The following is a 61,350-nucleotide window of genomic DNA, read 5'->3' on the forward strand; positions in this document are numbered from 1 at the left end:
GCCTTCGTGAGTAAATACCATCCTGTTTCAAAGACCATTCGCTAGAGGAATGAAATACTCACTTTCAAGATGGCGAGTGATGAGACCCTTCCTAAAGCCTGGAGCCAATTCAAACAGTTGCTCCGCAACTGCCCTCATCATGAAATCCCGGACTTCATGGAGCTTCAAATTTTCTACTTAGGAATTACTCCTGAACTTAGAATGTCCTTGGATGCAGCGGCAGGAAGCTCGCTGATGGGGCGCTGTGCCTCTGAAGCGAGGGCTTTGATCGAAAAAATGGCGGCCAATCAATCAAGTTGGCCAGAGTCCAACAGGCCCGAGCCATCAAGGGGTCTATACCAGGTTCCTGCTTTCGTATCTCACGATGCAAGGATCGATAGTCTGTCGATCCAAGTTAAGGAGTTGTCTAAGCTCATGAAGCAGGACCTGCGTAATAAAGGAAAACAGGCGCTCCATGAGGCTGTGGAATGCGAGGAAAGAGCTTATGAAGACCAACAAGGTCCGCAGGTTGCTGAGTGCTCAAACGATGAAGCTCAGAACCCAGCGGAGGTCATTTATATGGCTGGTAGAAATGCCCCTCAATTCCAGCAGTTCCAAAAGGGGCGGGCTCAAGGCCCCGCTGGACCGCGTCGTCAGCAACAATTTCAGAGGCCACAACAGTTCGCTACGCAACAATATCATCAAGGGGGATATTATCCACATCAACAACAATACTATCAAATCCCCCATTTCCCGCAGCAGGCACCTGCATTCACTCAACCTCCCACAGCGGCACAAGCACCGCAGAGTCTGGAGGAACTCTGGAGGAACACAGAGCGAGCGAATCAAGAGTTCCAAAGAAATACATTTGCTTCGATCAAAATGCTGGAAGTTCAAGTCGGGCAGATTGCTGAAGCTCTGAAGTTGAAGCAAAAAGGAACGTTGCCTAGGACAGTCGAGACTGTCCCGAACCAAGCGAAGGCCATCGAAACCAGAGGAGGAAAACGGAAGCAATCGCCACCGCTGCCAGACAGAGGTATTGATCAATCTCCTTCCTCTATTGTTACTAATGTGCCTGTGCAGGATGAATTAAAACAGATTCCGTCTAAGGAGGAAGGTCTATCCCAACCTCGAGGCCGCTCGGGAGTATGAACCGAAGGAGAAGGGTCCCGCTCAGCATTTGGCTCGAGCCCCCTTTCCCACACGACTTGGGAAAAAGGACAACTCCAATGAGTTTGATAAGTTTGTACATACTTTCCGTAGTCGTCAAATTACTATACTGTTTGCAGATGCTTTGTCTCAGATGCCACATTACGCTAAGTTTATCAAAGATATAATCAATCGCAAGAGGGCATTTCCTGATGAAGTGGCAGCGATGCAGCTGGAAAGTGTGTGCAGCGCCGTGTTTAAGGAAGACTTTTCAAAGAAACTCAGCGATCCTGGGAGTTTTATCATTATTTGTACAATAGGAAATTTAGAGCCGATTAGGGCATTATGTGATTTAGGAGCTAGTATCAATCTTATGCCCTTTTCGCTTTTCTCTAAATTAGGGCTTTATGAGTTAGAAGCATGCAGAACTGTAATTCAGCTTGCCGATAAATCAATAAGATTGCCTAAAGGAATTATTCGTGATGTACTCGTGCAAGTAAACAAATTTATTTTCCCTGCAGATTTCATTATCATGGAAATGAGCGAAGACCGCGACATTCCAATCATATTGGGGAGAACTTTCCTAGCCACCGCTCAAGCCACAATAAATGTTGCTGAAGGAAAAATCTCATTGAGTTTAGGTGGCGATAAAGTCACATTTTCCATGAATTCAGCATTGCGCCAACCCTAGGAAGAAAATTGTAATTTTATTAATGAGTTAAATGAAATAATAACTTTTGAGAACCATATTACACTTGAAAATCTAGAAGGAATTTCAGATAATAGATCGCTCGAACTGGAAGATAAAAAGGATTCAGCTGAGGCAAGCGACGAGACTCAAGCGCCCACTGAATCCATTGAACAAGCGATGAGGGACCAGCGAGCGAGGCCAACAATAAGGATGAGCTGAAGAAATTACCTGAGCACCTCAAATATATATTCCTTGGCCCAGAGGAGAGTTACCCGCTGATAATCTCCGCCTTACTATTGCCGGGCCAAGAGGCTCAGCTCATCTCACTTCTCAAAAGGAAACAAGCGGCATTTACATGGAAAATCTCAGACATCAAAGGAATCAGCCCAGCGGTGTGTATGCAACATATAAGCTGGACGCTGATGCAAAGCCATGCAGACAGCCTCAGCGGCGTTTGAACGAAAATATGCAAGAAGTAGTCAAGAAGAAGGTGATCAAATTGTTCAATGCAGGAATCATATACCCTATCAGTGACAGCCAATGGGTTAGCCCAACCCAGGTGGTTCCTAAGAAATGAGGATTCATTGAACAGACAAGCGACGACGGGGAGGTCTTCATGACAAGACCTGTCACTGGATGGAGGGTTTGCATCGACTACAGAAAATTGAATTCAGCCACAAAGAAGGATCATTTCCCGTTTCCCTTTCTTGATCAATGCCTTGAGAAGCTCGTAGGTCACGAATACTACTGTTTCCTCGATGGCTACTCGAGCTACCATCAAATTCCCATCAAACCGGAGGACTGCGAGAAGACAACATATACTGTCCATATGGGACCTTCGCTTATAGGAGGATGCCGTTCGAGCTTTGCAATGCTCCGGCCACGTTCCAGCGATGTATGTACCATATCTTCAGCGATCTCCTGGACTCCTGTATTGAAGTTTTTATGGATGATTTCTCGGTATATGGCAAGACATTTTCCAAATGCCTGAATAATCTGGAAAAAGTGCTTCTCCGCTGCATTGAGACTGATCTCGTGCTGAACTAGAAGAAATGTCACCTCATGGTAAATGAAAGAATTGTCTTGGGCCATAAAATCTCATCAGCCGGTATTGAGGTGGATAGATCCAAGGTTAGTGTAATCGAAAAAATGCCAGCGCCCTCGAATGAAAAGGAGTACGAAGTTTCCTTGGCCACGCAGGATTCTACCATCATTTTATCAAGGGCTTCAGTCAAATCACACAACCACTCACATCGCTGCTGTGCAAGGATTCTCAATTTCACTGGTCAAGCGAGTGTGAGGAGGCTTTCCGAATACTGAAGGATAAGCTAACCTCTGCTCCTATAATTTCAGCACCAGTATGGAGTGAGCCATTCGAGCTGATGACGGATGCGAGTGATTATGCCGTCGGCACTGTACTAGGACAAAAGGTGGAGTCTAAGCTCAATGTCATTTATTACGCAAGTAAATCACTAGACTCCGCTCAGAAGAATTACACTACCACCGAGAAAGAGCTGCTGGCTATTGTCTTCACTTTCGAGAAATTCAGACAGTATCTTATCAGAAGCAAGACCATTGTTCACATTGACCATGCAACCATTAAATATTTGAAGGAGACAAAGGCCCGCTTGATTAGATGGGTTTTGTTGCTCCAGGAATTCGACATAGAGATCAAGGATAAGAAGGGGAAAAAAAATCATGTGGCGGATCACCTCAGTAGGTTGCGGCAAGAGGAGGACAAATCTCCAGGAATCAATGAACAATTCCCAGACGAGAAGCTGTTTCTGGTGCAAGCGAAGGAGCCTTGGTTCGCTGACCTGGCTAACTTCTTAACTACAAGACAGTTTCCAGCGCACACTGTACAACGGGAAAAGAAGAGATTGCTCAGTTTGGCAAAGGATTATTTTTGGGATGAACCTTATTTGTTCAACATCGGCTCAGATGGGATAATCCGTCGCTGTGTAGCGGAGTCTGAGATCCCGCTGATCTTGAACAAATGTCATGGGTCCCATGTAGGTGGGCATTTTGCTGGCATGCGCACAGCGCCCAAAGTTTTGCAGTCAGGCTTCTTTTGGCCTACCCTACAAAGAGACGCAAATGCCTTTGCCAAATCTTGCGACAAATGTCAAAGATTGGGATCTATCTCGAAGAGAGATGAGATGCCCCAAACTGGAGTCTTGTTTGTGGACATATTTGATGTATGGGGGATAGATTTTATGGGTCCCTTTCCGCCTTCTAATGGAAAACAATACTCTGGTGGCGGTGGATTACATGAGTAAGTGGGTTGAAGCGCAAGCGCTCACCACTAATGACGCTCGATCAGTGATCCGTTTCCTAAAATATACCATATTCCCAAGGTTTGTGGTCCCCAGAACGATAATAAGCGATGGAGGCACCCATTTTGTGAATAAGGTGCTGCAATCTAGCCTTCAACAATATGGTGTTCGCCAGCATCTAACTACCCCCTATCATCCACAAGCAAGCGGTCAAGTGGAAGTTTCAAATCGAGAAATCAAACACATCCTCCAGACCACAGTAAATAAGAGTCGTAAGAATTGGGCGGAAAAATTGGATGATGCGCTGTGGGCATATAGAACAGCCTTCAAGACTCCAATTGGAATGTCCCCTTATCGGCTTGTGTATGGAAAAGCCTGCCACCTACCGCTAGAACTAGAGCATCGCGCGTATTGGGCTATCAAGTATTTCAACTTTGATCTTCTCCCAGCGCAGGAGAAGCGCGCTAAAAGATTGTTCGATCTGACTGAGTTCTGATACCTTGCATATGAAAGCGCGAAACTCTATAAGGAAAGGATGAAATTCTATCATGACAAGAAGTTGAAGAAGAAAGAATTTACGGTGGGATCCAAATTTCTTTTATACGACACTAGGCTCCATTTGTTCCTAGGGAAATTGAAGTCATGTTGGACTGGGCCGTATATCGTCAGACAGGTGCTGCCAAGTGGAGCCATAAGGATTAATAATGAGGAGACCCCCGGAGAGAAGGACTCCTTCTTGGTGAATGGAGCGAGGCTGAAACCGTATATCGAAGGGCCTGTATTGCAGCAGGCCAGTGCAGATATTAATCTGATGGAGGTTCAGAAGCTCATTCGATGATAGAATTTCGTAAAAAGAATCTAGAAGCCTAATCTTATATCCGCCAATTTTACAGCTTTCTTTTATCGCTTTCCTAGTTAGAATTTATCGCTTTCATAGTTAAAATTTACAAGCTTTCTTTTATCGCTCTCCTAGTTAGAATTTATCGCTTTCATAGATACATTTCATAATTTCATCGCTTTTATAGTATAGGTTTACAGTTTTGTTATCGTTTTCATTAGAATAGGACTTTCGTTTTATAGGAGTAGTTTAATGTTAGCATTTTAACTTCTAACCTAAGCCTGACCCTTGTTATCGCTTTCATTAGAATATGACTATCGCTTTATAGGAGTAGTTTAATGTTATCATTTCAACTTCTAACCTAAGCCTGACCCAAGTCAACCATCGCTTCGCTTATTTCACCCTGATATTTACTGGGGGAGCAGTATCGCTCACCCAGCACCACTTTCATCATCGCTTGTGTGTCAAATTTAGGTGCATAGAAGTGTTGCTTTACCCGCTCACCCGCCCTGAAAAACCCTCTCTTATACCTTTATAAGTAATTACAGTGGACTTGGCAGCGCTCCGCTTGCCTTCCAGACAGCCATAGGAAAATCTATAAATACCCCAGTCCACAGTTCTTTTTCCACTTTTACCCTACAGTAACTTCCTCCCAAAGCTTTAGTAACCGCCACTCTCCAAGCGCAAAATTTTTCAAAATCTCACCATTTCAACCAGTAATAACCCCATCTAAGGTACGATCTAGGTTAACCTTAGTACAAAAACTTCATATTACAGTTGATTCTCGCCGATTTAGCGTTCAAAAGCACAGAATCGCAAATTATTTTCGCGATATTTTACTGTTCTTCATTTTTGCGAAAATGTTTGTATGTTTGATTTATGTGAATCGAAGTCTATTATATGCTAGATTTAGATACAATAACTGATATACTTGCCTTCTACGGTTCAATATCACATTAATCTGTAGGTTAGGTCCTGTTTTGTGATTTTCTCCCTTTTTTCACAACGTAACACTCACAATAGTGTTCTGTTTCGTTGTGAGGGGGAGGATCTAGGGTTAAAATCACTGGAACTGTGAATGTGATTGCCTATATATGAATGTTATTTACATTTGAAGATAATGAGGCAGAATTCATAGATTTCGTATATTAAACAATAATTTTGGAAACCCTAGGTTCAGGACAGGCTTAGCAAAATAGATCCAGCAAAGCGAGAAACATTGAAGAAGGAGTTCGAGAAGGTTGAGGAGAGGATCGAAAAGAAAGTCCAAAGGATCAAATCCTCGGACGGGCGTAAGGTGGTGACAACAACCTCAGGGGCAGAACTAGTGGAGCCAGCGCCGCCTGAGGCATATTACAAGAGGAGGATACTGTTGGAGTTAACAGAGGACTGGGGGAAGCTCGGGGAGCTGAAGTCACTGCCATTCTGAAAATTCATCCCAGAGTTCCCGAAGGACTACCTCATATTCGAATACACAGAGGAAACAGAGCAGAGGTATCCGGTGAGCGACTGGTGGCTGGAATTAGAAGAATCGGAATACGAACAGCTGAAGGCGTACCAGCTGAAGGAGCTCAACCAAATCTACCATGATCGGGACACCTGCAGAGATTCTGACTCCTGCCTCAACCATATCAGACAAAACACTTATAGAGGAGGAGGAGGAGGAACAAGATAGGAAGTTTCAAGAGAAGAAAGCTCAGCTGCTCGCCGAAGTACAACGGATAGAAAAAATGCAGCAGCTCGAGCAAGAAAGAAAAAAGAAAATGAAGGTGCTGGTCAAGTTGCTAAAATACTGGAAGCTGCTGACCTAACTCCAGCTGCGATTCAAGAGATACTTACAACGGAAGAAAGCAGAGCAGCTGGAGTACGAGGCAGCGAGGCAGCTAGTATTCCTCAGGGATGTCTCCCCTGAGCCAGCACCCGATTCCCATAAAGAGGAAGAGCCAGTAGAAATCAGTTCAGCTGAGAGCGAGCGACAACCACCAGCAGCGGTGGGTGCTGGACCATCAGCCCCCCCACTCATCTCTGGAAAATATTGAAAGTATACTGGAGGAACTCGACTCAGCCATTCTCACCCAATACATGATGACTCAAACAATAATTGACACATATGCTAGGAGTCTGGGTGCTGAACTGACTGCTGGAAAGAAAGCGACTGCCGCACTAGAAGAGCGAGTGGAAGCACTGGAGACTCTGGCTGCAAGCATAGGTACGACGCTGCAAGAAATTATGAAAGCACTAGCAGCTCTTACCCAACAAAACGCCATTCTGATGGAACAACAACTTGACACAACCAGGAGTCTCCAACGATTGGAAGACCTAGTGCGGCAGATATCACGCAACCTTCCTCAGGGGCGAGGACCAACAAGCGAGAAGAAGAAGTAAAGAAAGGTCCTCCCCCATGTACGAAATTTGAGAATGGCAAGGGCTGTACATAGCATCAATCAAGGAAACAACAATTTTTGGTAACAAGTGACAATTTTTCTTTATTGTATGCCTTACATAACCTGAAGTATGTGCTCTTATGTGAAATACCTGTCATATCCTGATTAGTTAACTTTGTGATATGTTTTAGAGTAGAGTTAAATAACCTAAGCACATCAGACTAAGTACTTGTCCTTCGAACTTCACCATAACTTAAACATTAGTGTTAGACTAAGTAACAGCGAAAGAGACTTGCGAAAAAACTAGTGCCCCCATCGTTTCAACTCTTCCATACTCAGTAGGGCAAGCGGACCCAGGTTTTTCGACTGCGCTCATAAGGCATAACTTGAAAAGAGAAGTCCTTAAAGATGGTTTAAGATGCAATGCGAGCGAAGCGGGGAGGACCTATTATTACTAAGGAACTGAAAAGGCCTAGGCACGCGAGAATCAAATAAGATCCTGAGCAGACACAATGTTTGTTTGAAACTCACGATCCCAAAAAATAAATAAATAAATAAATAAATAATTCTCCTCGCCCTTCGGCTGAAGGTTTCCTTAATAAAAAAAAGAATCCCTGCTAAGCAAACAAAGTTGACGATACCTGGATAACTCCAATCTTGTTAAATCAAATGACAAGCTGAACACTTGTGGCCCCATTGTTCCATCCGAGATTCACTCTATTCCCAATTATGGCACTAACTATTAGCACTTCTTGATTGCGGTGAAAAGAATAACCTCTTGATCTTTTAAATACAGTTTGTTCGAGGACGAACAAAGGTTTAGTGTGAGGAGGTTTGATGACTCCAAATATGAGCATATTCTTAGCTTGACAAAAATGTGTATTACTCGAATCTTTGCATAAGAACCATCAAAATAATTTGTAAACAGCATACAATATTGATTTATATCACTTGGCATGATCCAGAGTTCGTTGTTGAGATTATTAACGATTTTTGTCCTCTTAAGCGGTAATCTGGAACCAGAAAAGCTAAGGCAGACGCCGCAAGCGACAGCCGCCTTCGCTCGCAAGTGCCCAGGACACTTTGAAAATACTAAGGCATGAGAGGCAAGCGGCCACCTTCACCGCCCGCAAGCGATAGCCTCTCCCGCTTGCAAACGACAGTCCAGATACCCACCGTTGCAGACTATCACCATATTTCAACTAAGTACTTCAACTGCAGCGGTACAGCTATTCCAATTCCAGCCAGCACAAACGAGCCGAGCTGCGCTGATGCCTTCCTGCTCTCCAACAAGCGAGGAAGGTCTGTGCCCTTAACCTTCAACGCAAGCGAAGCAGGCACCCCGGGAGTTATGGCCAGCAACTGCCAACAACCGCCTAACTGCCCAGCGGTTGGAACCGCCTAGCAACTGCTTGCAACCGTCTTTTTGCACCTGCTATAAATAGGGCCAGATATCTTTATGTAGGAGATCGAATGTTTTGGTGATTTATGCATACTTCCTGTTTTGGTGATTTATGCTACTTCCTGTTTTGGTGATTTATGCATACTTCCTGTTTTGGAGATCGTCTTCCTGTTTTAGAGGGCTCCAACCCTGTAAGGGAGTTATCAAAGGAATGGCCAAGGGAGCAAGGGTTTTCCCTCTCCCTTGGTCATGTATTTACTGCTTTCTTAGATTCGATTACTGCTTTCGTTTACAGCTTTGTAGTTCTAATCTTTCACGCTTTCGTAGTATATAAAGGAATATCACTCACTTCTTCAAACTAATTCTTCCACATTGTTCCACACTTATATAAATCAAATTTAGAGAATTTAATTTCACTGGTTTAGAGCGAGAGAAGAATTGATTATCTAAGCCTTGTTATGCGCCGAAAGTGGTCTCAAGGTAGTTCAATATAGTTAAGTACGCGGGAGCCTTGTCTACCTGCTTAACTATTGTGCTAAATTCGATTTTGATTAAATAGTAGTAACATCAGGGGGTAAAGCCACTAATGAGGCAGAAATTGAAAAAATTAATGGGACATAGGCGGGGGTCTATTAGGTCACAGAGATTCCTAGTGACAGTAGAGTTTCTTTCTTATAATGTCTTAATTCTGGGTGTCATTGAAGTCTTGTTGTAAATCCCCCCAGGTTAAAATTCCAGTGTTATGAGTTCTTTACAATTTAGTTTATATAATTACATCATCTTCCTCCCATCATTTCCATAATATACATATACTCTTCCGATAACACACTTACATTATTCGCTCACTACATCCAGGAAAATCTATCCATTTAGTAACGCACAGATCAGACACAACACCTCTCCTTCATTCTAATTCGCTCATATACATATATATAATGTGCCGCTCGCTCATGTCCCGATCATCTGGTAACTGCAATTCATCCATGTCCTGCTCATCTGGTCCACACTTCCGCCCATGTCCCGATCATCTGGTTATCGTTGGCACTTCACTTCCCGTCTCCGCTTCACTCGCTTCCGCTCACCTCATATTTATTGCTTTATTTACCGCTTTTCAGTAGTTAAACTTCGGATCCGCTGCAAGCGGATCCTTTCTTGCATTTTTCGTCGCTTTCTTCTAGATTTTCACCTTTGAAATTCATGCCTTAAAATCCTTGTGTTCGACCTGGAGACTCACGAGTAAAAAGAGTATAAATAATTGTGATAATTACTCAGGGTCTACAACCACACAATTGCTATATCTGATCGCTTTCCTATAAAATCCTACTCATTGATTTTCGAATAAAATTCCCTGTGAATTTGTATAAAAATTACTATAACAAATTTTAGTTATCAGTGTTTTTGAACGAAAAAATCGCACATTAAAAGAAATGATGAATGCGATGTTGTTAATTTGTGGACTACCCCAAAACATGTGCGGGGAGAAAATTTTAAGCAGTAATTATCTGCTTAATTTAATACTTCAGAAAAAGATGGAAAAAACCTCTTATGAGCTTTGGAAAGGCCGAAAACCATCTTAAAACACCTTCGAGTGTGGGGGCGTCTAGCTAAGATAGTGGTGTCACCTCCCAAACATGTGGAAATCGGTCCTAAGACAGTGGATTGCATTTTCATAGATATGCACATAACAATACTGCCTATCGATTCTTGGTATTTGATTCAAAAATTTCGGATATCCCAATGAATGCGATAATGGAATCAAAGAATGCATTATTCTTTGAAAATGTGTTCCCTCCAATGTAGGCGCTAAATCTACTTCGGTCAACCGAGTACACAAAACTGTAGACCAAAGTCGAATGGAAATATATGAATATGAACTAGGTCAGGAACCTGAGCTCAGAAGAAGCAAGCGAGCATGAGTTGAAAAGTCGTTTGGAAATGACTATTTTACTTACCTCATTGAAAACGAGCCTCAAACATATATTGAGACGATGAGCTCTGTAGAAGGGCCTCTCTGAAAACAAAAAATGTAAAAAGTGAAATTGATTATATTGTTAGAAACCTCTTGGATCAAAGTGGATATTCAAGAGAAAATTAAAACCAGACGGCACAATAGACAAGTACAAGGCTAGTCTTGTAATCAAAGGCTACAGGCAACGGGAAGGCCTAGATTACTTTGAAACATATTCTTTTTTCATGAGAATAACATCCATTAGGATGATTCTTGTGATAGCCGCTCTGCCGAATCAGGAGATACATCAAATGGATGTAAAAGCGGCCTTTTTAAATGGAGATCTTGATGAAAAGATCTACACAGAACAGCCGGAGGGCTTTACAGTTGCAGAAAAGGAAAAGAAAGTCTGTAAACTTGTGAAATCACTGTATGGACTTAAACAAGCTCTAAAGAAATGGCATGAGAAATTTGATCATACCATAATGGATAGTGGTTTCGGAATCAATGAATGTGATAAATGTATATATGTAAAGACCACTGAGTCAGATTATGTGGTAATATGCCATTATGTAGACAATATACTTATTGTTGAAAGCAATGATAATATTGTTAAGTCTACCAAAGACATGTTAAATTCTAAATTTGACATGAAGAACATGGGTGTCGTTAATGTGATCGTAGGAATTAAGATCAATAGAACAAGAAATGGTCTAATTTTGAGTCAAACTTATTATGTAGACAAAATTCTCGAAAAATTTAGTAAGGATGATACATGAATAGCTAGAACTCCACTGGACACAAGTATCCATTTATCCAAGAATCATGGAGATGGTGCATCCCAAATAGAATACGCTAGGATAATTGGAAGCTTGATGTACCTGAAGAGCTGTACTAGACCTGAAATAGCTTATGCTATAAGCAAGCTGAGTACGTATACGAGTAATCCTAGTCGCGGGCATTAGAAAGCCATAGTTCGCGTACTTAGGTACTTACGAGACACTCGAGATTACGGGCTGCACTACAGCAGACATCCAACTGTAATAGAAGGCTACTCAGACGCAAACTGGATATATGATATTCTTAATTTGAGATCAACTAGTGGATATGTGTTTACACTAGCAGGTGCAACAATCTCTTGGAAATCCTCAAACAAACAATTAATGTCAAATCCACAATGGAATCTGAGTTCATTGTTTTTGACAAATCTGGAGAAGAGGCGGAATAGATTCCCCACTTCCTTGAGGACAATCCAGAATGGGACAAACCTGTCTCTGCCATAACCCTCAATTGCGATAGTAAATCTACTATTGGCAGAGCAGAGAGTACAATATACAATGGAAAGAGTTGACACATTCGTTTTCGACATAATTCCATAAGACAACTGATCACAACTAAGGTTATTGCGATACACCATGTTGCAATAAAGGATAACCTAGCGGATCCGCTAACCAAAGGGTTATATCGTGATGCAGTTTACAAATTGACTAGAGGAATGAGGCTTAAGCTTGTTGAGATATAAGTTTTATAAAGGAAAACCCAACTTAGAAAGTTTGGAAATCCCAAGAACTAGGTTCAATGGGCAACCTGTGTATAAGACTTATCTGTGTCACTGTGAGGGCCAGTCAAGACTCGACCCAATCCTATCAATAAACAGTGAAAAGTAAGGAGGATAACAAATGATTGTTTTGATGATCTCTAAGTAAGTATTGTATTATTCGGAAACTTAGAAAGATCACTTATGTGACAGGGAAGTGGAGTCGCTTCAAAGGAGAATTGTTCAGGCTTAGTTCTTTATAAACTCTTCCAAAACCAGGATGGGATCCATGTCCAAAACAGACAAAAAAATGATAACCAAACTAGAAACAAGAATTATGTGACAGCATGTAGCTCATTAACTAACTAATTAAATAGTTCAAAAACAACGTGTCTGCTAGACAATTGGTAAAAGACTATTTACTGTTTAAGGGAAAGTTCAATGAAAATCTACTTATCCCAAATAGAATTATCTCTTTTCATCAAGTTATTGTCGTTTCCTCTTTCTTGTGGAGGATTGTTGGTGTTGATGTGTATTAGTGAAAGAGCAAGAAGAATGTGAAGAGTCTTGTCCCATATAGGAAAACCAAACAAACCCTAACTCCCTGAAATGTATTATGGTCTCAATTATTGTAAATGAACGAATTGAGATTGGATTGAATTGGATAGGCTTGGACATTGGGTTTGAGCTTGGCATAACCTTGGGCATGATTATATTAAATAGTCAAATATGGGCCTTGGGCTTTAGGGCCGTGGGGGCCGTGAATTAAGCCAACTCAAATTGAAATTAATTCAATTTTGTGTTTTATCTTATTAATTATTTTTTACTAAGTAAAATAATTTGAATTAATCAGATAAAGTTAGATTGTTGCAAAAAATAGCAATATATGAGGGAAGTTATGCATTTTGTGGCTTGCTATAATTTAACATTCTTCGTAATAAATACTATACATAACTTACCAAAAACCCTACACGTGAATTAACTCTGCCCCTCTTCTTTTTTTTTTTTCTTTTTTTTTATTCACTTCGTTCACACTTCAAAATCACACTCTCAAAATTCTTTAACAAAAATTCTTCAAATTTTTTGGTTCGATTCGTTGTGGAATTGAAGATTCCAAGATGATCTGGTCTATCATGGGAAGCAATCGGTTGTGGACCGAACATGCTTCAACAAGGTCGTCTCCAACGCAAGGCTTGGATTTCAATTTTACCAAATTTGTAATTTCGGATCTACCAGATCTCAGATTTTCGCTACAGGAGACTACAATATCTATCTATCTTCCTATTATAAGTTATTAAAATGTTTATTGACATATTATTATTGTCCACTTTGCAGACTTTTTCTCTTCAATTCTAAAATAATTGATTAAATGGTTAATGACATTTTGAATTTAATTTTGAAGCAAATGATCATTGTAGTATGACTATGAATTAGTGAATTTGCTTAGTGTTTTGTGCATTAACAAATTTATTTTTTCTAAGTTTGTTTGTTGAAATTTAAATTTGGTTTGTTTCTTCTGTTTTTTTTTTATCGAAAAGATCAAGGATTTTATATATAAATAAATAAAATAATAATAGTTAAATACATATATACCGGGCATACCCGGGAAGCAATCAACTCAAAAGGAACAATCAACAGTAGCCTATCAGCTGCTACTTCAAAAGTGCTTGACTAATCAAAATTAATTGATTGTTGCATAACTTGTATTAATAGACTTATTTGTGCGGAGTTTGTTTGTTGAAATTTGAGTTTAATTTGTTTATTGCATTTGTAGATTTATTTGTGCTTTGTTTATTTGTTATATATGTTTTTAGTATGTTCGTTGCATTATCAGATTTATTTGTGTCATATTTTATTTATTATGATTCTCTATTTTTTTAAATATTATTTCAAAAAAAAATACTTAGATTTTTTTTTCGAATTGGTTCGGATTTTTTATTTCAAATTTTGGTTAATTCGGTTCGATTCGGATTGCCTTTTTAAAAATTTTAAAATTTCGAATCGATTCGTATACGACGAAATCTGAACCGAAAATTCAAATACTCACCCACTGGATAAGGGATGAAACTTGAAGTCATTTAGGATCGAAAAGTAAAAGTGAATAATTTAGGAAGTTAATTAAATTTCGCTCTAATAGAGACGATATTTTTGTACATTAACACTTTTTTTAATATCAAATTTAAATGCTACAGAACTTCTTATCGATATCACCTTCAATGCTACTACTACTCCTCTTGCTACAACTAATAATAATAATAATAATAATAATAATAATAATAATAATAATTATTGTGGTAGTTAGAGTAGAAAGAGTCGTAGAAGTAGCATTAAATAAATATAAATGAATAACGAAGAGAAATTAGAAATGGCGTAGTTGTCAACTGTGGCCCTTTATTCACCTTTGGTAAAGCATATCTCCTTCGGCTCTAACCTACTGCATCGATTTATTATTATTATTATTATTATTATTATTATTATTATTATCATTATCATTATTTTATAACGTAAAAATTCTCAGTCGTTATTCGACGAGTGAGCTCTGGATAAATTTACGATCGAATTCTTGACATCACGATCACGACTCATCCTACACTTCAGATCATCTATTCCAGGACTTATTATTATTATTATTATTATTATTATTATATGTGGACCTAAGTGTACATCTATCATCAATGGACGGACTCGCGTATATATCCCATATGCCATCATATCTCTATCTAATAGTATTACTAGGGTGAACATTGGGATTTAGCCAAATTCGAATCAATTTGAAATAATTGAAAATCTAAACCTAAAATTCGAAATTTATATTAGAAAGTTCGAACCAAACTAAAAATTCAAAAAAATATAAATTTTCTTTTAAATTCTATATTTTATTATTTTTAATAATTTTGTATAATTTTAAATGCATATAATGAATAAAAATAAGTATATTAGCATATAATAAATATTTTTGGTTTTTTATATTTATTAAAATATTAAATATTTATAATAATAAAATACTCCATCGTCACGCTACATATGACTCATTTTCTTTTTTGTGATACCCCTTTGTGTTTTTAATAAATTTATTCATTTTAAATATATTTTTAAAAAATATAAATAAATTTAATTAAATTCCTAAGTCTTATACACGAACCACTCTAAATCTCTCTATTTCTATTTTTTTTTCAATTAACAAATATTTCTATCTATATTTAAAACTTTTTATCTCTCTATAAAACTTATGTAAGTTAATTATAAATAAATAAATATATATATATTATTTGTATTATTTAAAATTTTATTATTTACAAATAATATCGTAGTATATTTATTTTATTGAGATATTATATTAAAAATATTTAGATATATATTCTAATTTTCTTTTAATAATATATATTACTTCGTATTTTTTAAATACCAATAATTCTATTTATATAAAAAATAAATAAATAAAATCATAGTTTATTATTAATAATCTACTAATTTCAACTAGATAAAATACGGCGTCCCTAGGAACCGAGAAATATATTAATATACTATCTTCGTTCCAACTCAAATGACTATTTAATAATTTTTTTCTATTCCAATAAAAAGTATGTATTTTTTATTTTAGTAAAAATAATTATACATCAATACCAACAAAATGTCGTTAATATTTATGTAAGTTACAATCATATCATAACATATACAATTACTTCAATATAAAATCAAAAGATTAAAATGTCAGAAGGTTTTACACATTCAAATTGACCAATGAAGTATTAGTTATTTTTTAATCTACTACAAAATTTAAATACATGCATTCATATTAGAGGGAGAAACTATTATACTCCCTCTGTCCCCTAAGAAGGTTATATTTTCCATTTTCGTTCGTTTCAAAACAAGTGTATCATTTTCTAATTTAGTAATTGTACTACCTACCTAACATAATAAATATCATTTCAACTTACAATATATTACACAAACGCCACCACTTTTATATTACACAATACTAATAAGGGTATTTCTGTCCTTTTTACTACAATACAATATAATACTAATATTAAAAAATCTACGTGCAAAAAGCAAACATTACTATTTATATGGGACGGGGGGAGTATTTCGGATAGTTTCGAATCTTTAGTATACCATTATTCAAAAAAATCAAAAATTATAAAATTTTGAATAGGAATTTGTTATGAGAAAAACAAGAAAGAAAGCAAATAAAGAACACAAAGATTTTACGTGGTTCGATGACGGTGTGTCAATCTACGTCCACGGGCAGGAACCAGAGAGATTTTATTATACTGATTAAGAGAGTTACAATCATTGTCACACAACTAAGAACCATAGTTGTCTATTTATAAGCACCCCAAAACACCCTAAACCCTAAGCCCATTTGTAATTAATTAGGATAGACCCAAAAGGAATCATGTCAATTGGAACAACCTTTTCTCTTTGGTTTCGGGTCAGGTAAACCGCTAAATCCCAGTTATGTTTCAATAATCTCCACCTTGACTTGGAGTTTCTCCAGCCGCCAAAGGTTCCTTAGTATTTCTCTAAGTCGTCTCCTTCCTGCCAGATGTCCAAGGGGACTTTACCTCCTGCAAATATTCACCAAGTTCAAGCAGTGCTCGAACATCTCCGTCGGTAGCACCTTTGTCAACATATCAGCTGGATTATGTTATGTAGCTATTTTCTGAATAGAAAACCTGTCTTCGTCAAGAACATCACGGATAAAATTCAACCTTACATCAATATGCTTGGTTCTCTCATGATACACCGGATTTTTTAGCCAAACTCAAAGCACTTTGACTATCACAAAATAACACCGGTTTCTCCATCTTTAGACCCAAACTCTACACCAGACCATGTAACCAGATACCTTTCTTAATACCTTCAGTCATTGACACGTATTCCGCCTCAATCATCGATAATGCAACCATAGGTTGTAAAGTAGACTTTCAACTGATTGCACATTCAAACAGAGTGAAGATAAAGTAAGTCAATGATCTTTGATTCACCAAGTCACCCCCGTAATCAGAGTCTGCATAGTCAACCAGACCATGACCATGGCCTTTATCATCATATACTAGACAAATATCAGACGCTCCTTTCAAATATCGCAAGATTCACTTTACAGCTCCCTAGTGAGCTTTACCCTGATTAGCCATAAACCTGCTCACCACACTAACCGCATAAACAAGATCCGGTCTCGTACATACCATCGCATACATAAGGCTTCCAACTTCACTTGAATATAAAACCGTCTTCATATAGCTAACATTTTTATCTGTAGCCGGTATAGTGCTCCGATCAATTTTAAAGTGTACCGCCAAAGAAGTACTTACGGGTTTTGACTGATCAACAGAGAATGCCGGCAAAACTTTCTCAATATACTTTTCTTGAAAAACCCATAGCCATCTTGCTTCTCTATCACACCAGATCTCCATACCCAGTATTTTCTTTGCCGCACCCAAATCCTTCATCTCAAACTCACCATTTAGTAGAGCCTTCAAGTCCATAATTACAACCATATTTTTAGATGCAATTAACATATCATCCATATACAATAGCAGATACACAAAGAAATTACTAGAAACTTTCTTCGAGGAAACACAATTATCAAACTAATTACGAGTATAGCCATTAGACATCATGAAATAATCAAATCTTTTGTACTACTGCCTCGGAGACTGCTTCAAGCCATATAAAGATTTCTTTAAAAGGCATACCTGGTCCCTTTTAGAACTGTCGAACCCCTCCAGTTGAGACATGTAAATCCGTTCTTCTAGATTACCATGAAGGAATACTGTTTTTACATCAAGCTGCTCCAGCTCCAGATCAAAAGCACCCACCATTGCCAAAGGAACCCGGATGGTTTTGTGTTTCACCACAGGAGAAATGACTTCATAGTAATCAATTCCTTCTTTCTGCGAGAACCCTTTTTCCACCTGTCTCACCTTGAACCTAGCAGGTTGAACACCAGAAATTCTCTCCTTCCTTTTAAAGACTCATTTGCATCCCACTGGCTTCACCCCTTTGGGTAGTATAACAAGATCCCAAGTCTTGTTTTTTTCAAGACACTGCATCTCTTCATTCATTGCTATAATTCAATTTTCTGCATCTTTACTCGCCACAACTTGTTTATGTCTTTGGCTCATCAGAACAAAGATCATCACCAACCGCCAATGCATAAGCCACAGAATTTATGTCACATGTATTGACACATCCTGCAAACCTACCTGGTTTTTTGAATATTTCTCTTTCCTTTTCTTGCTGCTATGGAATCTTCAACCCCAGTACCAGAATCATCAGTTTCCTCCTCAACCGGTTTCCCTTGAGGTTTTGACTGATCTGGTTTATCGGATTGATCAATAATATTATCCTGCTGCTCTTCCTCTAACACAACTCTGTCAGGAGTCTCAAACTCCACTCTCTGGTCAGCATCATAATCTTTTGTACCTGCAATACTTTCACAACCTCTACTCTGATCAAGCATAGCAGATTCATCAAAGGTTACATATCTCCTAATAAAAAATTTACCAGGATTTTTATCTTCTGAACACCATAGTCGATAACCTTTGAATTCTGGTGCATACCTTAGAAATATGCATTTTACTGCCCTCGGCTCCAACTTACCATAATTCACATGAGCGTATATAGAGCATCCAAATATTCTTAGATTAGACTAATAAGAGGGTTTACCAGACCATACTTCTTGAGGAATCTTTAAGTCATTGCAGTTGATGGAGGTTTATTAACCAGATAGCTAGCAATGTTAACTTCTTCAGCCCAGAATTGCTTAGATAAGCCAGCAAATATGCGCATACACCTAGCACGCGCAATGAGGGTTTGGTTCATATGCCCTGCAACCCTATTTTGTTGTAGTGTGTGTCGTATAGTGCGGTGCCTGACTATATCTTCTTTTTTGCAGAAATCATCAAATGGAGAATTGCAGAACTCCAACCCATTATCAGTTCTTACAGTCTTGATCTGTTTACCTGTCTGTTTTCTAACCATGGTCTTTCACTCCTTGAACTTCCTAAACACTTCATCTTTAGTTTTCAGAAAGTACAACCAAACTTTTCTTGAATAATCATCTATCAAAGTGATAAAGTAAGAACAACTGCCCTACGATTTCACCGGAGAGGGACCCCATAACCTAAATGAACATACTCTAAAATTTCTTTTGAAGTGTGATGACAGGTATTAAACCTCACCCTGCATTGCTTCCTTTTTACACAAACCTCACATAATTGAATTTTACCTGTCACATCCCCACCAAATAAACCCTGTTTGCTCAGCACATACAACCCCTACTCACTCATTTGACCCAATCGACGATGCCACAAATTTGTCTTGTCATCATATTTATCTAAGGATTGGGATACCTCTGCCGTTCCCATCACTGAACTACTCTGTAGAAAATAAATTTCCTGTTGTAGTTTTCCCTTCATCATCATTAGAGCACCTTTCAGGACTTTCACCCACTCACCTTCACCATGATATTTTAAACCATTATTGGCTAAGGTGCCAAGAGAAATCAAATTCTTTCTGAGTTCAGGAACATACTAGCAGTCAAATTTCCCGACAGTACCGTCATGCAATTTTATCTGCACTATCCCGCTCTTCTTTATGGCTAGAACCCCATAATCACCTAACTTCACCGTTCCATTCTACTCATTGAAAGAAGTGAGTAGATCACGCGAGAACGTCATATGGTGAGAAGCACCGGTATCCATAATCCAGGTATCAACAGTACTAGCACTACACACTCTTGTATCACAACAACACTACTACTGTTACTAGACTCAATTTTTGTATTCCCCTTCTACTGTGGACAATCCCTTTTAATGTGCCCCTTCTCTTTGCAAATAGGCAAAACTGCCTATATCTCCCCTGTGGTTTGGAAACTCGGCTCTATTTCCCCTTGTGCTTTAAAAACTGCGTGGTTCTCCCCTTTGTTTTCAGAAACGTTGCACCTAACCCCCCAAACGGCAAAAGTTAACGGAAGGTGGAATACACGCGTGGAGTAAGCGAGTAGACTTGTTGTTGCTTCTCTTAAACTACCCAAATTCCCTAGTTTACCCTTCCAGTCCCATTAAGTACAATCATTCTCTATCAATCAATCTAACACAACCGAAACAAACCCAGAACACCCCGAATCCCCTCCTCGACACTGGTTAACCACTGATTTCCAATTTCCAGGTAGGTATTTGCAAAATAGATGTGATGTTTTCGTTTCCACCTTCTTCCTTGGCTTCATTTCTCCCATAATTTTTTTTCATGTATTTTTCGACATCAGAATATGTTTTCGGTTATGGTGGATGTTATTTTTTCCTTGATGAAATTTTCGAATATGGCTATCTTCTTTGTAGTGGCCAAAATTGGTATCTTACATGGCTATTCTTTGAATCGAGTTAGAATGTTTTTTTTCGATATATGCCCCAATGTCTTCGGTCTTGTTTGTAATTTTGAGGTTTTTAATTTGTAGCGATCTGTGTGCATTTATCTTGATTCAGAAAATTTTATAGTTCTCTGAAATTGAATGATTTTTCCAATCTGCAGATGTCTACAGGTAGTAGTAATTCTCACGCGAAAAAAAGAATGAGTTTTGAGTTGAGGTATAAATGCCCAAAGTGCAAATGTGGTGTACTTGCTGCAATACGTGTGGTTGGTCCATCGAAAGAGACCGAAGGTAGATTATTCTGCAACTATCGGATGGGAGTTTGTGATTTTTTTCGTTGGCTGGAACCTCTCAACAGAAGTCACCAGGATCATGAATGCACGTGGATACTGAAGCCGACTCTTCCGTGTGCTTAATTGATAAGTTCAAGGAGATTAAGATGGTGAACGAGCAGATCATTTCCGAGTTGAAGGTGTTGCGATGCTATTTGAAAAACATCATGACGGTTTTTGTTATTTTTATTGTATTTGTGTTATTTAAAATAGCACTTTAAACAGCCTATTGTTGCTTGTCGGGGGGGTGTGGTTTTTAAATTACTTGTGTTGTTCTTGTGGTTGTTGTATTTTAGAAAGTGTAGTGCTCGTTGGTATTCCGATGCGCATACTTGATGCGGTTTTTAAATTACTTGTGTGATTCTTGTGGTTGTTGTATTTTAGAAGGTGTAGTGCTCGTTGCTATTCCGATGAGTGTACTTGATGCGTGTTTCTATTATATTAGTAACCATTCCATTGGTTATTACTTCTGGTGCTTCCAGTAGCCATCATGCTTTCCAGCAGGCATCCAACAACCATCTCTTGTGTATGCAAGTCCATTAGCACCTGCCGCCCAGCCAGTTCTACCAATTCGGTGTACATAGTCCTTTATTCCTGTCGGAAAGTCATAATTTATCACCACCCTATAACAAGATAGACTATGAAATAAGAGATGATCATCTATCAGGGCAAACAATCCATCTATCTACTTCAGTTAAGCTTCTGCTTGATGCAATCAATTAGAGATGATCATAAATTTAGCACACAGATAGATAGTAGAAGGTAGCCGACAGGAGCATGCTTTCCAAATAAAATCCAGCCCCACGCAATGCATAATTTCAGTTACAATATTAATACCTCACTACCGTCATGTCGTAGCGAACCTACAAACAAAAACACATCAATCAATTCGCTAACACAAAAGCGACATAGGCAGTGGAATCCTAGAAGATGTAATACGAAAATTAAAGCTTAGAAATCCCAAGTCCAATACACAATTATGAAACACCACCCCGATGAGTGCGCGGTGTTTTCGAGAATCGAACAGATTTCAAGAGAGATGCGATGGACGCTCGCACGGATGATGTTGCTGGTCGATTGCATTTGTCGCCGGAATTTGTTCCTCCCTATTTGCGAATATGCAAACAAATAAATTTATTAGGTGTGGCTGAGGTGTGACGAGAACTATTGGAGTGGCACGAATATGTACCTGCTGTGGCTGTGAAGCAGTGCCTGCAGTGTCTGGGTCGTGCGGCGAATCTCTATTCGATGCTGCATTCCTATGATGAATTATCAAGAGACAGTTAATATCAGTACATAACTTAAAGTCAACGATATTCGTATGTCGTGAGTCAATATAGTACCTCATAGGGGTTTGGATCATCCTGAGTGTCATGGAAATCCGGCCCGGCTGCACTTGACTTCTGCGTAATCACCCACAATATATAACATGAATTACGACCCCATATTTGAACGACTACTCCACAAGTAATATGATCTAGGGACTACTACCTTCGGAGGAAATGGAACATTTTTGCATCATCTTTTGTTATGCCCTTGTTGCAAACACTTTGAGCATGTGGTTGTCAACCCTTTCCGAGAGGCTTTCTTCGGGTTCTTCTCGTCATTTCCATCACGCCTCCTCGCTTTCTTTGCTCTTCCCATACGAATCTTTATCTTCGGGGGATCAACCGGCCCAAGGTGGGTTTCCTCATACTCATGCATGTCGGGGACGGGATTGATATGGTGACTGTAAACCCGTTCATACGTCTCCCTCCAGAAACAGATGTCCACAAAATTGTCAACATTAAGACGGTGGTGATCGATGGCTGCAATGGCGTGGCAGCATGGGTACCCAAAAACTTGAAACATCCCACACGTGCAAGTCCTATGTCGAAGCTGAATCACATGATTTCGTTGGTAATGAAGTACCTCAAAGTTTTCTCCGCCTCCTCACGACGCAAAACAGTTCCTGGACTCTACCCGCTGTTTGTCGATCTTCTTCACAAAGTTGGGGCAGATGGCTCCAATGAATTTTTCAATCCCCACACGCTTCGTCTGTATTCGAACCATAAGGTTGCGCCTTATCCACTCCTATATGTCAACAATTGGGAGATCTATCGTTTCAATTATATACCGGTTGAAGGACTCACACATATTGTTTACAAGCGTATCACTTTTGGTCCTCGGCGAGAAGTAGGCGCGGCACCATTGGTGGGGGGGAACTTCGCTCAACCACGCGTATGCCTCTTCTCCAATCATGTGCACCGCATCGTACTTTCGGATATCTCTCATAATTTTCTCGTGCTCCTTTACACTATACGTCAAAGCGGCAGACCATAAATACTTCTTCAATGCAAGCCCTTTGAATCGAGCTTTGAAATTGTTGACATGTGTCGGACGCAGAACCTGTGCTCTGCATGCGGCACCCGAACAGATATGGCCTCAACCAGCCCCTTCTATTTGTCTGATATAAATCCCCACTCTCCGTTCCTGAATTCGCCCAAATCGCTCAGCAGAGACTCTAGAAACCAGTCCTATGTCTCGAATTTTTCAATCTCGACAAACGGAAACGCTAAAGGATATATATTCTCGTTTGGGTCACGGCCAACTGCCGTGAGCAGCTGCCCCTTGTAAATTCCTTTTAGGAAGCAGCCATCTAGCCCTATAATCGTACGATACCCATCCAAGAAACCATCCCTTAAACCCGACAGGCAGTAATACATTCTGCGCAAAATAGGAGGATCACTATTGCGATTTACATCCAATATAAGACTGCTGCCCTCGTTGTACCTGCAGACAGTCGCACAGTAGTCATACAACCGGCGATATTGCTCCTTCGTGTCCCCTCGAATCATCTGCATTGCGTACTTTTTTGCCCGATAGACCTTATGCATACTAGCATCAACACGAACTTCCCAGCGAATCCTTTTCTTGAGAGCGGGGAGCGTAATATCAGGGTTATCGCTTACGATACTCTTGATTCATCTTCCTAGGTATTTGTAATCCGCTTGTGTATTTCGTGTGTCGTGCGCACAAGTGTGAGTTCCTACATAATGTACAAGCAAACACAAAAAAAAAAATGTAATGTACAACTGCACCAATAAATATTGCCCGAACAGAAATGCGCAAACAAGTGTGAGTACCTTTTAACGTCTTGATATGAAATGTAGGCCCATTAATTACACATGATGCGTAGATCCTCCAAGCGCATCCCTTTTTGCAAGCCGCGGTTACTTTTGTCCTTTCATTCTTTACGAAAAATATGTCCCATCCTTTGCGCACTGACCAATCCCTCAATGCATTCTTGTACTTCTCGCAGCTTTCAAACATTAGGCCTACTTTTAAATCAACACAACCTAAATCACAATCCTCGTCCTATTCATGATACGTAGGGGCCGAGGTATGATCTATCCGAGGCGGTGTTCTTAGACATCCCTCGTTGTCGCTGTCTGCATCGCTGAACCAGCCCTCGGACGATCGAGGTGCTGCCGTGAACCCACCCGCCTGCTCCTCCTCGTCCTCATCATCCTCTCCATGAAGACCTTCAAATCCCTCGAAATCATGCTCATTTTCGGGCAATTCATCATCCTCCCCATGCAATCGGTGTATCTCTTCTTCAAGTCCCTCAAACCCCGATCCATCTCCATCATCGTCATCATCTTCTTCGCCGGATGTGATGCCATCCCAATATTCGGCATCGTCTGTAGCTGGTGCAGTAAACTCTCCCTCCAAGTCATCATCCCCGTCCAGTTGATCCTCTATGGCCATGTCATAACTGTCATCACGGTTGAATCTCCCATCGTGCTCACTATCTCCTCCGTCGAAGCCCCCATCATATGAATCGTCCATAGCAGCCCGTTCATCGAAATGATAACCCGCACTATGTTGTTCCCATTGATCTCTACTTGGTGTAAAGCCGAAAGTATATTCCGCACCATGCTGTTTAGCCTTTCTCGCACCCGCAATATCTTCATTGTAATCTATCCACACCGGTTCATCCACACCAAGATGCCCTAGACCGTCCCCCCGTACGAATCTTCATTGTTGTCGTCATAATTCCACGTTGGCGGTCCACTACCGCGAACATCATCATCCTCCTCGTCCATTCCTTCACCCCCTCATCATCGGACTCTTCTCCTTCGGACTCCTCTCCTTCGACATTCTCATCACTCTCTTCATCCATTTCATCCCTATCGCCAAACCCACCATAATATCGCCCTTCCCCACCATCCATTTCCGAGGACTCAGAGTCCGAGTCCGAATCTAACTCCTCCACAGTTTCAGCAACTCGTTTACCCTTCGCATTGTATAATTCATTGTTCGGAACAAACCCCCGGTCATATTTCTGCCAGTCCATGCGGTAGAGCACTCTCCACCCACGCAACCACCATGGTTCTCTTCCACAGACTCGTCAGCCTCTGAAGATGGCAGCTCAATAAACGCACTACCTGGGGGAATCGGAAAATAACTTGAATTGTTATCTCCATGCCAACCAATGAGGGGCACCTGTTTTTCCAATCCTACTTCGCGCCACTCTCTATCGCATGTCGCGATGGCAATCCAACGTCTTCTACATAAACGTGTATGTGCTTCTCCCCATAATGCTCGCGAAACATTTCCAAGACATCCTCGTCGGTCTTCATTAGGAAAATAAATTTGGTGCTGAATCCGCAGGGGACCCCTTTAGAAGTGTGATACATGCGAACTGCAAGGCTCTTTCCACCAACATGTCCGTACATATTCAGGAGGGTCTCATAATAAATCATGTCCTTGTTGATCTTTTTAAACAATACTTTTATTCCACCTACGTAAGGATGACCTGGGCTTTTCACTTGAAAATATCCACCAACCCACATGTAAATATCAACGTAGGAGTCTTCATCCATTGCTTCGAACTAACAAAATCCTGCAAGTGGGACAACCAAAATCGCGATTCAATCCCCCTCCGACTGACAAACATAAATAAACTATACAAAACAAAGCGAAGATGGTCCACCCCCAGACAAAAAAACAAAAGTTCGATTAAAAAAAACCAATAAATTCAAAACTTTACGCAGGCAGGTAATGGGTTTTTGGGGAACACCATCGAAAACCAATAAAAACCAGACAAATCAAAGAACTTCTCAACCCGAAATTGCCATAGTCCGTGAAAGCAAAGGAAAAATGAAAAATGCCCTAACCCGTGAAAAAAAAAACCAAAAAGAACGAGGTAGAAGATAACCTGTGAAATACCCTAAATCGCGATAACAAGTTGAATACCCGTGATATCGCTGAAGAGGAATGAATGACAGACTTGTTCTTGGTCGAAATCGCGACCGCAACCACCGGGGGAGACAGCCACCGTCGGAACCTGGAGTTTCTTCTGGAGCTGCGGCGACTTCGGGGGGGATGGTGGGGATAGATGTCGGTGGGGTGGGGAGGAGTGGTAAGAGAGAAGTGAGAGAAAGTTACGTGAGATATTTAATTGAGGGGTATAACGGCCCATTACATATAAAATTTAACACCGTTAGGTTAAATTGATCAATGGGGAGAGTGTGCAATGTTTATGAAAACACAGAGGAGAACCACGCGGTTTTTAAAGTACAGGAGGAAATGGCGTTGAGTTTCCAAACCACAGGGGGGATATAGGCAGTTTTGCCTTGCAAATATAACACTTAACTTTACTAGAGGATTTTGATTATCCCATTCTCGTTACCTTTCTCCTGTGGTCTTCCCCTACCTGCAAACAGACCTAAACCAGAACCTTCTTCCATAAAAACCTTTTTTTTTTTTAATTATTTGGACATAAGGTCATCTTTCACATCATTAACATAAATTGTAGTTCTACCATATAGCATAGTATCTACAAAACTCTCATATGAACTAGGTAGTGAACAAAATAAAATCTGGGTTTGATCTTCATCATCTATTTTAACCTCAACCCCTTGAAGATCAAGAATAATACCGTTAAATGTATGAAGATGATCCTTTACCTGAGTACTTTCGGACATCCAGAGAGTTTAAAGTCGTTGCTTTTGATATAGCCTGTTCGTGAGAGAGTTGTTCTTGTACTTCTCACACAGTTTATTCCATAGCCCAAAAGCCATCGTCTAATCTACAACCTCCCGTAACACCTCATCAGTAACTGACGGCAAGATTGCGGAATGAGCCATACCAAAATCTCCATCTTCACCTCCTCCTTCGTGTCTTTAGAAAACCTATCTTCTTCCTGCAATGCAGCCGCACATCCCTGTTGAACCAGAAGTGCCCTCATCTTGACTTTCTAGAGTGTGAAGTCATTCGACCCATTAAACTTCTCCAGATCAATCTTATACGAGGATATCTTCAATCAATCAGATATGAGTCTAATACCACTTATTATGAGAAAAACGAGAAAGAAAGCAAATAAAGAACACAGAGGTTTAACGTGGTTCGGTGACGTTGTGTCAACCTACGTCCACCGGTAGGAATCGGAGAGATTTTATTATATTGATTCAGAAAGTTATAATCATTGTCATACAACTAGGAACCATAGCTGTCTATTTATAAGCACCCCAAAACACCCTAAACTCTAAATTCATTTGTTATTAATTAGGATAGACCCCAAAGAAATCCTGCCAATTAAAACAGTCTTTTCGCTTTACTTCTGAGTCGAATAGATCGCTAAATTCAAATCCCGTTTTAATATAATCAATTTGAAAATCAAAAGCAAATTTGAAACTTGGGTTGGGTTTGAATGGGGATATTGGAATTTCAATTATTTTGCTCAAAAGTAATTATTATTATCATGTTCATATGTGGACCTAAGTGTACAAGTATGGACGGACTCACGTATAGATCCCTTATATCTCTCTATCTATTTATTTTATTATTCATCTGTTTTTAATTGATTATATAGCAGTTCATCAATCAACTCCTCCAACTCCAATATATAATAGCACTAATCTCTAGTCGGCAGGCACCCACACACACATACACAGAGACACAGACACATTTTCTCTTTGGCGTTGGCGTGGACATGGATCAGCAGCAGCACGGTGGCCTCATCCTCTCGTCCGCCACCCCTACCAATTCATCTTCTTCCGCCTCCTCCACCTCCCCCGCCCTCCAGAAAAAGCTGCACCACATACTCCAGATCCAGCCCGACTGGTGGGCCTACGCCATTTTCTGGCAAGCCTCCAAGGACGATTCCTCCGACCGTATTTTCCTCGCATGGGGCGACGGCCACTTTCAGGGCACCAACACCAACACCAACACCAACAGCAAGCACCAAAAGTCGGGAGGATCCCATCTTCTTCAGCCGGACAGGAAGAAGGTGATGCAAGGGATTCAGGCTCTCATCGGCGATAACAACCAGCTCGACATGTCCTCCGCCGCCGTCGACGGCGACGTCACCGACGCGGAGTGGTTCTACGTGATGTCTCTTGCCCAGTCCTTCTCCCTCGGCGACGGTGTCCTCGGCAAGGCCTTCAACTCCGGGTCCCTTGTGTGGCTCAGCGGCGCCAACCAGCTCAGGTTTTACAACTGCCAGAGAGCCAAGGAGGCTCAGAACCATGGGATGCAGACCATGGTGTGCATCCCCACCTCTAATGGCGTCCTCGAGCTCGGATCCGACGCCGTCATCACCGAAAACTGGAATCTGGTCAAGCAAGTCAAGTCGCTCTTCGAGCCCGATGCTGCTCAGTTTCACTTTCAGGATCAGGATCAGGAGAGAACTATTTCGTTTGGTGGCGGCGGAGGAGGAGGCGCGCTCGCCGGATTTCAACAATTGGGAGCAGATCATGACCATGGCCGGTATAATACTAATAATAAAAGGGGGGACGCCTTCTCCTTGTCCCATTTGGAGTCGGAGCTGTCCGATTCCGACTGCCAGCTGTTCATGGCCGAGGACGACAATCCTACTCAGCACGTCCAGACCAAGAGAACCCCGAAGAAGAGAGGGCGGAAGCCGAGCGTGGGACGGGACGCGCTGAACCACGTGGAGGCGGAGCGGCAGCGGCGGGAGAAGCTCAACCACAGATTCTACGCCCTCCGCTCCGTCGTCCCAAACGTGTCGCGGATGGACAAAGCCTCCCTGCTGTCGGATGCCGTTTCGTACATCAAGGAACTCAAGTCCAAAGTGGACGACCTCCAGTCGCAGCTCCGACGGCAGACAGAGTCAGATGATGCAAGAAAACCAGTAGTGAAGACGGAGGTGGACAATCAGAGCACAACCACAACTAATTCGGTGGATCAAACGACAGGGATTTCGTCGTCGTCGTCGGCCTCGGCGTCGTCATCGTTCCTGGAAGTTGAGGTGCGGATTGTGGGGACAGACGGGATGATCAGAACCCAGTCGGACAACGTCAACTACCCGGCGACGAGGCTGATGGACGCGTTCCGCGACCTGGAACTGCAGGTTCACCACGCCAGCATGTCCTGCCTCAACGATTTGATGGTGCAGGACGTTGTAATAAAAGTCCCTCATGGACTAAGGTGCGAAAACACCCTCAGAACTGCTCTCCTAGCCAGATTGGACCAGGACCAGGATCTGGACCGGGACCGGGACCTGCCTGCTCAACTAATTTAACTATATATAGCCAAGGATGCTGCAATGCAATCGCTATAACTCCTCCACTCCACTCCACTTATTAAGCAGTCTATTAGGCCATCCTTTGTTTCAAGTATGTATATATCAATAAGAGAAAATTAATCATCAACACATACATTCAGACATATCTTCGTTCCTTTTGTATGTTACATGTTATGTTTGTGTTAAGTTTACGTATCATTGGCACAATCATCTTTCTCCATCCACATAATATACTCTAGGTATGTGATTCTATTCTATATGAGCACGTATAGATACCATACTGTTAGGATTCCTTTTTGCAACTATATGATTAATGAGTGCGTTTTTTAACAATTCGATCTTTTAGGTGAAACGGTCGTTTCATATCCCAATATGGCCGACCGCAATCAAGAAGCTTTGTGGGTTTACAAGGCAAGAGAAGGGACGGCCGGGATGAAACGGTAGGATAAGATATGATGGCAGATGTACTGGTGGTATTTCAGCAATTATTTTGTTGTGATTATTGTTAGTGTTGTTGCCACTGTGACGTGGGACAATGGAGTGGGCTATGGTAAAAGTGATTAATTAATTATATTTTCGTTATATATATATATATATATAAATCCTGAAATATCCAAGCCTGTTGGCTGGCTGGGTCTTGGCTGCTTTAAATTGGGTTTCAGAAAAAGCTGATGAATGAAATAAAAAACACGTGATGAAAATTGAAATGTAGACAAGGTGGGGGTCGAGGATTGCCCGTCCCTACCACGATGGCCGCCCCCACGCGCGCTTTCCTCATTTCACAGCTACCCACCTACTTCAATCAATATACTCCACGGGAGTTCTCATACTTTTCTCTTCTCTGACTTTTTTAAAATGGAACACGTGTTTAATATTTTTGTAATAATAATTATAGTAACAATAATATGTTGTTTTAATTAATTATTCTATTACTAGTGTTAAGCCGATGTGAACATTGAAGTGAGTCACTCACACTGTGCGAGAGAGGGAGAGGCATCCCTTCCCCACATGTCCACTTCTCCACTCCACAGGTCCATTTCAAAATATAAATAAATATATATATATTTAAAAAAAAGGTTTGATCATCATTTTCCTCGTGAGATTCCTGCATGTTGCATGTGCTGTGCACCACCGGCCACCTCACCTCACAACAGGACAAAACAAGCACCCGGCTACCTTACGCTATCCTTTCATTGGTCCAGTCCTGTCGCTTCTTAATTACCTTGTCCGTTTCCCGGGTGGGGGTTCATGTCTCCTGTCTCGCTCCTTCTTCATCTCACCCAATTTATATTGCCGGGACCATTTCCATTATAATATACTCATATTTTCTATTAATTATAATATTTATATACTTTTTAAGATGTGCAGTATTTTCATATATTTAAAGTTTATTAAAATTTAAAAAATTAATATTTTAAAAAATATTATTCTATCTTTTTTTTGCCTTATAAAACTGTTACTATATAAAATTAATTGAGTTTAGAAATTCATAGATTGCTAAACGTCATAGCCCAGTGCAAAGTCGACAAGCGTGCTCAAATTTGGGAATGTGTGGATGCGATAAAGGCTTGGAGTTGTCCGGACGTGTTAAGATAATTGGGAGTTGATGGACCTCGGGATGGCCGGACAAAAAAGCACCTACGTATGTCGAGTGAGGCACCTTTAATACTAGTCATTTTTTTCTTCATTCAATTGTCGTACCAATTAATCACTTTGATATGCCCTCACTTCATTCAACTCTTCATTCACTAGTCTTGAAGCCTTATCTTTCTTTATCTTGTAACATCCCGTCTTTTGTTGTCTCCGTTATTTCCAATGAACAAGTTTCATCAAGAATGAGTCGGGCTCAGTTCCTTATGGCCTATGCATCATTGTGATCAACTTTGGCAAATGGCATTTCATTTGCTATTTTTCATCCGTATACCAATATTCTCGGCTGGTACTATTCCCAACACATAGCTCCAAAGGATTAATTTTACCCAACAACTTAGTGATTATTGAAATTTGGTTTAAGGTGTGATTCTCGTGTGTGACGTGTTGTAACAAATTTTTTTTCATCAAATAATAGAATTTTTTCATGTTAACCGATGGGTGCTAGGTCGAATACAGGGGAAATTTAAATGAAGATGATTCCAAGTTTATGAATCAAGTTGAATTGAATACATTTTATATTACTGAATTTAAAAACGGCTTAAGAGATTACATGCGACGTAAGAGTGAAAATAAATGGTGCGAGGTAAGACTGAATGCACTTGTTAATTATGAGTGCAAAAAAAGAAGAGAATGGCCGCTAGATAGATGAAGGTGAACTTCGTGCATTGGAATGTTGTGTGGAAGTGAACACAAGAAATATATGCTTTCTAATGCACCTTGCGATTTAGGAATTATTTGATCTATAGGTACTTTGGAAGGCTATACTAGTTATTGATTATTAAGCTGATATATTCATGTTTTACTGTCCTATGAGTCGTTCTCTTTGCACTCGCGACTCATGAATCAATTAAATAGCTAGTCACCAACCTTTTTATTATATTTTCTTTGTGAAATTGCGTGCAAGACACATATTTCGCGAGCACCTTAGGTCTACCTACCAGCGTGATTTTCTTTCAAATTCATCTAACTAGGTTCAGTTGAGTGATTTACATGCGTTTTAAATCTCATTATCTTAAAGTGTTTTCGAGCTGATATTTCAAGTTTGCATCATCCATGAACGAGAGTGCGATGTAGAAACATAATATTTTATTGCTTAAGTACTACCAAATTTAAACATTACGATTAACTAAGAATTGAAACTTGCGAGTTAACTAAAAATTGAATGTATGTTACACTAGAAAGCTTGTAACTTTATTGGCGTGCGGAATTTAAATGGAATATGTGGCAAGCACGCGACATTTGTCACGAGTTCTGCCAACCACCCGCGTCTAGCGTCCAGAGTTCCTTACAGCTTGAGCTCTTTTCCAACAAAATGTGAGTTTCATATTATAAAATCTTTTTTTTTTCAAAGGAGCTCCGGGTTGGCTCCTATTTTAGGCACTGGCCCAACTTCTAGAAGGTGACGTTTTCCATCAATAGCTGGTGAATTAACCCCCTCCCCCCATTCAATCCCGCAGATGCTAATTTTTAATCAACATTCGAGATGGCTTAAACTTTGACATGGATTAAGACTGAGATCCTGGTCAATTCAATCCCTTTCTATCATCCAGCTAGCATTGCCTTTCTCTCTTCTCTTTCTTTCGCGATGCGGCTAAGTGATCTAGCATGCAACCTATTTGCTTCACACATATCCTCTTTAGAGAACACAAAAATTGTCTATTTTTGCATCTGAAATACTGAAAAATTGCCAAGGCACATCAATTTGCACTTAAAAAGACACAACACGCATTTACCAAACAATTTTGGCACAAATAATAACAGTTTCAGTCAAGAATTGTGAGACATGCTTATAGAAATTGTTAGGAAAATATGTTCAAAATTAGTGTAATCAAACCTCCTCACACTAGGCTTTGTTCGTCCCTGAACAAAGTTAATCAAAAGTATAATCAACAAAATATTCATGTCAATAAGGAATCTCCTAGAAAAGTGCCGTAATGGTGCTCAGGAAAAATCTTAATGAATAAACACGATCCTTAAAACTTCTACCTCGCTAGACTGATCAAATTGTGTATCAAATACTTTCGAGTCGTTGAAACTTGGTTCACCAAAGGGAATATTTATACAAATATTTTTAGCTTAGCGGTGGCAGCAATCTTTCAGATATCGTTTTGAATGATAATAAATTCTTTTCGCTTTAATTTCTATTTTTTTTAATCTCTCATTATATTTACGATTGATTGGAGTGAGACATTGCACATTTATCACAATTTGATTGCTTTATTCTACTTTTGGTCACATAAGACAAATCCCCTGTCCTGTTCCTTGTCTCTTGATCTCATTTTTAAAGAGAAAATATGCTACAACTGAGGGCCGTTAATCAAAATGCACTTTTATGCGAGAGATACTCCAGTGACTGATGAAGAGCATGTCGTCTTCCTTTTGTTCTGGCTCTGTAGGTATGTACTTCTCTCTCTTATCTCCGAATTAGTTACATGTCTACTCGAATTAATGGAACATATTTTTTTTGTTTTTGGGCTTCACAGATACATCATTTGTCCTTCTTCAAAATCCATCTATTATACCCATACTGACCTCACCATCCATCTTGCCAAGGGCAGATTTTTGTTAGTCGGTACTTTTCTTTTGGCCAACCTTTTTGAGGGCCTAACCAAAACCTATCCCAAAATCTCTAACTCTGCCAAACTTGTCACCATTTGCTCCAGTCCCATTTGGTTTTTGGAGTTGTGGTTCTGTTTGTACTTCTCCATTATTTTTTTCGAACACCGTCCTTTAATAATTGATTCAAACCCTTGTTCGGTCAATATCTCCTATCCTTGTGCCCTGATCGGAAAGGTCATAGGAAGTCAGTCTTAAAACTCCAACCTCTTCTCGCCAGCAAAAAGATAGAGAAAACAAATAGGCTTACATTGTCTTCCTTTACTATCCTCATTACCTGGCCTGCCACTTCGGGTGTCGCCAGGGCATTCCAAATTTCGTGTTCAATCCCTATCTCATTCGCACCCATACCCAAAATAGTGTCACCTCATATTCCATCAAGCAATACACCGACCATCTCACTTTCTATCTCACCAACCACATCTACACACCTTCCCGAGATCGGCTAGACACCATCCGTGATTTTCTGGGATGGTGGTTGGACCTAGCCTGGCCCGTGGTTGGGAGGCCCATCGCCGACTGCTTACGCATTCCCTTCCCACCTCCAGCTGCTCAATCGGGGTCGCAACTAGTATTGCTACCTTAACCTTTAACAAGAAAGGTTAATCTTGGTCTTCCGCGACCCAAGCGACCGAGGGGCGCCCAGGCTGGGGGTGCCAGTTCCTCACAGAAGATGGCCAAGAAGACCGCGGCCGCCCAACTAGCCTTCTCGGAAGAATTACGGGCGGCCAGGGAAGAATATATGGCTTCCCTTATGGTGGATTTGTTCATTTTTCCTGGGTTTCGCTCTCTAGCCTCGCGGCTAAACTTCGAAGGTATAATCACTTTTCCTTTCTCTCCTTTATTTGACACTCAATTTATCAAAATATTTCATATCATTTATTTTGTCCCTATCAGCTGTTGTCAACTCAACCACCACACCAGTCATTCCTCTATCCGATCAACCAAGCCCAACGGTGGTAGACACCAAACAACAACACATGGCTCCACAGAAATAATTCCTTCTGCTATCGTAACGACCCAACTTCCTTCGCCCGAACAAGCCCCTGTTCCTAATGTATTTTCTGAATTCCACTTAACTCATTATTTCAATACCCTAATATTTAACCTTGATACTAGGGGCCAAATGCTCGGGGTGAGGCGAACCATCCGATTGATATGCCAATAACCGGCCACAATGCGGGGGTAATGGTCGAGAGGCAAGCTCCCCCTGCGGAGTCTATGATCAAAGGCAAGCTCCTCCCGCCAGAGTCCACGATCAAATTTCTCCTAAGGTATTCTCTTATGTTTTTTTACTACTTTGCTTTTTTTACTCATATATTAAGTTTCACTTCATGTGATCAAAATTCGGGAGGAGGTTTCCAGAATAGTCAATCAGCCGATGAATGACCAGAATGCAGAAGCATCGGTTGGGAGACAAGAACCGCCCAACGAAGCCCCTGTACTAAACAACCCCGTTTTCCTTCACACATGATACCCGATGAATCATCCTTTGTTGTATGTCATTCAAACTCTTTGCCCCAACACTTTTTGAATTTTAAAATTATCCGAAGTTATCCTGTACTAGGTCCTTGACCGGATTCTCAATAATTATCCGAAGTTGTCGTGGACCTGCCACTCATTCAGTAACCTGCCAGTCAGGACCTGCAACCATCTATGCCCTCAAAGGACTTGATACAAAAAACAATAAATGACGTGGACTCGGCGCTGGGCTGATCGCAGCAACAGATCAAAGCCCTTCAGCTATCAAAGAAACAACTTTTTGCAGTCATAGCAAGGAACAAACGGGAGATCAAATGTCTGTAGAAAGAACTTGAAAGGCAAGAAAAGGAGCTGAAGGAAATGCACAAATGCTTGTCCGACAAATGGAAAATTATACTAAACCAATCAAATCTTCGGGTGGAGCTTGCCTACAAACAAGAGATTGCCCACCGAATTCAACAAAGCGCTGAAAGGACCTTGTTTGTTGCCTAAAGACGAACAGCCCACCTGAACAAAAAATGGTCAGACGTCTTGGCCACGATTGTCTCGCTTCTGTAACTACTCATGTGAATATTTGCTCTAATCAATGACATATTTTTGCATTTTTTTCCAATTTTTTTGCAAGTACATGGCTAACTTGTCACCACAACCCCTTAAAAATAGGCAAAAACATCGCATAGATTGAATAAATAACCATCACCGTACTCACTAAGTCACCGTCACTCTGGAGAATTCCTCATAAAAAATCCCTTAATATAATCATCATTGTCTTCACAACAACCTCGTATTCGTGTCCCAACCAGGAATTGGGAAGGTGTTCTCAACCTCTCTTGGTTGAACAACATCCTGTGTCCATTCATGCTGAAGACTTAGTTTAGGTCTTGAAACAACTTGATTTCAAATTCAAGTTTTCCCAAAGAGGATGTCAAACTTTACACCGAACCACTTGCCTGATGCAATGCGTCATGGAAAGTTATGAAACTTCCAAAAGGGTGTTCAGTTGTTTTCCTAATTTGGAATATCATATGGACTTGATAGAACACGACGTAATAGAAATTTTTCCTGACCTCAGTTGGGTAAGTGAATTTTCTCAACAAAGAGCAACTTTTACTCGTTTTCGGGTGCTCTTCGATTGAGAACGTCAAATGCTGGAGGACATGAAGAAACGAACTGAGAGAACCCTTGAACAAATGTAAGAGCAATGGGAGCTATATCTTCCCGATATGGATGATTTATTAGATGAAAAACCTCTATTAGATTTTGATCCTTCGACTCTCGAATCCGATGATGATGATGACACCCTAGTTATCACCATTCTAGATGAGGATTAGAAGGATCTTGAGTGGGTTCGAACCCCTGGCTAGGTTCCGAAATAATGTGGTTGTTCAGTTGGCCTTGTGAATTGAAAAGGTAGGATAATACATTTTCAAGTATCTGGCATTAATACAATCATGTAGTGATTTTCCTTCTTGGTCGGTAATAATAAAAGCTCACTTACCTATCTCTTTGTGTATTATGTAAGGCCCCTCCCAATTCGGGGATCACTTCCCAAATTGGTCCATTTTCTTATAGGTTGGAAAAATGGTCTTCCAGACTAAATCGCCTTCTTTAAATTTTTTGGCATTGATCCTCCTATTGTAATACTTCATTCAGGTCCTTTCCCAGTGCATGTGATCAATGGCCTCCATTCGAGTCACATCTAGTTGTTCCAACTTCTTAAACATTTCTTGTCTTTTTAAATCGTTGATATCAATTTCTGCCAAAGCTATTGGGGTGGTCGATACCTTTTTTTTGGCTAGCAAGATTGAATCTTTCCCGAACATGAGTTGGTAAGGTGTAAACCCAATGCCGAAGTCCGACTATTCCGATGTGCTCAAAAGCAAATGCTACCTTCTTGGGTTGTCATCGATCATCTTTTTATTGACATTAATAACAATTTTTTTAGCCGCCTTAGCTTGTCCATTTGCCTAAGGATAATATGGTAAAGAATGATGAAATTGTATGTTGAACTTGGCCAAAAAATCCACACACCTTTTTCCAGTAAACATTAGCCCTTGATCCGTCACAATAGTATGCAGGAGTCCATAACGAAAAAATAATATGATCTTGAACAAAATCTATCACCTTCTTTTGGGTTGCATTTTTAAATGGTATAGTCTTCACCCATTTAGTGAAATAATCCATCACCACCAAAATAAAGCAACGCTGCTTAGATGAGGATAGATGAATCTTCTCAATAATATCTATGGCCCATGTTTTGAACAACCACGACTTGTTTATTGTCTGCAACTCTACTTTAGGTAAGTTATTTAACGGCCCGTGCCTCTGGCATTCTTCACATCCGTTAGCAAATTGAATACAATCATCAAACATTTTAGGCCAAAAATATCCAAATCAATGGATGGCCCACCTTATATTCTAACTTGTCCAATGGGTTCCGCAAATTCCACCATGAACCTCCTGCATGATGGCGAATGCCTCTTCGGGACTTAGGCACCGAAGGAGAAGATCATCTAACATTCTTTTGTATAACAAATCCCCGATGAATCTAAACCATAAAGCTTTTAGTCGGACACCGACAATAACTGAGGAACCTAGATTCTTCAAATAATCTCCAATCCCATTTCTCCGATCCATGACTGCATCCATTCCACACTCATCACACTCGACCGCTCCCTCTCAATTTGTCCTTTTTGCCTACGGGCATTCTGTCCGGATCATTTGCCTAACGATTTTCTATCCTAGGGATATGCTCGATTGTAACCTCAGCAATTATGGATAGTAGTTTGCTCATGATATACTTGTATTTTCTTAGATGAGGCAAGTTACAGGCGTATAAACCCAACACATGGTTAATAACGAGTTGAGAATCCCCTTTTATAATCACTGATTGCACCCCTTCCTTTACCAGAGCTTCTAATCCAAAAATTAGGGCATCGTACTTTGTGGAATTCTGTGTCATGGCTTCCAATTATAACCAGAGCTTTATCTTATAAGACACAGGGCCCTTTAAGACTATTCAAGCTTCCGAACACTCTCGGGTACTGGAACCGTCAGAGAACATGACCCAGGATCAAACTCCTACATTCCTCTTTGCTGAAATTCTGTTGGTCTAGTTCGGAGAATTCTGCCAATAAATTGGCTACTACCTGCCCCTTGAAGTAAGCTTATAAGATAAGGCGAAATGGGCTAATTTAATTACTCATTTCATCAATATCCCCTCCATATTAGGCCACTGGAGAATTAACTTAACAATATCGAATTTAGCAATTACCTCTATTTCCTTCAGCAAAAGATTATATTCCAGTTTGAGGCATGCATAAACCAACGGGCAACACATAATTTTGGGCATGGTATAATTTAGTTGGGCCCGGCTAGAATTTTGCTAAGATAAAGTACCATTCTCTCATTGCCATTATCCTATTCCTGAGCCACCTAGTATTTCACCACATCAATCGTATATGTTAGGTATAGCTTGAATGGTCAGCCAAATCGGGGTGGAACCAAAACTGGTGGTTCGGTTAAAGATTGTTTATGGCATTGAGGGACTTTTGCTGCTTTTCACCCCATGTAATGGTTAATATTGCTTTAGCTTTCAAGAGTCTGGTAATTGTTTCATCTTACTGGTTGCATTTGCTATGAACCTCCTCAGATAATTCATCTCCCTGAGCATGCTCTGAACCTCTTTGACCGTCCTTGGAGGCCTAATATCCAATAGAGCTTTGGTTTATTAGCATCCACTTCAATTTCTTTCTCATAGACGAGAAATCCCAAAAATATTTTAGCTGACACACTGACGACACACTTCGAAGGATTCATCTTCAGATTGTAATTCTTCACTCGGACGAAGGCCTTCTTAAGATCGAACAGATGTGTTTGGAAGTCGGTGGATTTGACAATGAAGTCGTTAAATAGAGACCTCCATAGAGTGCCCGATCAGGTCCTGAAAGATAGCATTCATAGCTCTTTGGTAGGTAGCCTCTGCATTATTTAAACAGAATGGCATGACCGTCCATTCGTAGATACCTAAGCTCCAGGGCATCTGAAAGCTATTTTTTGAACATCTTTTTTGGCCAGAAAGATTTGATTCTAGCCCGCGTATTCATCGATTAAACTCAAAATTTGGTGACCTGCGGCTGAATCCACCAACATGTCGGCTACCAGAATAACATACTCATCTTTGGGAGTGGCCGGATTCAAATCTCTAAAGTCAACAGATCCTTATCTTGCCATTTTTCTTAGTCACCGGTACTATATTAGCCAACCATTCGGCATATCTGCATGGACGAATAAAGGTAACCTTTATGAGCTTTTCAATCTTTTTCTTAATCTGAGGCATTAGTTCTAGTGAAACCTTGCGGGGGGCTTACTTATAAGGTTTAAAACCTTTTCTGATAGGGAGTCGGTACTTAATTAAGCTCCAATCCAACCCAGGCATTTTTAAATAACCCAAGGCTAAGCAATCAATGTGTTTCTAAATTATCGAACAATACCTCCTATTGTGATTGTGATAACAAACTACTAACCCAAACCATCCGTGGGATTTCCTCCATCCCTAGATTGAATTCCACCAAAGGGTCTTGAGCCAAGAAGGATGGCTCTATTTTCTCCAAAAGATCTGGCCACTTGTACTAGCCGTTTTGGTTTTGGATATCAAACCCCGTCTAAGGATTCTCTAATCTAAACATTAATTGTTCAAAATACAGATCATAAATACTTTCAAATTCCGTAGTACCCTAATAATCCATCACACACGAAAGAATTAAGGTTTTTTCTGGCTATTCTTTTCCATTAGAAAATGACCTTTGTTCCCTTCACGAGAACATATACTATTGATTGGTAAGCTTACAACTATTCCATGGGTATTCATTTGTTAGAGAAATTTGAGAGATACATGGGAAAGTGCCCGAGTAGAAGGTGGCTTCCTCAATACTTACCGAAGGATAGAAAGGATTGTCTGCTACATAGTTAGTTCTCATGCTTCAGAGACTACGAGTGTAATAGGAACATCAGTTGACAAAAGGATCGCCCTAAGATGATCATTTCATGGCTATTGAGAACGAAATTAAATCAGATGATTCCATTTCTCAATCTTTCTGACTTGATCCCACATAACCAAGGTCGAAAAGATTGAAAAAATCAGTCATTCGCAACCACTGATGTCGATGGATGTGTTATATCTTATAGTAAGAAGATCTTGCCCAAGATTGATGGAAAAGGCAATTCCTGGAAGTATGGCGTGGGTTACTTCAGCGCTGTAGCGCTGGCCCTCATAGTGAGAACTAGGGTTCCTTCCCAGAACATTAACTGCTGGTGAAATGAGGAAGGTACACAAAGAGAGGCAGGTATCCAGTCCTGCCCTAAAGAAACAAAATAAGTAGTATCTACCTCAACTACGAAATAGACTGTAGAAATAGTCTTTGGCCCTACCTCGATTGGGGGTCGGGGGCGATCATCATTCCCTTTGGTTTGGTTGACTGCCCTGTGAAACATGTCATTTCAATATCAACTGGTCTAAGGTCAGCAACTGCTTTTTCTAACTTATACAAGGTTTTGAGAGGCATGACGTTAAAAACCGGGCCATTGTCAATAAAAATCTTACTCATTGGTTTCCCAAAAATATGAGCATCGACATAGAGAGGCTTCAAATGCGATGTTGCCCCTTCGGGTATGTGTGGAAAAACAAATTGGGATAATCCAGACTATTCGTACGGTATCAGGGATGCTCACTCTTCTTCGTACAACTTACCATCGAAAAATAGGCACATATTAGTGTTTCTTTCATTGGGCGAATACCTAACAATCATACCGAAAATAGGTTGGCATCTTGGTATTGATTCTTTTCATAGCCAATGGGATCTTCTCGACTAGCTGGAACTTATTTCAGCCGCATAAGATCCTAGATCTCATTCGGTGAGAAAGTACCAAATGTTATCCCTTCTGACCCAGGGACATTTTCCATTTCAAGATCTATATTCAACCGGCGACTTCCGTCTTTCAGATTCTTTTGCCTGTATAAGTATCCTACTATCCCATTCGGGCACCATATTTGAGTCATTAAGGACCTGTCTGCAACGCCCGTTTCTCTTTGGTCGCCTACCCTGCATCACTGTATATCTTATTTTAGCGTTTCTAATTTGAGTACGATTATACCTTGGAATCTGGGATCAATGTTAACTGGTAGCGACCTCTGATTATGATTCCACCTATCACTCTTTGGTATTTGGGTTTCCGCATAGCCCTATGCCGTACCGCAATTCTGTATTTAACTTCAACCTCAAATGTCCCATCTGACCTGTCCTAGTTTTCAGCCATTCGGGTCAGGAACTACTTTAATTCATCAGCACCATTTCCTTTGGAAATTCCAACCGTAGCTATTATCTTTTTCGGGAATGACTGTTGCTCCACCTCTAAAGTATCATACTTGAATATGTCTTCTCTAATTGATTTTGGTATTTCCTTCCGAAAGTGAGTTCACTGGCTAGTATTATGGGTAAATAAATTGCGCCACTTACATTAAGGTCTCCCCTTGTTTCTTCTTCAGTGGCGAATCGCGACCCTTTCGGTATTCGGATTTGACCATCTGCTACTAGGATGTCAAAAATATCATCTACCTTGGAAGTTTCAAATGTAGGTTGATCTTTATTTAGTTCCGCCCTGAGTATGGGCTTCAAGTTGGGACAAGCGTATGACTTTCTTTGGATAATTTTGCCTGTCATCACCTTAATTCCCTTCATATCGGCCAGATCCGGGGTATATACATGTGTCCCAAAATTGGCCATTTTTTGAAATTTCCCTTTGAGATTTTCGTTATCTTCTTTAAACAAGGATTCCAAATGACCCGTTTTGGATGCAAGTTGTGCTAGATTTCGAATATCGTGGGCGGTCAGGGCTTCTTTTAGCCCGGTATCCATATTACGGACCACCAAATTGGTCGTTTTCCCTTCATCAATAACAGTCGGACACTTCCATTTCATCACCCGAATATGTTCTATAAACTGAGGTGCGCTTTCTTCACTCATCTGCCTTGTTTCCAGAAGATCGGTTAAGGACACAATCGGAAGAGGATTAAAGAATCTAGCATAAAAACTGCTTCCAACCCTTCCCAGGTTTGCATTTGCCCCGGTGGTAAATTGGAAAACCAAGAAAATTCCATCCTTGTTAATGATAGACCAAATAACCTCAACTTATGGTAAGGATTGTTACTGATTTTGCCAAGTTGAGTGGTGAAGCGGCCCATGTGTCAATAGTGAAAAAACCATCTTCTCGTGAGAGGACATGAACATCGGGAGGTTGATAGTTCCTTGGAATAGGGTGCTCGTTTACGATTCTCTCCGAAAATGGCCTTTGGCATGTCAGCCAGTTGAGCATCTGGGGATTCATGCTGAAGTGTACCCTTAACACATGCACAACTTCTTCGGGATCAATCATGTGCGGTGGATGATCAGGAATAGGGATGGAATCTTGCGTGTGGCCTCCTAGCCACTCCTCTCGCAAATAAGTTAGGGGAAAGAAATCAGACTTCGCTCCAAAAGGGACATTGTTAGGGTAAGTGAGAAGGAACTTCCCTCCGTCCATCCTACTTGGGATACTAATGCTCGAGATTGTGCTCTCTATATAGGGTGGTTCAACAAAATTCGCCTGAAGCCGTGTAGGAGACATTTATAATGGTGCATGAATAGACTTAAATGTGATCCTTGAAAAAGTCTGATCCAACATATTTTGTATTAATTTTTGTTGGTCAGTAAACTTTTCCTGCATGGTTTCTGTTTGCTAGCTGTTCAATTGTTGAACATGTGCCAACCATTCGGGTTGTACTGGATATATTCCCCCTGTAGTCGGGATGGTAGGTGGAGTTATTGTAGTAGCTCCGACGGTTGTGTTGTGGCTTTAGGACTAAGAACCTACCATGTGGTTCTTTTTGATATTCCTTTCAATGATCCGATCGAACTAGAGTTGTATGAAATTTTTTCCGGACATAGGATCAACAATCTTGCCTCGACTCTCACTGTGGTCACCAATTTGTTGATGTGCAAAATTTAAAACATTAAACAAAGTAAAATCCAAAAATAGATTTCGAACTTGATAAGTTGTGCCTGAGATTCCAAATCCCTAACCACCGAACTAGGTTACACAATAATCGGATTGCGAAGAGTAAAGTAAAGAGTAAATTTCTTTAAGGAGACTTTTTTGTTCTTCTTTTTTTTGATCAGCCCCAGATTCATAATATTTATTCCTTTTTCGGTAATCATTTAAGTGGTTTTGATTCAGCCACTAGAACATAGAGTAACCGCTTGACGGTTACACCCTAAAGAACTGAACTGCCGCAGTTGGGTGGTTCAAACCGTCTGACATACCAAACTAGTTTTCGGGAATATAGTAGCCAAGTTGTTGTAGTGTCTGACCTACTATGCTCCCGACCCAAAATTTCACCATGCCACCGGCCCACTTAATCCAAATCAATACCCACTGGGCTATCGACCCACTCGGCATTTGGGCATCGACTCATACCCCGTGGGCCCAAACTCTAATTTTGAAACTGTAAACATGTTCGTGGATCAACACTAATCTTTCACATGCTCGAAAAATAGTATCATAAGGATTCAATGTGATTAAAGTCATAGACGCACAATTAAGATAGAACAATTAAGCATACAGTAAAATATATCAAGTTATTCACACAAAAGACACGCATGCTTAAAAAAGTTATATCATAAATTATTTTTAATCATTGTGGATACCCAGACCAAGTCTGGAAATATCGGACTAGCGTGGAGAGGTCAATTTCCATCCTCTCCCCAGCCTAGCGTTCACATCATTCCTTAGCTCATTGACCTCGCCTCTAAGCCCTTCTAGCTGAGTCTCAATGATATATCTATAGAAGTTAGTGTAGGTTCTGTGGTCTCAGGTTGCGAGCTAGTAGTGTCCACATCCATGTTTGTTTCATGTGTTAGTTGCAAAGAAATGAATATTATTTGTGTTTGTTGTGTCCCATCGGTTGGCGAGGTGGTGAGGGGCTTTGGAAATGTAGGTAGCTGCAACGTCCTGTTTTTCATGCAAATGTTGTAAGGCCTCTTCTATGCGAATGTTTTGTATAGCTTCCTCGTAGACGCTTTCCAACCGATCTTCTTCTTGCCAGGCATAGATCTCTTCCATTATTTCGAAGTTGGCTGCAATTTGAGCTTCGACAGCTTCATTTCTATTTCAAACTCCATTCTCCTTTATGTCTTGAGCTTATCTTCCTCCTTTTTATTTCTTCTTTCCCCAACCTTCTTATTCTTCTGAATGATCAGTTGTTGTTTTGCTTTGAACTATGCATTTCTTTTTAGCTCTACGAGGCACGCAGCCTCTTACACTTCCTTAATCATTTGGCTTCTTCTTCAAGCCTTCTTGATTTTTCCTCAAAGTCATCATATGAATCTCCTTGTTAAGATGGTAGTTGCGGCATTTTTTCCTACTCGGGGTGGTTGGCAATTTGCATAGGCGATGAAGTGGTGGCGGATTCTTGTTGTGCTAATGGCAGTTGCAGATCCTTGTCACCCTGGGATAAATGTTGCTACTTTGGTCGAATAGACTTCGGGGATGGCTGACTGAGGGGTTGCCCTAATGTCTCACAAATAATTATTCCTTCTTCATGTTTCGTGGCAATTGTGGCAAGTTCACTAATACGGGTGGCGGCTTCTATCAGTTTTCCTTTATCTTTCTCCTTGGGCTGTGAGGATGATGGCTGCTCAACCACTACTACATCATCTGATTAGGTTTCTGAACTATCTCCCCTTCCTTTCTACTCAGCCTTCCCATTCGGAAGGGCAAGTGGTGAGTCAACCTTTTTCGCCTTGTTTTTCCCTTGGTTGCGTAGCTTGTTCTGATTATGGGATTTTTCTTTTGGGCATGAGTGGAAAATTAATTGATGACAACTATTGGCGGTGGAATTCCAATGGTGATAGATCTAGCAGATCAACCAGTGTTCAATTGGAATCTCGACTTCTGCAGCATGGTAAAGTTCCGTTCTAACCTATTTTAAGTGAAATTGAGGTAAGATCCTGGTAACCCATGCTTTAATTCACAATTTTCTACCTCAATCCATCAAGATTTCACTTTCACTAAATAGGATTTAGGATTTACCTCTTCAGAATTTCATCGTTCATTGAACTTGAAAAAATTTCCTAAAACTTGATCTTATGAAAATCCATGTTATCTACTCGATTTAGAAAATGTGTGGTTATTTTTACTCTCTATAGTTGAATTTAAGAAGGTCAATGGTTAGAATATGGGATTCAAATTTTTTCCATTTTTCAAAATGAAGCTCCATTGAACTATGTTCGCTTCATTACGGGAGGAGAAAATAAGGCTCCAATTACAATGATAATGATTAAATCATCCCATTTTGTTAATTTCTTTTCAATTTTCCACTGATTATGATGGCGTGCGTGTAAATTATTGTGCTCTATTTTGAAACTTGTTGTCAAACCCTAATTTTTCTACGGTAACCATACATCCAATTAGGATATTGGTTAAAGAGAATTTGAGGAAGGAATTTGAGGAGATTGAGAAGAAATTTGAGAAAAGAGTGCAAAAAATATTATCCTCGGACAAAAGGTGAAGGGTTGAGACTAGACCGGGAGGAGAATTGATCGAGCCACCACCTTTGATTACATTAGGAGAATGGTGTTGAACGAAACTGAGGATTGAGATGAATTGAAAAAATTAAAAAGAAGTGCATTTAGGAAGGATCAACCCAAATCTCTAGAGGATTACCTGAGATATTTGTGGACAGATTCTATAGAACAATGGTACATTGCTTAGAATTAGGGCATCTACTCACCAAGGCTGAAGGAGTTATGGAGAAAAAACTTGATAGAGAAATCATCCAAGTCAGAACCGATTCGAGGATAAAAGCCTATAAAATAGAGGACATCAATGGGTAGATAACTCAGGAGAATAGTGAGGTTGTCATGAACAACCCTGAATTTGACCGCTACTCCTTTGTAAGTAAGAAAAGTGCGGCCAATTATGAGCTCACCCAAGCAATAAGTATTGTGTATAAGCGGGGATTTGTCACTGAGGGCATTCAAAGCCCGCTTAAGGATTGTATTAGTGAGTGGGGCTTGTCCAAACTAATACTAAACCTATCAAAGCCTATGTCTGACAGGAACTGCTCATCCAAAGAACTACACTCGTTTTACAATGCAATATCACTACCCTAAGCTATGACAAGAGAAATTTAAGGTTCAGCTCAGTGGACGATGATAGGAAGGAATGGGTCAAGTGGTTGTTAAGCATAATTATGATCACATCCTACACTGCGTCCAATTGACACGAATTTATGGTTGTTCTTTACTTTATTTTAGAGAAGAAATCATATATGGATTCGGGTTAAATTATTTGTTGTACATATGCTTACGTTGTATGTTCCATAAGGCATTGGGTCAAAGGACCCTGATTACTGAGCTGTGTCGAGAAGCCAAAGTTGATATGCTTCCATTGAAGTAATAAGGATTTAATCCCCATTCCCTATCTAAGGAAAAGGATTACCATAAACAAGTGGTTGGTCCACTGAGAAATAACTCTCCCAACTGATCAACCACCTCCCACCCAACAAGAATTAAACCCATAAATCCCAACACACATATGAGGCTTGTACAAATGAAATCACTGAAGCTGAGCAATCAAAATAGTAGTATCCGCCAAATTATCTATCCTAGTAGTCCAATTATTTATCATTCTAGTTTGGCGATGAACTCAGTTCCTTAAACTAGTTGTGAGAGAGTGAGCAATCTATTGCTGGACAAGCGAAAGAACAAAAGACAATTTTGAAGGAGGAAATGCTTAGCTGGGTAGATGTAACAATTGAAAGCTATCTTGAGGATTATTCCACTCGAGCATATAAGGAAACTCCCGATGCCCCTTATGTTGAACCTGTTGATGAAACTACTAGGATTGAGGCAGTAATAACAAGTTTGTCTATATTGCAAGTGTTTCCAAGGGCCAAAGATATAACCACCTTGGAGGCCAACGAAGATAAGCCCTTTGTATACAATCCCAAAAAACCTAAAGAGATAACACCAACAACTACTTCGACTCCTCAATTTGAAAAATTTGATCCATCTACTCTATTTGAGGAGTAATATGATGAGGAAAGGGCCATAAAAGAAAGGAAGGCTCGATTGCTCACCAAGATGCAATGCATAAATGAAGAAAATGCTTGGGAGTAGAGGAAGAAAAAAACAATGACCCCGGCTTTGGCTGGACTTAATGTTCTGACGAAAGACTTTGGCATGCTTATTAAGATGGTGGAAGCTGTTGACCCAACCAAAATTATATTTGAAAAGATATTTCCAAAATGTGCAAGGGAAGCAAAACAAAAAAGAGTATGAGTCAGCTACACAGCTGGTGTCTGTTAGAGAGGCAACTACAGAGCCAGAGTTTTAGCAAATGCTCAAGCAAGCTCACCAGCTCATCAGAGATAGTCAATAATATCTATTGAGACAAGCACTTCTGCCCCTCACGCAACCTTGCACTCTCTAGATGAAAGACTGAAAGATCTGAGTGAGCTGTTGACAACCCAATTTCTATACACTGAGCTATGACCAATGAATTAGTCAATCAATTCAATAAGCGGCTGACGGATCATAGGATAGGACCGTTGTATTGAAGGTGAGGACACACAAGGTTTAATCTAACACTACGTCCATCCAAAGAGGTTGGATACTTTGGAGTCACAAGTTGCAACATAGGAACAATCACAAGCCAACATCATACACAATCAAATGCACTTAATGAGAGGACAATAAGCTTTGACTCGCCAAAATATTGTTATTGCTCAACAATATGTGGAGATGGTCCAAGGCAAGAATGAACTCTAAGCCATGATTGAGCAGTCCTAGATGCGCTAGGAAGCATAGGACGTGGACTCTCTGATCTGAGCAAGAAGTAGATCATATGAGCGAGCGAGAGTCCTTTCCCCATTTTGTAGATATTTCTTAGTGAAATAATTGTAAAAAATGGCGAACATGTACATAGAATTTAAGTGATCAATAAGATAAACTGAAGGTGAGGACACACAAGGTTAAATCTAACACTATATCCATCCAAGCGAGGTTGGATAGTTTGTAGTCACAAGCTGCAACATAGGAACAGTCACAAGCCAACATCATACACAATCAAATGCACTTAATGCGAGGACAATAAGCTTTGACTCGTCAAAATATTTTCATATCTCAACAATATGTGTAGATGGTCAAGGCTAGAATGAACTCAAAGCCATGATGTAACGGGTCCTAGATACGCTTGGAAGCATGAGACATGGACTCTCTGATCTGAGCGAGAAGTAGATCATATGAGCGAGCGAGACTCCTTTCTCCCTTTCGTAGATATTTTTTAGTGAAGGAATTGTAAAAAATGGCGGACATGTACATAGAATTTAAGTGATCAATAAGACTTTAGATTTTTGGTAGCAAGTTAAATTTTTCAATAATGTATGTCCATTATAATCACAAACGTGAGTAATTGTCTTAACGTACCTTATTACATTGGTGAAGTTGAGTCTTAGATATATTTTTAGAGTAGAGTTATATCTTTTTGAGTGTTGAACTTTGTCCTTTCCATTTACCTTATTCCATAATTCAAATGTTGAGTTAAACTAAGAACCTGCTTCAATGACTTGAAAAGGTTGGTGCTCCCTTCCTTTGTGAGCAAACTTCTGTCTATCAACTTAAATAGTTGTTAGATCATATTGACAAGTTTTGAATGCTTAAATATTACTTGTTTTAATTTGAGATTCACAACCATGACGCTGATGATCTTACGTAATAATTGACTATCTTGAACAATTAACTCTTCATTCCTTTAATTAAATTTGTTCAAGGATGAAAAAAGGTTTAGTTTGATGAGGTTTGATAACTCCAAATTTGAGAATATTTTCTATTTGCGAAATTTGTGTATTATTTGGATCTTCTATGAAAACAATCACAATGTATGATTTTTTGGCATACGCTTTTCATTAAATTCACTTGGTATGATCCAATTATCTCTAGTTAAGATTTACTAACTTCTTAGTCCCACACAAGTTAAATTTTGGCCAGAATTAATCAAGCCAAATGCAATAATTAAGGCAATCACATTCCGTGACAAGCAACAATCACTCTGTTTGTGCCCAAGCCTAGCGGCTAGAGGTTTCTTCCGCTCTAGTGAGACCATGAGGTGTGGTGTTTCTTTGCCCAGTGAAACGCATGTATCCTAGTGGTAAAGCCAATTAAATCTGGGAAACAATGAAAGACAACTCCATTAAGCAACACAAATGCTGTCCTTCTGCCCCAGTGAGGAGGAAGATTTGTGCACATGTATTCTAAACCAGCAAAGCGAGCAAATGGGGAGTTATGACAGTTCCAACCAACGGTAACAATTTAAGTTCTTATCTGTCTAGAAGTTGCAACAACCTCTTAAAAGCATCCCAACTAATCTTAATTGTTGTTTTCAACTGCTAAACTACCATCCCTGATTTTCTATAAATAAGACCAAATTTCTCATTATAATTAACACTTAATTTTTGAGTGTTTAGTGCTATTACTCTATTATTTTCCTCAGCTCCGAAGTGTAAGGAGTTCTTTTTAGATTTATTGGAGGTCAGAGAATTAATGGAACTACGTACACCCCTAACGTCCTTCAGTTTTGACCTTCTAGAGAGATTTAATTGCTTTCTTATCGCTTTACTTTACTATTTTATAATGTATATTTATAATTTTCTAGTTGATAATGAAATATCATTTTCTTTTCAACCTCAACCTTAATCCAAAAACCCATATTTGTATTTGATTGTTTAAAATTTGATCCTTGATAAAACTGTGGAAGAGCAAAAGAAAGGTTAACTCAATTAACTACGTAAGAGCCTTTTCAACCTGTGATAACACTAAAGTTAGACATATTTTCCTAGCAATTTCTATAATCATTTCTCGTGATTCTTGACTAAAATTGTTATGATTTGTGCAAAAAATACCTGGTAAATATATGTTGTCTTTTTTGTGCGAATTAACGTGCCTTGGTGATTTTGGAGTATTTTAGATACAAAACAGGAAAAATTCTACATTTAAAAGAAGTTGTATATGAAGCAACCAAGCCGCATGCTAAATCATATAACCGCGTCGCAAAAGAAAGGAAGAAAAAAATGTGAGGCCAACTATATGATAAGAGGGGGACTGAGTTGACCAAGATCCCAATCTCAATCTGTGTCAAAAGTCATCTTGGCCGTTGATTCTAATTTAGCATCTACGGGATTAGACGGTGAGGAGTTAATTCGTCAACTGTCAATGGTATACATCATCTTTTAGAAGCTGGTTCGGTACCTATAAATAGGATCCAATCCTGAGCTTATTTATCAACATTTTACAATCTAAAAATTGCATTTCGTTGGGAGAGAGCTCAGGCGATAAGTATATATACATATATCACATTTACTCGCATCCATCTGGCGGTCATATTTTCCCCTTTCACATGTAATATTAATTGTATGATGCACAACTCATTTTATCCTTTACTCCGTATGTATTAATTATATTTAAATTCAGTAATGTAGATCATAGTTAATTCAGCCTGGCTCATATTTTTGCCCTCATTTTTATTCAAATTTTCCCTTACGCTAATGCCATGAGTTCGACCCGGCATTCATTAGTTATTTTAAGAAACATTCTATTATTTGATGAGAATTTTTGGGCTACAACGCAATGCACAAAAGAGTCACATCTTAAACCAAAACCTAAATTTCAAACATCAATTTTTGGCGCCGTTCCTGGGGCATTTGTCTTCAGGATGTATTTGAATAAGATGGCGAGTTTTATGATAATAAATTTCTCACGATCTATATCAAATCAACTGTCTATTGTTTACTTTGGCAGGGACCATGAAAGAAGAAATGTTTCGATAATAAGCTCTCCTGCCCAAAGAAATTTAAAAGGAATTATAGGGAACAAGAAATGGCAGAGAAAGTGAATGCATATCTCTCTAGGATGATATATGTACCTCATTTGGAGGTTATACCCGAACCATCTGCAGTTAATGACATCTTGATGCAAACACTTCAGACTATACAATAAGAGATGAATGAGTTAACGGATCATGTGCAGAAGGTAGAGCAAGCACAAGTGTTACAGAATCAGGCGTTACAACAGGGGATATACCAGATGCAAATGTCAATAGGAATAATAATCACAACCACCGCCAATTAGAGCCAAAATTCTGCAAGCACCATGTGACAATATACCAATGGATGCGCACTATGAGGCATTTCTAGATGCAACCCTAGTCCTCAATGACCCACCCCAGATTCATGGTAATTTTGAATTCAAATTAACATTGATCTCATTCGTAAGCCAAGATTCATTCAATGGGTTGAAGAATGAGAGTCCGTACGATCACCTGGAAAGCTTCACCAAAGTCTATTCAACCTTTAAAGTCAATGAAGTATCAAATGATGAAGTTAAACTTAATATATTCCTATTCTCTCTCCATGGTGAAGCCCGCAAATGAATTAACTCGGTGCCAACACCGGCCACCTTTGCAGAGCAGATTTTCAACAAATTTTCTCTTATTTCCTTCCCGTGAGTAAGACTGTACAACAACAAATGAAAATATCTCAATTCAAGCAAGGGCCAGATAATACTCTACCTCAGACATGGTTGCAATTTAAAACAATATTTCGCAACTGCCCGTACCACAAACTCCGAGACCATCTCCAGATTCACTTTTTATATAAAAATTGATGTTCAACTTAGAGTTGTGCTAGACTCAGTTGTCGGCCACTCGTTAATGAGAAGACGTGCAACGGATGCATGGGAATTTATTGAGAAAATGTCTATCAGTTGTAGTAATTGGCCAGAAGCAAATTGCCCAGTTGGGAAAGGGTTACATGAGATACCAGAAACAATTGCTAAGGAAACCAGATTTGAAAATCTTAGTATGTAGGTCAAAGAGCTAAAAAATCCGATAAAGAAAAGTCAGCTCATGCCAAAGAAATACCAAATGATGGAAATGGCAAACACAGAGTAAACAACAGAGGAAAAAGACGAGCAATCACTGGATCACGAACAAGAAATGGAAATTATGTGCTACGTGTGAGGGTCTAATCGCGAGCAAACCCATTTTCAGCAAACAAGGCCCCAAGATCATAACTTCCAACAGCAAAATCATCCGTAATATCACCCCCAACAACCACAATACCAAGTGCATAACTCGCACGGGCCAGAAGGACTTTATCTGCCACAACACCATTATAAAAAACATTCACCTCAACATCAACAACTTTCATATGATCCTCTTCAACATATTTCACATCACGCGCAACAGCCCTCCAACCCATCCACGCAATCACTAGCCGCTTTGGAGGAAATGATGAAAAAGAAGATGCAGGATAGCATGTAGTTCCAACAAAATACAGCCACCACAATTAACTACTGAAAAAGCAACTAGGCCAGATCACAAAACAGTTGAAGGTCAAAACGCAAGGTTTTTTTTGTTGTGTTTATTTCCTATATAACAATGGATGTGCCCAAAGTGGGCTATCTGCGTACCCGAGCGGGATCAAGTCATACGTAGTTCTACTGAGGTACATAGTCCAAACAAGTATAAGGATAAGCCTAAGTACTAAGTGTCATTGCCAATCTAACTAAGTACGAAGTCAAGGCACTAACAATAATCAATACGAGACTGTCACAAGAAAAGTCCTGCCTCGATTAATCAAAGTACAGGACATCGAGGATAAGCCTGTTATCTGTAATAGAAAGTCGGGAGACCATCTGCGTTCGCTCGAATGAGGCCTTTGATCATCAAAGGAATATCTGCTGGGAGAAGTTTCCGCTCAGTCAGAAGGGAAACCGCTAAGGTCGCAAAGACATCCGCAACACAGTTTCCTTCCCTATATATATGAGATATCCGCCAAGTCGCATCCTGAAGCCGTAGTCGAATACTTATAAGGCATCGCTTTAGCATCCAGTGGCTCACCCCAGATGAGATCAGGGATATACACGCTGTCGAATCCATCTCGACCCACAAAATTGTCAATCCTCGATCGATCGCTATCCCTATTCTTATTTGGATCACCGTAAGCTCTACCAAAGTGTTTTTCGCATGTGGAATCAGAGTCTGAAATGCGACAAGTACTACTCCTGCCGAATCCCAAACAATGCCAGTGGCTCCTGCTGCTATGGGATTTCCAAGCGAAGTACCATCTATATTAAGCTTGAACCATACCGGAGACGGCACGTCCCAATGCACCATAATCGAAGACTGGGGAACCGAATGGGGGTATTGAAACCTGAGCCCATCTGCAATATGGAGATGATCCTCTCTGGAGATGTGCGAAGCCCTCTATGCTTCGCATCATTCTGAGCGATATTAAGTGAAAGTAGTTGAAGGAAGATTGGATTAATTGGAGAATAATTAAGGATAAAATCTTATCCAAACAAGATTTAGAAAAAATAATACCAACATTCCAGGCAGATTACAGGGGGACGACACGCCATTCAACATCATTCACCTTCTTCTTCTTTAATTTTTTGTTTCTCTGCATTACTTTTCCTATATTTTTTTCTAGATTTTTACAGCTTTATTTCATTAATTCTAACTTCTTTTTCAGCTTTGTTTTGTTTTATTAGCCTTATTTTGCCTTCTTTTTACATTAATTTTTTTACATTAATTTTTTTATCATCACTAGATTGCCCGAATCCTTTCTTGAGAAGTCCGAAAAATTCTATAATTAAATCAATTCCGACAAGCTTTCCGATTAAGTCATTGATGGCGATTTTTTTACGACAACAAATATATATATAATAATTTATATGTATAATATTGAATGAAAATATTTTTATTAGTATATTGAATTGAAAAATATTTTATAGCTTATTTGAAAATTTATTTTTATTTTCTACAATTTAAAATCCAAACGATAAACTCAATGTTTAACAATAACGAAAAATATTTATTTTTAAAAACTATTTTATAGCTTATTTGAAAATTAATTTTTATAATATAAATATTATATGTAACAATAACATATTTATTAAAAATAAATATTTATATAAATAGAAATTTATTTAATACAATAATTATGAATAATAATGTTTTTTATAAAAAAAAATGGAACATAAATTCATATATAAGAATTATAAATACTTTACATATATTATAAAAATATCATATAAATTAATTAAGAAGCAAATCAAAGACAAAATTAACTCCAAAAAATTAAATAAACTAATTATTAAAATAAAAAATATAATTAAAGTTAAAATATAATATGTATTTATAGATATAAGAAAAAAAATATTTTATATTAAAAAATATATGTATAAATAATTATGTAAGGTGTATGATATATTTTGTCAACTGTGGAGAGATAGTGAGGTTGGCCCGAAAGTGAGCTTAATGGGCTTTTTTCGACACTCAAGTACCATATCATAATTGTTTGTAATGTGTAGAATATATTTTGTTATAGGATAAAACTGATAATTAACTATATACATATTATTGTTTTGCAATTTTTCCCATATTTAGTTATTACAAACTTTATAAATGCAAAGAAATATGCAATTGCAAACTTGTCTTCATTGTCCTCTAGTTTATACTATACAAAAATCAGTGCTATTGAAACTCATGCGATAAACCTAAAGTCTACTCAATTAAATGAATTTATAATTTGAATAATTGAACATTTCATTGGGCATTCGATAAACCTAAAGTCTACTCAATTAAATGAATTTATAATTTGAATAATTGAAAATTTCATTGGGCATTCACTAAAAGATCAAAAGATCTTGATTTAAAATGAATTTAGGTGTACTGCATTCTACAAGGAATATAATCAGACGGCACAAACCAAAATTAAGATTGAATTCACATTGTTTCTGGAAAGAATCAATGGTGATATATAGACCTGTAGATCCATTATATGAGTCATTTAAATATTTTATGGTGTTAAATTGATGCATAAACAATATGATCGCATGTGTGCCTGCTATCCTCACATAATTTAGTATTTGTAAAGTTACATGAACAAATAATCAAATTGCGAGTACAATATTCTAATTATCCAATAAAGAAATTTCACATTGATAATGTTTGTGAATCTTAATTAAAAGCATTTGATGATTATTGAGAAAATTGCAAAAAATATCCCCCATGTATACCACATTATCACATTTGTCCTATATTTATCTCGCTGACAAATATATCCTATATATTTGCAAAATTCGATATTTATATCATTTGGTATCGTGTGACCACGCATGGTGTGAATGTCATGTGTGGCCAAAGGACATAAATAACGACTTTTGTAAACATATAGGATATATTTTTCCAGCTTCATAAATACAGGAAAAAAATGGTAATATGGTATACATGTGAGATATTTTTTGCAATTTTTCCAACTATTAGTGCATGACTTTGTGGATCATCGTTGAACTTCTTATTCCTTATTTTCACAGTCAAATGGTCTGGAAAAATCCTTTAAATGATACAATTAATTTCCAGACTATTATTGATTAAATTAAAATTCCCAATTTTTTCTTTGAGTCATGCAATATTATGCGTCGTAACATTTGTGTAAATTAGATCGATAAGTTATCATAAATACTCCTAATACTATTAGTATTTGAAGAAAAGACGAATATATCTCACTTGAGGAATTTTTATGAGTGGTTTACATGTCGACTACACCACCTGAATTTACAAATTGTTTGAAAATTTATGTCAAGTACAAATCAACATTCATAATTAAATACTTTAAACTTTTGATGGGTGGTTTATTTACTCCATGATTCTCATATACCATTTCAACGAAAGTAACTTCTTGACATTAGAGGGAAAACATAATCAATTGAAAAAAAAAATTATAGTTTTTGAAATATACCTATAAATTTTCTTGACCTCATTCATGAAAATGTGAATTAAAAGTATAAAGAATTGTTGTAATACCCCCGCAGTTAGGCCGGTGCTAGGCCAACTTCCGTGGATGAGCCGGTGCCAGACCATGCAAGATTGAATAGTAATTAAATGGATTTAATAGACTACACATGTCAACAATATGCACATTCTTTTCCGAGAGCCCTACTGAAAGAACTCTAGAGTTAAGCGTGCTTGCTCCAGAGTAATTTGAGGATGGATGACCCCCTGAGAAGTCTTCCAGGGTGCGCGTGACTAAGGACAAAAACGCGCTGGAATGACTCTTGTTGACCTGTACGGCCAGTCTACAATCTTGAAATGCTCCGCTTTGCGGAGCTTGCGAGCTGGGGTGTCACAAATATACATTTGCAACAAATTAAAAATCAATTACTTGATGCATTTAATGACTCCAAAAGAATCACCAGGACATATATTTTTACAGCAAAATTCCTCAAATATCTTGTACTGACAAGAAACAAATCTTAAAGTGTTAGCTCATGAAGAGTTTATCTCATAAAAAAATGAAGTTACTGAAAATTCTATTAACTTTACCACTATAAGGAAAAGTTTGAACTAAAAGTAAACAATAATTGATAGTTCTTTTGCATTAAACATAGCAATTGATATAATAGAAAATGACAATGATCCCAAACCAACACCAGTTTATGAATTTCTGAAAAGAAACGATTGATCAAAATGAAAAGATGCGATCCAATCGGAATTAGACTTACTAGCCCAAAAAAAAAAAAACTTCATTGAACCTATAATTCAAACACCAAAATGTGTTAAGTTCGTATAATGCAAATGAGTATTTTTGAAAAAAAAAATGAAGGTAATTATAACATATAACAAAAGGTTTATAGCCTAAGGATTCTCAAAAATACCTTTGATTGATTATGATGAAATATATTCTCATGTTATGGATGTTATCACGTTTACATTCTCCGTAAGCCTCGCAATGTATGAAAATCTTAACATGGGTCTCATGGATATAGTCATTGCTTACTTGTGTAGCTTATGGGAGAATATTATATACAAAAATTATGAAGGATATGATATGCCTGAAATACTCATATCAAATTTCAAGGAATATTATTCAATCAAAGTACAAAAATATTTGTATAAACTTAAATATTCTTGATGCTTGTGGCATAATCGCCTCACTGAATGTTGAACCAAAGAATATTACAATAATGACCTAATATGTTCATGTATTTTGATAAAGAAAAATGAATCAAAATTTATAATCATTGTAGTATATGTTGATGGTATCAATCTTATTCGAACTTCTAAATAGAATTTGAGATCAAATAATTTGGAAAGATAAAGTTTTGTCTTGGTCTACAAATTGAATACGTGGATAATGAAACATTTATCCACTAAACCGCTTATTAAAAAAAGGTATTAAAACTATTTTATCTGGATAAAATACATTTATAGAGTACCCCCAATGATCGTCCGATCAGTTGATCCTAAAATGGATCCATTTAGACAAAAATGAAAAGATGAAGAGATATTTGATCTTGAAGTACCATATTTTAGTTCAATATGTGCACTTGTGTCCTTAGCAAATTGTATAAGACCATGTATTGTATTTGTAGTAAACTTATTAGATTTAGTTCATCTTCTACTAAATGATATTGGAATGAGGTAAAACATACTTTGGTCTATCTCAAAGGGATAATTGATCTCGACCTATTTTATTCGAATAATTATTATGATAAGTTATTAGGCTATACTGATGCGAAATGTTTGTCTAACCCGCATAAAGATAAATCCCAAATCACTATATATTTATATGTGATGATACTATGATCTCTTAGAGATCTACCAAACATACAATAGCCGTCACATCATAGTATTGACTATCTTATGAAGGCAATCAAGAATGTGTTTGGTCGAGGTGGCCAATCATATTAAAAATAAAAATAAATAATTATAGGTCAATGTTTGAGAATAAAGATCGCTCAATAATCACATATGGAGAATAGTGAAATTGATATGCAAAAAAATTGATTAACTGATAATTGTTCAGATTTATCAACCAAAGTTCTACCAACTGTAACATTAAACAAACTAGTAAAAATAATTGAAATTCATCGGTTCAAAGATTTTTCTTCACTAAATTTTTTTCCATATATATATTTTAAGTTTAATGAATCATAGTTTTTGTATAAAAAATATCCAAAAGAGAATATTAAATACACAATGTAAATTAACGTTATGTATAGAAAAGTGATACGTAGATGCAGTGTCTTCGTAGATTATTTGTAACCTTTTGTAAAGGTCATCTATGATCTATAAATATAGGCATGAACTAGCGCAAAACTGCAAACACAATTCAATTCCTTATTCTCTCCGCTGTCAATGTCTTTTTCTTTCTTTTCCTAAATAGTATATACATCAAAGACATAGATACGAGTAGTTGTACGAATACCTACATGATATGACATTGATACCACTTTTTTCATTTATTTGTTGTTTAGTTTTGTTGTGTTGGGTTATAAAAATGCAAGTGTTCGAAGTCCTAGAGTGTCATTTTGTTTATATTTTGTACTTTTAGTTATTGATATCGGATGTTCTTGAGAGTTGTATTTTTTCAATTTCATTTGCTATTTTGTAGTCATTTACTTGTACAAAATATATTGATATGGATATCATTTTGTAGATCGTAACGTTTTCTCTAATACAATAAATTAGTTACAATATTCTAATGCTACGATATATAAAAAAATACATTTGAAACTAATGCAGGGGTTTTTGAATTTGTTGGGCACGCAAAACAAAAAAAAATTTCGTCTGAGTGGACGGCTGATCTTACAGAAATAGAAGACATCCGATTTTCGGCAGTCTCAAATGGTAACCGACCAATTCCCTCAAATTCAAAATATAATTAAAAAAATTAAAAAACCATTACAAAAAATTTAATATTTTTTAATAAATATTCTCTAAACTTCAATATTATTATTGCTACGCAGAAAAAATAATAATAATAAATAATAATGATAATAGCAGGGTCAAAAAGAAGTCGGTTGGGCCAGCCGTCCATCTAAGGAGATAAGGCAAACAGAGCCGGTCGGTTGGTTCGCCGTCGGTTGGTCCGCGTTCGGTTGGTCTGCAGTCGGTTGGTCTGCCGTCGGTTGGTTCACCGTCGGTTGGTCCGAGGTCGGTTGGCCCGTGGTCGGACCAAATGAGGTCGGACGGTCGGTTGATCCGGTCGGCTGATACGGAGTTCGGACCAAGTGAGGTCGGCTGATTCGGAGGTCGGCTGATACGGAGGTCGGACGAAGTGAGGTCGTGCGAAGAAGAATAAGACGGACAATACGAGGTCGGACAAGAGACCAGATGGTGGCCGCTTGGTGGGGCGGCCAAGGAGTCGTTTGGTCTAGCGATCAGTTAGTCTCTGGATTGGTCGGTTGGGTTATGCTTTTGCCGAGACGGTTAAAGGCACGTGTCAATGGAGGAGAAATTGATGGGCGGGTGATAGCGGTTGCTGTAACCGACCAGGCGACGATTCAGAACGTTTCCTTAGGGAATATTTAAGGATTTGGGTCTGTTCTGAAAAAGCATCTTCAATCATTTTCAAACAACAGTAAAGTCAGTGATTCGGGGATCATCCTTTAATTTTCAGTCTGTAGCATTTACTTTTAAGTTTACTTATGTAATGTACAGTGTTTAGAGATTCCTAATCTCAGACACTAATTATATCAAATTCGGAGATAATTTCCTATTTTCGGATTTTACTTTTTATTGTTGAAAAATTGCATCAACAATCATCTTGTACTCTTTCTGCCGATTTTTTAGCTTACAAGCCATCCATATTATTGTAGTGCTTATATTCATGAATATAGTTGTTGATGCAATTTTTCAACAATAAAAAATAAAATCCGAAAATGGAAATTATCTTCGAATTTGATAAAATGAATGCCTGAGATTATGAATCTCTAAACACTGTAGGATACATAAATAAACTAGCAAAAACAAAAACTACATACTGAAAAATAAAGTGGTGATAAACTATATACCACATCATCGATACTACATATATATTATGTACTGCATACATATTACATATATATAAAATAGAGTTTAATGATTGATATAATTAATATATCTGTTCTTATTTTTATATAATTATTACGCACTAATAATAATAATAATAATAATAATAATAATAATGATGGTAGGAGGATCTTAAAGGAAGTTAGAACATGAAGTCGGGCGGAAAAGGAGAAAATATGCACTCAAGTCGGTTGGTCCGCGGTCGGTTGATCCGGTCGGTTGGTCCGCAGTCGGATAAGCAGGTCGGACAGGATAAGGTCGGGCACGGAAGATCGGATGTAATAAGGTCAAACACGGAGGTCGGACAGGACAAAGGTCGGGCACGGAGATCGGACGTGATAAGGTCGGGCAAAGCAGAAGTAGCGGCAGAGCGGAGGTCTGTCAAGACGAAGGTTGGGCAAAGAAGAAGTATCGGCAGATGCGGAGGTCTGTCAAGAGGATAGTCTATTGAACCAGTTGTCCATCTAAGGAGATAAGGCAAACAGAGTGTGTCGGATGGTTCGCTGTCGGATGGTTCGTAGTCGGTTGTCCCGCGGTTGGACCAACTGAGATCGGATGGATGAAGGAAATGATATGCATCTAGGTCGGACGGCATATAGATCGGGCAGGATGAAGTCGGGCGAAGAAGGACGGTTGATACGGAGGTCGGTCGAAAGAGGAAGTCGGGCGAAGAAGGACGGTTGATATGGAGGTCAGTCGAAAGAGGAAGTCGGGCGAAGAAGGACGGTTGATACGGAGGTCGGTCGAAAGAGGAAGTCGGACAAAGAAGGACGGCTGACACGGAGGTCGGTCGAAAGAGGAAGTCGGGAAAGATTAGGTTTGTTAATTTGTCGCCCAATTAAGTGAACAGTAGTTCAGTCGCTTGTTTGGGGCGGCCATTGAATTGTCTGGAGAGATTAGATGCTGGTCGCTTGATGGGGCGACCAATAAGTCGTTTGGTCTAGCGACCAGTTAGTCTCTGGAATGGTCGGTCGGGCCAGTTGAGTTCTGGAACTGGTGGAAGCGTTTGGCAAGACGGTTAAAGACATGTGTCAATAAAGAAGGAATTAGTGGGCGGTTGCTATAACCAACCAGGCGACGGTTCTGAAACGTTTTCTTGAAGGAATATTTAAGGATGTGGATTTTTTATCTTCAATCATCTTCAATCCACATCAAATTCAAAA

The 61,350-nt window shown here is 39.0% G+C and overlaps 2 protein-coding genes and 1 long non-coding RNA gene across 5 annotated transcripts in view; all 3 read left to right on the forward strand.

The window, feature by feature from the left end:
* Positions 1-1,131, forward strand: part of LOC127260975 (uncharacterized) — a 9,683-nt gene extending 8,552 nt beyond the window's left edge. For all 3 annotated transcript variants that reach the window (XM_051289071.1, XM_051289070.1, XM_051289069.1), the window contains one exon: positions 1-1,131. This exon is cut by the window's left edge and continues 807 nt beyond it. In XM_051289071.1, coding sequence (XP_051145028.1) covers positions 70-1,131 — 1,062 coding nt within the window. In that variant the 5' untranslated portion in view covers positions 1-69.
* A 26,610-nt stretch (positions 1,132-27,741) lies between these two features.
* LOC127260657 (transcription factor MYC2) lies at positions 27,742-29,703 on the forward strand. The gene has a single exon (XM_051288496.1). The coding sequence runs from the start codon at positions 27,893-27,895 to the stop codon at positions 29,441-29,443; it is 1,551 nt and encodes a 516-aa protein (XP_051144453.1). The 5' UTR covers positions 27,742-27,892; the 3' UTR covers positions 29,444-29,703.
* An 11,646-nt stretch (positions 29,704-41,349) lies between these two features.
* LOC127260660 (uncharacterized) lies at positions 41,350-60,147 on the forward strand. The gene is made up of 3 exons (XR_007840772.1): positions 41,350-45,232; positions 58,880-58,984; positions 59,141-60,147. It is a non-coding gene; the product is annotated as an uncharacterized LOC127260660 (long non-coding RNA).
* The last annotated feature ends 1,203 nt before the right edge of the window (positions 60,148-61,350 follow it).

Source organism: Andrographis paniculata, unplaced genomic scaffold (genome assembly GCF_009805555.1).
Source record: "Andrographis paniculata isolate CXL003 unplaced genomic scaffold, ASM980555v1 Contig62END, whole genome shotgun sequence".
In the NCBI taxonomy this organism is placed as follows: Eukaryota; Viridiplantae; Streptophyta; class Magnoliopsida; order Lamiales; family Acanthaceae; genus Andrographis; species Andrographis paniculata.

Bases quoted from the DNA above. Each gene is read 5' to 3' on its own strand.
- LOC127260657 (XM_051288496.1), top strand. From the start codon at position 27,893: ATGGATCAGCAGCAGCACGGTGGCCTCATCCTCTCGTCCGCCACCCCT.